General features: G+C 50.9%; 3 protein-coding genes and 3 non-coding genes across 8 annotated transcripts; 3 read left to right on the top strand and 3 right to left on the bottom strand.

The window, feature by feature from the left end:
- The first annotated feature begins 7,837 nt into the window (after window positions 1-7,837).
- Window positions 7,838-18,370, top strand: LOC136106862 (mitotic-spindle organizing protein 2A-like). 3 transcript variants are annotated; one of them, XM_065847532.2, is made up of 3 exons: window positions 7,838-8,004; window positions 8,287-8,432; window positions 18,149-18,370. In XM_065847532.2, exons 1-3 carry the CDS (start codon window positions 7,862-7,864, stop codon window positions 18,304-18,306), a joined length of 447 nt encoding a protein of 148 aa, XP_065703604.1. In that variant the 5' UTR covers window positions 7,838-7,861; the 3' UTR covers window positions 18,307-18,370. The 3 variants fall into 3 exon arrangements, with proteins under 3 accessions (XP_065703604.1, XP_071669791.1, XP_071669792.1); XM_071813690.1 differs by lacking the exon at window positions 18,149-18,370 and adding an exon at window positions 8,517-9,245 and having other exon boundaries at window positions 8,339-8,432; XM_071813691.1 differs by lacking the exon at window positions 18,149-18,370 and adding an exon at window positions 8,517-9,245.
- Window positions 18,371-25,084: 6,714 nt separating this feature from the next.
- On the top strand, window positions 25,085-25,156 carry TRNAM-CAU (transfer RNA methionine (anticodon CAU)). The gene has a single exon. It is a non-coding gene; the product is annotated as a tRNA-Met (tRNA).
- Window positions 25,157-25,348: 192 nt separating this feature from the next.
- TRNAI-AAU (transfer RNA isoleucine (anticodon AAU)) lies at window positions 25,349-25,422 on the bottom strand. Its single transcript has one exon. It is a non-coding gene; the product is annotated as a tRNA-Ile (tRNA).
- An 80-nt stretch (window positions 25,423-25,502) lies between these two features.
- On the bottom strand, window positions 25,503-25,574 carry TRNAM-CAU (transfer RNA methionine (anticodon CAU)). The gene has a single exon. It is a non-coding gene; the product is annotated as a tRNA-Met (tRNA).
- Window positions 25,575-28,669: 3,095 nt separating this feature from the next.
- Window positions 28,670-29,653, bottom strand: LOC136106851 (olfactory receptor 5P76-like). Its single transcript, XM_065847512.2, has one exon. It carries the CDS (start codon window positions 29,651-29,653, stop codon window positions 28,670-28,672), a length of 984 nt encoding a protein of 327 aa, XP_065703584.2.
- A 7,381-nt stretch (window positions 29,654-37,034) lies between these two features.
- Window positions 37,035-37,916, top strand: LOC136106850 (olfactory receptor 10A7-like). The gene has a single exon (XM_065847511.2). It carries the CDS (start codon window positions 37,035-37,037, stop codon window positions 37,914-37,916), a length of 882 nt encoding a protein of 293 aa, XP_065703583.2.
- Window positions 37,917-53,184: the final 15,268 nt, after the last annotated feature.

Here is a 53,184-nt window from a genome sequence, read left to right as displayed (position 1 = left end):
ACCAGAGCCTGCGGAAAGAGCTGGAGATGCGGAAATCTGCAGAGATGATCTTGAGATGCCCTTGCTGCATTTAAAACGTTTCAAGGGCCCTCGGCAGCCCTGCCGTGCCCTGACCGCTGCAGCACAGAGCTCGTCCCAGGGGATGCTCTGCCCTTCCGTGGCTGCGGCTGGAAAAGCAGAGGCTTCTGGGCTCTGCACAGCTGGGAAGCGAAGGCGCCGGGAGCCTCCCCACGCTGGGCTTTTTGTTGAGGAAGTGGCAGCAGCAGCCTGCCCGGCACCGGTGCTGGCCGTGCTGGTGAGCTCACAGCCCTGCGGTGACGTCCTGCCTGAGCAGGAGGGGTGTGGGACCCCTGGGCATTGCACCAGCTCCCCAGGAGCAGTCCCGGACCAGCAGGGCTGCTCTGGAGCCGGGCTTTGTGTCTGAGTGCTTCAGCTAAGCAGCTCTTGGTCCTCCCTGTGGCAATTACATCCCTCCTCAGCCCTCTCTTCTCCAGGCTAAAGTCCCAACTCCTCAAGCATCTCCTTGTACCACATATTCTCCAGCTCTGACCATCCTAGTGACCCTCTGCAGGACTCTGTATTTGGGGGCCAAAACTGGACACCATATCCAGATACAGCCTCACCAATGCCAAATAGAGGGAAATAACCACTTCCTTTGACCTGCTGGCTACACTCATACGATAACTTGTGTTAGCAGGGACCTCAGGAGGTGTCCAGTCCGCCTTCCTGCTCCGAGCAGCGTTAGCATTGAGCAGAGCCAAGAATGGGCTTGTTTTGGAGAGAAGCAGAACTGCCCTAAGCCCAGCTAGTTATGTTTCCCCTCTTCATAGCGTTACCAGGAGGGACAGGACACTAGGGCTGAAGCGGGCTACAAATTCACTGCAACTGGAGGGCAATGCCTCCAGCTCCAGGTGCCGGAGATCCAACAAGGGAGATGGAGGAGCTGGGTGCAGGACGCAGAGCCGAAGCAAAGAGCCAGGCCCCCGCTTGACATCGGGTCTGGGGATGGACGTGATCCCAAGTGGGGCAGATCCGAGCAGGTCCTGCCGAGGTCTCATTTTGAGATTCCCATGGGAAGCGTATGGCTCTGGTCTGGCTGGTGCTCTGCGTCCTCTTTGTGATGGGAGCTGAGCAGGAGCTCCCCAGAAGATCTGGATTTAATCCCTCTCGCAGGGGTATTTCAGTACTACCTTTGTCTCGAGACTGACGTGAGTGTCGTTGGGCAAGAAGGGGGCGGGGGGGCAGCCACGTGTCAGGGCTGGAGGGGCGACAGGGGATCCCCATTCATGAGGATGCTAATCCACGGGACGGACAAGGGCCTGAGCAACCTGATGTGGCTTTGAGGTTGGGAGCACAAAGGTTGACCAGAGACCTTTGTAGCAATTCCCAATCCCCTTGTCCCGGCAATCCCATGTCCTCCCAGCTGCCTCTGTTCTCTGTCCCTCCTCCTCGCAAGTGAAACAGCTCTGTCATTCATCGCCTGATCTCTGGTCCCTTGCTAAGCCCTCCACAATCGCCAAGCTGTTTTCACATGCTGCAGCCCCCGATAATGAAGGAAGTAAGTTTGTTTGGTAATTGGATTAGCGCTGCTGGGAACTGTTCTTGCATGGTCAGAGCGGAGCTGGCGCAGCCCCCGCCTGGTTGTGGGCCAGCCTGGGGCTGCATCTGCTCCTGAACAGAACCACAGAACCACAGGATGTCAGGGGTCGGAAGGGACCTGGAAAGCTCATCCAGTGCAATCCCCCCGTGGAGCAGGAACACCCAGCTGAGGTTCCACAGGAAGGTGTCCAGGCGGGTTTGAATGTCTGCACAGAAGGAGACTCCACAACCTCCCTGGGCAGCCTGGGCCAGGCTCTGACACCCTCACCCCCAACAAGTTTCTTCTCCTCTTTCAGTGGAACCTCCTGTGTTCCAGTTTGCACCCATTGCCCCTTGTCCTGTCACTGGTTGTCACCCAGAAGAGCCTGGCTCCATCCTCCTGACACTGCCCCTTTCCATATTGATCCCCATGAATGAGTCCCCCCTCAGTCTCCTCTTCTCCAGCTCCAGAGCCCCAGCTCCCTCAGCCTTTCCTCACACGGGAGATGCTCCACTCCCTCCAGCATCTTGGTGGCTGCGCTGGACTCTCTCCAGCAGTTCCCTGTCCTTCTGGAACTGAGGGGCCACAACTGGACACAATATTCCAGGTGTGGTCTCCCCAGGGCAGAGCAGAGGGGCAGGAGAACCTCTCTGACCTACTGACCACCCCCTTCTAACTCACCCCAGGTACCATTGGCCTTCCTGGCCACAAGGGCCCAGTGCTGGCTCATGCTCACCCTGCTGTCCCCAGGACCCCCAGGTCCCTTTCCCCTATTTTACATATTTATAAACATAAACTGACCAACAGTCCTAGTCCTGCAGGAGAAAGACAGGAAAAGCTGATTCAGGGCAGAATTGCGCTTGCCCTCCTTGGAACTGGGGTGTGTTTGCTGAAACTCTGCCACAGTCCCCGATTTCTCTCTCCTGCTGGACATGCAGCACCTGGGGCAGCATCAAACCCAACGTCAGCGTTGTCACGTACCCCAGCACAAGACATCAGGGCTCCTGAATGCCTCAGAGGCTGGAGAGCATCCCCAGTCCCTGGTCCTTGCAGTAAAACCCTCAGATATGTGCAGGGTGCGGTCCCCTCCTGCCCCTCTGGCCTGGAGAAGTTCCCTTAATCCCAAGCCTAGTGATTAGTTTAAAACCCCAGCCGTAACAGTGATGCCCAAGTTGCCTGAATATCCCTGAACACACAGTGCCTTGTGTTCTGTCTCCAACCGCAGCAATCCGCAGAAGGATCAAATAACCCAGCAGCTCAGCTGCCAAAGTTTATAGCAAAGGAGAGAAATTCGTTCGCGATCCCTGCAGGCGACCAGCCGGACGTGCAGCGCGGCACACAGCGCGCACACGCATGTGGCACACACATGGCCCCGCTCAGTGCCTCCTTGCAAATCTTCTCGTAAAGACCAACGTATTTGACTCAAGGGCCAAGTTTCAGCTCCTGACTCGGAGACCACCCTTGCTCAGGCCCTTGGGCGCGCTTCCCCAGCATCTCCAACTCGTTTTCTGTTTGAAAACTGTCCCGTGCTTGGATGGATCCACCCCATTTTCAGTCTACACTTGTGAGCAGTTCTCTCCTTCTCCTTGGGCGATGTTGGAGGTGCAGTGTGCCCAGGCAGATCTTCCGGCCGAGATCTTCCCAGCGCCTTGCTGGTGATGTGGCCGCGTCCCTCAAAACGCGCCCCAGGTGTGGTGACCCCGCAGTCCCAGCCCTGCACTGCTTGCTGTCAATGTTCGTGGGGCCATCAAGGCTGGGGTGGAGGAGCAGAGCTGAAGCAGCTCTTTGCTTTCAGTATAACCCATCATTTACTTGATTAGCTGGTCCCTTTGCTGTATCCAGACACGGGATTTCCAGCACTGGAAACTGGTTTGCATGGGGTGGCAATTGAACTCCTTCCTTAAATCTAACCAGCCTAAATGCGCTGCGTCACCTTGTCTAAGTTAATCATCAAAGAAAAGTCATTACGTTACACTGAGACAATATATCTGTGATAAATTCTGTTTCCATTTGCCGTCCTCTGTGGAATCTGGACACGTTTTACTCCCTCTTTTCCCTTTTGTGGATGTGGGAGGCACGTTTGCTGTATTTACTTGCTCTTTGAGCCATGTCCAGGTTATCCTAAATCTGGTCATTCCTTCACGGTGAGGTGACCTTGCTCCTTTCCTCCCCGATCCCTCACAGCACCTCCTGGTCGTCCCTCATCTCATGCATTCAAAGTGTGTCCTGCTCTGTGGTCCTGCCTCAGGCGCTCTCTGTCCTTCACATCACACGCAGCCTGATGACCTGCACAGCTATAAGTCTTTCTCTTAATTTCCAGGATGGACATACGCATGCTGGATTTTTCTCCATTAAAGGGCAAGTCCTGATCTGTGCCTGGATGGGACCGATGGGTTGTGCACGTGTGTCCTGTCCCGCTGTTCCTGTCCGGGGTGGCCTTGCATGTATGGTGCAGGGTGATTTACAGCTCATATGCGGCATTACAGCCTCTCCGCGCATGCACAGCGTGTCCTGATTTACTGCACGCACTAAGGGTTACCTCTCTGCGAATTCACAGCACGTCTGGTTTCAGTGCCTGCGCTCAGCACGCTCTCTCTGACCGGGCACAGCGTGGCCTGATTTACGGGGAAGGCCCTTGCATCTCTTTGGCTCTGTGTAGATCACCTTGAGTCACTGCTCACACACGCCACTGCCCCTCTCCAAGGGGAACAGGCTGCCTGATTTGCCCCTTTTGCACATGGATTTACTGCGTGTGCCACGAGTGGGCGCTCCATGGGGTGTAGCATGGCTTCTGTGTACTCATGACATCCTGATTTAGAATCATTTAGGGTTGGAAGAGGCCCTCAAGATCATCGAGTCCCACTGTAAAATTTATTGCATGTGCATTAGCTGCTTTCCCACGCGTGCGCCCGGTGGCTCCGGGGCAGGCACATCACAGCGGTGCCTTCTGACGGGGGCAAGGCACGAGCATCGTGTCCTGGCCTCTGAGCAACCCCGGCTCCAGCTGGTGACTTGTGGTAAAGACTGTGGGCTCTGTGCTGCACCTAATTCCCTTTTCCTTCTGCATACGCAGAGTGTCCAAGCCTCCCCTGTCCCCACCTCTCTTGTAACTGTGTCTTACAAGGGCTGAGGAGCAGCCTGGCACCACCGTCCCATGCTGCCCTGGTATCACCATCCCAGGTTCTCCTGGCACCACCATCCCAGGCTCTCCTGGCATCACCATCCTATGCTGCCCTGGCACCACCATCCTATGCTGCCCTGGCACCACCATCCCAGGCTCTCCTGGCACCACCATCCCAGGCTCTCCTGGCACCACCATCCCAGACTCTCCTGGCACCACCATCCCATGCTGCCCTGGCACCACCATCCCAGGCTCTCCTGGCTCCACCATCCCAGGCTGTCCTGGCACCACCCTCACAGGTTCTCCTGGCACCACCATCCCAGGCTCTCTTGGCTCACGTCCTGCTCTGGAAACTGGGCTTGATGACGAGGTGTTAAAGTCCTGCCAGAGGTACTGGAGGTGTCTGCAGTGGCAGCAAGAGCCAGCGTCCTGCTGGGTGACATCTAGGTCAGAGTCCCAGGTGCTCCCCAGACTGCATCTCCAGGAACTGAGGTCTTCTTGGGGGGGGTTATGGAATCCCAGTGACTTTCTCTACTGACCTGGTGTCTTGGGAAAGCGAAAGGGGAAAGCAGGGATATTGGAGATCCCAGAAACGCCTCAGAAAGCTGAAGAGACGATGCAGTCCAGGGGGGAGTGTTGGCACTTGAAGAAGTTGCAGAATGTGCCCATCTAGGCCTGCACAGAGGTGAGGAAGGTGTGAACCACGGTGAGGGGGCCTGTCCCCTGTCCCGGGGAGTCCTCCATCCCTGTGTGTGACACTGGTGACCAGAGCACACAGGGAGAGCTGCCAGCTGGAGCTGGCTGGGGCGGGGAAGGAGGAGGTGCAAGCTGAGCTTGTTTCAGCGAATGCAGTTCCCGGTTTTCTTCTTTTCCAGAGAGGGGCTGAGCTAAAAAACCATCTTGCTGAGCTCCCAGAAGCCATGGGCGGTGGGAAGCGGGACCAGGAAGGGCAGGAGAGAGCATCGCCCACACGGTGAGGGCTCGTTCCCTTGTGTTTGAGTTTCAGCCAGCCCCAAATGAAGCAGCACATCATATACCAGAGCAGGCAGGAGAGCTCGCACAGGGTGCTGCTGAGTCTCCGCCGCGCCGCAGAGCCCACCCTGCCCTGCTGAGCCGAGGGTGCCTCCGAAAGCCCATCGTCCAGAGTGACCCCAGGCTTTGTGGCTCCAGCCCCGCAGACAGCGCAGTAATTCGCGCCGGCAGCAGCCGCTCCCGCCATCGGCACCGCGATAATTGTCCCTGCTCAGGGCCATCAGCAGCGAGATCCTTATTTTCTCATCGTACATCTCATTTCCACCTGGCGGCTGCAGTAAGTGTCTGTCAGTCAGCGAGGCCGAACGCCCAGCAGGACACACGGTCAGGCCGCCCTGTGGCGGGTGACAGCTCTGACAGGCTCGCAGGTCGCTCGGAGTGTGGGGTGGGAGCATCCCTCTCCCGTGGCTGGATGCAGGGACAAGATGGGGTCTGTCGTGGCGGCCCCAGGAGGGTGGGCACCCCTGCACCCCCAGCTCTGCTCTCCGTTCCGCCGGTGACTGGTCTGACCGTGGTCTCTGCGGGAGAGCGGGGACAGGCGATCCCTCCCTGATGGCGGAGTCGCTGCTCATTTCCATTTAGATAGAGGAATTTCAATCTTGGCTTGATGTCTCCTCGTCGCAGTGCAACTCGGGACCCAAATTTCCAATTTCTTCCCCGCACAACGCCAGATGCTCTCTGCTGGATTGGGAGCTGAAGCGCATTAGCGACGATGCAGCCTGGCAGAGGCGGGTGGTCGGGGCGTGAGCACGGATGGTGGTCTGTGTGCGTTTCCATGGGGCAGCTGGCGCGTATGGCTCCTCTACACCCAAATTTGCTGCACTGGCTGCAGCCCAAAGCGCTCCCACCACCTCTCATCAGTCCCCTTCCCTACCCCTGTCCAGGGACAGGACATTAAAACCAGAGCTGGCCCTCACAATATAGGATGCGAATCGCTTGGGGGAAGAGGGTGGTCAGACAAGGAAAAGTCACCCAGATGACCACAGCAATGAGGACAACCAGCTATTTCTGTCTTCCAGTGGGAAAAATGCAAGAAAAAACCCAGCAAGGGGGCAGGGTGTCCTTGTTTGCTGCCTATATGAAGCATGTGTGCACCTGCCCAGGGACCCGTGGATACAGGGAAGCTCGTGATCCTCAGTGTGGTCTCCTCCACTTAGCGTACCTGTTCCTGTAAAAATAAAGAAACACCGTCATTTCGCTCGGCCAAAAATATGACAGCTCCTGGAAAAGCAGCTGGAGAGGGTTGGTGGGGGGAGCTACAACCTCGCGGATGATGCCCTCCAGTGTGGAGGCCCGGGGCAGGCGTTCACCAGTGACCAAGAAAGGCTGGAGAAAGGAGCTTGGTTTAACAACACCGAGAGGTAAGGGCGGCTTGAGAGCCGAGGGCGTGTCCCTTGAAGCCACGAAGATGCTGGAGGGAGTGGAGCATCTCCCGTGTGAGGAAAGGCTGAGGGAGCTGGGGCTCTGGAGCGGGAGAAGAGGAGACTGAGGGGGGACTCATTCCTGGGGATCAATATGGAAAGGGGCAGTGTCAGGAGGATGGAGCCAGGCTCTTCTGGGTGACAACCAGTGACAGGACAAGGGGCAATGGGTGCAAACTGGAACTCAGGAGGTTCCACTTGAATTTGAGAAGAAACTTGTTGGGGGTGAGGGTGTCAGAGCCTGGCCCAGGCTGCCCAGGGAGGTTGTGGAGTCTCCTTCTGTGCAGACATTCAAACCCGCCTGGACACCTTCCTGTGGAACCTCAGCTGGGTGTTCCTGCTCCATGGGGGGATTGCACTGGATGAGCTTTCCAGGGCCCTTCCAACCCCTGACATCCTGGGATTCTGTGGGTCTGTGTCCCGGAGCAGAAGGTCTGTAAGCTCAGAGGAGGCACAAGCAGGTCAAGATGGGTTTGAAAGGCAACCTGGAGAAGACTCCCAGAACCCCGAGTGCTGCCCCATGGCCGGGGCAGCAGAGGAGCCCCCGGGGGCGGGTGGAAGGTCCCGAGGGCCGCCCCGAGCACCCCGAACACGGCGGGGCAGCCTCGGCCGGAGCGCGGCTGCCCCCTGCCGGCCTGGGCGGAGGAGCCGGGACCGGGGGGAGGGCTCTGGGGCGGGCGGGGCCGTGACGGGCCGGGCGGGGCCGCCATGTCGGAGGCGGCAGCGGCGGGAATGGCGGCGGCCATGGCGGAGTCGCGGCTGCGGCGGAAGCAGCTGCTGAGCGCGGAGGAGGCGGAGCTGTTCGAGCTGGCGCAGGCGGCGGGCAGCGGGCTGGACCCGGAGGTGTTCCGGTGAGCGGGACCCGCGCTGCCCTCGGCCCCGCTGCCCGCGGTGCGGCCGCTGACCCCATCCCCGTCCCCGTCCCCATCCCCGTCCCCGTCCCCATCCCCGTCCCCATCCCCGTCCCCGTCCCCGTCCCCATCCCCGTCCCCGTCCCCGTCCCCATCCCCGTCCCCGTCCCCATCCCCGTCCCCGTCCCCATCCCCGTCCCCGTCCCCGTCCCCGTCCCCATCCCCGTCCCCGTCCCCATCCCCGTCCCCGTCCTCATCCCCGTCCCCATCCCCGTCCCGCAGGGTGCTGCTGGACCTGCTGCGCATGAATGTGGCGCCGCTCGCCGTCTTCCAGGTGCTCAAGTCCATGTGTGCCGGGCAGCGGCTGCCGCCGGGACCCGAGGGCGGACCCGCCGCCGCGCCCGCCGCGCTCCCCGCCGACACCCGAGGTAAGGGGCGGGCGGGGGCCCGGCGGCACCGCGCCCTGAGCCCCGTGTCTCCCCGCGCCCTGAGCCCCGTGTCTCCCCGCGCAGGGCTCCCCGAGGACGGCCCCGCTCCGCTCCCCTCCGCCCTGCGTCCGCCGCGGTTCGGGGCCCGCCCGCCGCTCCCCCGGGCCCGTCCCGCGGCCGCGCCGCCGTCCCGCGGAGCCCCCGGTCGCCCCGCCGCGGGGAAGGGGCCGAGAGGCGGCCCGGCCGGTGCCCGGGGGGCCCGCTCGGTGTGAGGAGGGGGAGCCCCGGCCCCCCCGGACCGCTGCGCCTCCTGCCCGCGCCCTTTTTGCTTAATTTCCCGTTTTTCGGCGGAGCGGGCTGTTCTGGGGGAGGTTGTTGCTGTCACTTCTGGGTTTTGTAGCCTCCTGGCTCTGCCTTCTAAGGCTAACCAAATACCCCCCACCTTACCACATAATATCGGACAATGCCACTTCACTTATATCTAACTCAAAAAAAAGGGAGAGTTTCCTGCACATTGGGAATCCCTAAAAAGCGAGGGGAGCTGGGATGCTCCCTCTGCTCCATCCTCAGCTCCCCGGGTGGTTTCTGCTGCTTTCCGTGCCCGGGCAGATGTTATTGAGGTGGGAACACGAAATGGGATGTTCTGTGGGATTCTTGGCTAAAATAGCGGCTGCTTTTGTATGTAACTGCCCTTCGTTATTGCTCTAACCTCGGTGGACAGTAGCAAATATAGCCCTGAAGCTGTGCCACATAGATATTATTCTACTCTTTTTTCCAAACCATTTCTAATAAAACTTTTCCTTACTCTCTGAAGTCAGTTTTGGCTGGGAGCTCGCTGCCTCTGCGGATTGCTTCCGAAAGGTTTAAAAAGAGGTAATGAAAAGAAGTCCGCTCTCGCTGAGCTTGAATTGGCTGTGAAAAGGCTCAGAAATGTGACAGAAAGGGCACTGGCCAAAACAGCGAGGTTTCGTGATCATTGTGGTTGCCAAGACAAAACCGCCCACCTAGAAATGGCCGGGGCCGAGTCAAACGGTGTTGTCGTGTCCCTGTTTCAGGATGAAAACTCTTGTAGCCGATGGGTCTCTGTTGACCCACGATGAATTCTGGGGCAAAGCTTGGAAAGTAAGTGACTGTACTGGGAACACAGAGACTAGGGCGGGGGAAGAAGGCTTTGTCGTCGTGGACGAGCAGAGCAGGGTGTGGGGAGAATGGGGTTTCTGTGTGGTGATAACATCCTGCGCTCGGTCTGGTCGCTGCTGGGGCTGCCGTGTGGTACGGGGCGTTCGTTCTCACGGCCGCGCTGGTGAGCCCTGCGGAAAGCAAAGACAAAAGGCGAGATTCCTTTGACCAACTAAAACCAGTTGGGTTTAGGGTAAGGGCGATTTATGCCACAATCTGAGGCACTGGTACAGTAGCCGAACCTGCTCCTTCTGGTGTGGGTTTGCATGGTACATGGGTGAGAATCAATCGCCTCATCGAGCAGCCGAGACGGACTCTGAGCAAGTTTACCAGAGCACAAATGGGAGCAGAGTGTGCGGACGAGTCTCCAGGACTCCGTGGCTTCCCCGTGAGCAGGTTCCCCTTTCTCAAGAGATGCTCTCAATCCAGAATTTCGTGTGGAGAAGTTGGTTGCAGTGAAGAGAACGGCCTCGTTTGTGGTTGAGGAGTCACTCTAAGGGTGCACAGGGCAAAAGGAGACACCCGGCTGACTGCTTGTTCCTGAGCCAGATGAGAGAAGTACAAGCACTCGGGTATTTTAAGTGAGAAGTAGCCTGCTATTCAGGTCCTGAATTTCAAAAGAGCAGAGATTTTGAAAAAAAAGATGCTGTTAAATTTTACTCTCTCTTCTTCTCCTCTGTTGGTGCTTCACGTGTGATGGGCCATGTAAACTATGAAGGAACTTTGGTAAGATTTTGTTCCTGTCTGTCTGTTAATCTGGAGTAACGTATGTTCTCTTGTATGTTCTTTTTCTGGTACTTCGTGTAAAAATGAGGGTTTATTTTCTTTTCTGCAGCACTGGGCCACTGTCACGGGCTAGTTTTGGCTGGGAGTGGACCAGCTCAGCTTTGAAACAGATGGCAACTTGTTTATTAATCAGTATTGAAATTCTCAAGAGGAAAAGCCAGAAATCACATAACCATTGCCTCCTACCAGCTTGAGGAGCTGCGAGCGCCTTTGAGAGACCATGAGTTTCCAGGAGCTTCTTATCTTGGGAGCTTTGTTTGGTCATTCCTGCCTCAACTGAGGATGCTCGTCCTGCGTCTTTAGCATCTCCTGGTCCAAGGTGATGCCCGAGTCAGGCTGCAGTGCGAGTGTTTCCAGCCAGACTTTCCTCTCGAGTTTCCCTTTAAAGTTGATGTGTTGGTGTCGTTGTGTGCGGTGGGACGAGCCCTCGGAACCGAGGGTGAAGTTCAGACAAAGATGGTGCTGACTCCATGCTGCTCGTGGTGGACGCTCACAAAATGAGTCTGGCATTCGGCGTCCCGGTTGCTGCTTTATTTCACAAGGCTGAAATATGTCTTCGGAGCTGGTTGATGCTCTGACGTCACCAGATCATTTGCAGCTTATGGAGATGGGTGATCGGACCCACCAAGCCACAGTTTCACTGCAGACGTGTGGTAAAACATCGAACGCTGAACCTGGATTTGCCTTCTGTGTAGGCAGGTGCTCAGGAATGGTGGTAAAGGGGCACTTTGGCTCCTCTCTCTCGTCACGCTTGGTCCTGACCAAATTCTGCTGGGCAGCACCGGCACACCTTGCCGGAAGGCTGGGTCTTCCCAGCTGTGTGGTGGGCGGGTGGGTTGGTTGGTTGGTTGGTTGTTTTCTGGAAGCTCGTGCTATATTGGAGCCATATTGCACTTTGAATGAAAACTTCTCTTTTCAGTTTCTGTCAGCCCAGGTGACTTCACTGTCACTCAGCACGCACTGACATTAGGCAGCAGCCGATTCCTTTGTGAATAAAATCACCACTGAAAAACTACCCCTCTCAGAAAATTCATTGGGCAGAACTTAAGCTCAGTCCTGCGTCCTCCTTTCTGTGAGTATGCTGAGTACCGGTAAGAGCTCATTGACATCAAGAGGAGGACACGCTTTGTCCAGCTCTCCTTGTGAGAACACATTTCTGCAGCCTCTGGGAGGGAAGGCAGATGTCTGTGCTTGCTGGGGTTTAGGCAAAGGTGGGGTCTGTGTTAGCTAAGTGCCCGGCCTGACCTAAGCTGGACATCAGGTGCAAGTGAACGAGCTTCTGCAGCTTTAATTGCAGCTTTGTGCAGATTTTGGCGGTTGGATGCCTGGTTTGGAGTGCTGTGCAGGCACTTGGAGCGTCCAAGGAGGGTGCGTAGAACTGCTGGTTGAAGGTCACGCGAGCAAACAGGTTCCATAGAGAACTCTGAATTCAGGCAAATTGGTGATGATCTAAAGCAGAACTGGGCCATCAGTGCCAGCCTTGTCTGTGTTTTACTGGTGCTCTTTGGGATTATCTCAAGACAGGAGCTTATTTTACTGTAGCCCTTGGAGGAAAGCGTGTCACCGAAATATTAAAACCAGCGTATCTTCAGCAGAGTAATTTTCTCTCCTTAAACTGTGGAAACAACCAGCAAGCTCAAACTGAGGAGGGGGAGGAATCGCTCCTCGTTCACTGAGTTTTCTCGTTCTGGGCACAGTCCAAGCCCACTGTTGGGGAGCTGGGTAAGTGGGGGTGCCTGGGCTGGAGCTGTTCTGCAGGGATGGGGCACCAAGGCTGTATCTGCTCTTGGCTCTGCCATCTCTTCTTGGAAGATGCTGCTTCTGTTGAAGAAGAGGATGGTGTGGCTTCCACGCAGGACCAGGCGTTTGGCGATGGGAGATGCCTCCTCTGCACAGCTGGGACTTGTATCTGCTGATAGAGCCGCAGCTCCCTGGGCTGATGCAAACATTGTCCTGTATAAGCTTGCCACGCTGCTTCGCACAGTGTCCTCCAGCTCTGTATCTGCTCCTTCTCCCGTGCCTCCTCCTTCCTCCGAAGACAGACCAGTGGCCGAAGTAATCCAGATCTTGCTAAAGATAAGCCAAGACTGCTCCGCTCAAGCTTTATCAGTGAGATGAGATGCCAGCTTAGGCTTCTCAGCCCATCATGGTGCAGGGAGGTTTTTTAAAGCGGATGAAAAAAGGGCATTTCCGAACAACACTTTTGGGGTGGGATGTGTCTCCCAGTACTTATTTCAGCTTTTTTACAGCTAAAGCGACAGGGGGTCTGAGGCGAATGACTTGGTTTGTGTGTTCCCGTTGAGTGTAGCCGTGGTGCTCTGCACGGAGCTGTGTTTGCTGGTAACTGGGTTCGTGATAGCTGGCTCAGAATTGGTGTTGGAGCATCCATCTGCCGTGTTCAGCTGGATACAGCATCGTGCAAGCTGTGTGTGAGATGGTTCCTCAGCAGCTGTTGATTTAGGACAGAAAGAGCTGATTTTAAAGAGAAAGGCTGTCCGGGCAGTTTCTTTCTGTGCATGCGAGAAGGAGGGGTGCACACCGCTTAGGACGGCGGTGTTGATTTTGTCCTAGGCTTAGGTATGTGCATAGTTCACCTTTGTGTAGTTAAATATGCTGGTTTTCTCCATGTTATTTCTGTGCTTTCTGTTCCCATCAGCCAACCCCCAAGCCCCCGGCGCTTTCCCGGCAGCTTTCTCCTCCCTGACACGCAGGTTTCCGTGCCCTGCTCTGTTCTTCTAGCCCGGTGAATGTTCTTTGATGTTTCTCTCCTCTTTGCGCCCCAGCTGGTTTTTCCACATTCCCAGCCCGTTGAGGTTCCATCCCAAAGCTTTGCCCAGCTCATTTTTTGCACTAAATGAGTGGTTCACATGAGCTTGCTTTTCAAACCCCTGTGTCTGTGGGGCCTCTCGCCTGCTCTGTGGGTTTTAAGGAGCCTTTGCAGCCGCCTGTTCTGCGTAGCAGGGTGGGGATGTTTCCCTACCCCGCCGAACTCGTGTTGCGCGTTGGAGCAGCGCTGAGCCCAGCGCCGCCGTGGGCTCCGTGCACGTTTCACACGCTGTGATTTTTGTTTTGCTTGTCTGCGTAGAAAAAATAAGCTTTTGAGAATCAAAAAGTAGTTTGCAACTACTTGTTTCCTGTGCAAGCACTGTGATACGATCAAGGTCTCCTCTAAGCGTCGCTGTTCAGTTATTTCCTAAATATCCCCCGTCTGCTCTGCAGCCTGTTGCAAACTTTGCTCTGTGCTCCTCTGGCCATCTTTCTGTTTTGTGGCCTTCCCTGTGCACCCTTTGTTCTCTGTTCCTGTTTCTTGCCCCTTCCCCGTGTCTGTTCTTGGCTGCGTTCGCTCTCGGCTCTGCTTCGTGTTCCTCTTCCGCTCACCCGCCCCTTACTCAGCCTCACGTTATCTCGGGGTTCATCTCGATGCGGGATTTGTGGTGCAGAATTGTGCATGAAGGAGATAAGGCAGCTGACAAGGATAATGTGATGTAGAGCTTGGAGGGAAACCCCCAAGAGATGCTAAGGATTTATCTTAAATGCATTCAATCTTTTATTTTTTTTATGTACACCATGCTGTGAATTTTGCTGTTGGTTATGCTGTCTCTTATGTGTTGATTGTAGATTAAATACATCCATGGGATCTTACTGGTGGCAGCGCGTTCTTAAATCGTGCGAGTGTACGTTGTACTCGGACACCTCATGGTCTGTGTGTCTGACCCGAAAAATGGATCTGTGGAGTGATTTCTAGGTGACTTACAGGACTTATCAAAGGGTTAACACAGTTTTCTTACTTATTTGCTTTACTTGTGCTCAGGTTTTTCAGTATCTCATCAATACCACTCCAATAAGTGGATTTGCTGAATTCGCTGAAGTGCATTACGTTGCCCTCCTGCAGCTCTCGCTCCTTGTAACTCTTTCTACCATAAGCAGTGCAGTTCAAGCCTTTTGAATTACAAACCTTTATTCTTGTTTTGTGACATGGGGCAAGAAGTTTTACATTCCGAGCATTCCTGATACGGAGTTGTTGCTTCCCCTGCCCCCAGTGCCAGAATGCACTTTTAAAGCAACTTCTCTGTATTTTAGACATTTCTTTAGCCCGTCAGCAACTGAATGGCTTCAGTTTATAAACCTTGTTCATTAGAGAGGTTCCAATGAGGTGTTTTGTGGGTTGCTGTCAGTTATTATACAGCCGGCTGGAACACTTCGCAGCGGTGCTGTGGGTGGTCCAGAGTCCCTTGGTTAAACATTCCAGCTCCTTTCCTTTCCAAGGAGGTTATAACAAATTTCGATACCCCCAGAAGCAGCAGGCAGACAGCTTTTATTCCTTTTTCCTTATCCCTTGTAAAGAGTCCAGGCTGGAGCGCTCAGAAGCTGACACGGACCTGTTCCCCAAAGAGTAGGTGGCTTCGCTGTTCCTATGAAAATATGTTTTGCTCTGGGTAATGAGTTTTGAAAACCAAAGTTGAGACATACTTGTCATTTTATTGCATTGTTACCTTTAGAACAGTGAAAAGGCTGTTTTGGATGCGGCGATGCAACCTGCACTACTGTATTTTGGGAAGGACCTTCTCCCATCCGAATAACTTCTTTTTAAAAGGGGGAAGAGTGCGTGATTTGGGAGGCAGGGCCTTTTTCCGTGCTCTCTGTGGTACGTGTGCTGTGTTTCTGCAGTGCTGGATTAGATTTCTTAAAGAGAAGCACGACTTAAAGAGTCGGATGGCGGGTTTGCTGTGTTATTTGCTGCATGGGGGACGTGCCAAGCCGAGTGCTGTGACCTTCCGTCCAGGAGCCTGGACCCCTCATGGAGCAACTTGGGGGTGTCTTCCCCCGATAACCGCTCTGCAGTCTGTGGCCCGGAGCTCCGGAGGCACTTGCCATGAAGTACTGGATAGTGCCAGTACAGTCCGCTTTCATTCTAGGCTGAATTGATCGCTTTAATAGTACTCTTATTTTCGCAGAGAGAAGAGCTTTAGGTTTCCACTTCTGCAAACAAGCTTGAGGTTGGGGTTTCCTTTCCCAAATCTGATGGGTCTCCATGTGCCTCCCGCTTGGTGGTGCTGAGGAGTCTCTCCTGTTCCCCTGTGCTCATGCTCTCCTCCAGGTGCCTGTGGCCTTGGCTTTGGCCAGAGATGATGAACGTGACCAGAGGTGACCGTGGCGGGCACTGCTCGTTTTAGATGGGGGCGGCGAACTCCTGCCGCCGCTTGTGTGCGTGTTCCCTCCTCCAGCTGTGTCTGGCTCTCCAGATAAACCTGGAGCTGCTTTTTTTGGAGTGGGAGGTGTTGGACCAGGCTCACTTGTGACTTATCTCTTGCATCCGTGGCTCTTTGAGCTGCAGTTGTTCTATGACAGTGAGACACATGTGAGATAAGGATGTCTTGTGTCACCAAGGGAAATATCAGTGGAATCCTTTTGTTGGTCTGTAGCACTTGAATTACAGAGAGATTGTGGTTGTTCAGCTTCTTTTGTGCTTTGAGTTAACTGAGCGTGTTATCGCTGACGGTGTTTTAGCTGGCAGGACGGTGTTTTAGCTGGCAGGACGCACAAACCGTGCCTGTCCTCGCGTTCCTCACGAACTGTTCCTGCCTGGCTCACCCATCTGGGTAGGTTGCTTCCAAAAATACAACTGTTTTTTGTGCTGTTAAAGTAACCGGTTTGCTTCACTATGATTTTGAGCATCTCCCGTGTGAGGAAAGGCTGAGGGAGCTGGGGCTCTGGAGCTGGAGAAGAGGAGACTGAGGGGGGACTCATTCCTGGGGATCAATATGGAAAGGGGCAGTGTCAGGAGGATGGAGCCAGGCTCTTCTGGGTGACAACCAGTGACAGGACAAGGGGCAATGGGTGCAAACTGGAACACAGGAGGTTCCACTGAAAGAGGAGAAGAAACTTGTTGGGGTGAGGGTGTCAGAGCCTGGCCCAGGCTGCCCAGGGAGGTTGTGGAGTCTCCTTCTGTGCAGACATTCAAACCCGCCTGGACACCTTCCTGTGGAACCTCAGCTGGGTGTTCCTGCTCCATGGGGGGATTGCACTGGATGAGCTTTCCAGGTCCCTTCCAACCCCTGGCATTCTGGGGTTCTGTGGGGTTCTAAGGGGATGGAGAGCGTGTGCTTTGAGCACAGCGTGTTTTCAGTGAAGTGATTCTTTCTCCCAGGTGGGAAGATGGAGGGTCTGACTCGCGGTAGCACTGACGCAGCCGCTGTTTTGTGTGTGTTGGTGGGTAGAGCCGTACACAGGTTGAGGACCTGCAGACAGCGTCAGAAAGGGGAAGCTGTTCACCTGTAGAGATGTCCTGGATTGCTAAAAGCATCGTGGTGAACTATAATGCCTTTTTTTCCGCATTTTTTCTCTCAAATACTATGAGATCGTGTATTGCGATTGTGCAGTTTGTTTGTTCTCACGGGCAATACCTGCATTAAAGAAACTGCTTGAAGTGCTTGAGCTGCAGAGGAAGGCTGTGAGGCTGGTTGGCTGGCTTGGGCTGATTGCTGCTGATCACTGCCATGGTTTACAATAATAGAGTTTTTTAAGAGCACCCGACTTGGCTGGAATAAGTGAACATACTTCTTTTGCCACCCTGGTCTGTCAAATTTCACAGATACAAAGGGGCCACATGTTCTTTGTTTGGAGGTTCTCGGGTTGTCATTCTGGTGTTGCAAAGTGTTAACTTGTGGTATTGACGCGAGTCCTGTTCCCAGGCAGCTGCTCCAAGGAGACGGGAGGGTTTGGTGAGTGAAACAGAGGTATCTGCAGCACAAACCCTGCACGGCGATGGTTTCCAGACCGTGCCCGTGCAGACTCCAGCATGTGGAGCGGCTCTTGGTGCTCTGGGAGTCGCTCTGATAACAAGTACTGAAATGTCACTCTTCATTTTACTTGCATGCGTGTAACTACAGCTCACCGTATTCCCACGTTTTATTTCCTTCTTCCTGCTATTAATTATTCATGGTGCTTCTTGGAGCTCGCCGTCTGTAGTAAAAGCTGTGACCCCTTTTCCTCGCGTTTCTTGTATTGCTGCCTTTCCTAAGGCGAGTCCTCCTCACCCGCAGCGGTTCTGTCCCGTGTCGCGTCCCTCGCTCCTCCCGGCTCTCATCTCGCTCTGTGGGTCCCGCTGGGCAGCCCGTGTGCCCCGTCATCCCCCCGCTTCTGCCTTTCTGCCCATGGCTTCCCTCCGCTGTCGCGTTGCATTTTACACGTGCTCCGTTGTGCCTACAGAAGGATGGCTCTTCTCAGTGAGTAGTCCCTGTGCGGGAGTCTGAGGCCCCTGGGAACACCAGAAAATGGTAGAAATTCAACCACATTCATCAAGACACAGACGTGACACAAAGAGAAGGGTTTCTGATCTGACAGTGCGACTGCAGATGGGTGGGCACCGGCACATCGGTCCACTTATCCCAGCCTTGAGGTGTTCGGTGCTCTCCATGTTCTTCTGGCAGTGCCGTTGGCAGCGCTGGTGCTCCTGTGCCGAATGAAAGCAAAACTTCAAAGAACAAAGCAGCTGGTGACTCTGTAGATCGAACCAGATGAAACCTCGGAATGCCTCTGCTGCAACTGGCTTTGGTTTTGTGGCCCTGATGCCTGTTGAGCTGAATTCACAAATTCGCTTTCTGTGTTGGATGCTGGATACATCTGCGACACCTAATACCGTTTTGCCTTTTGCATGGCTCCTTAAGGAACGTTTGCACCTTAGCTGCTGTGTGGGTGGCGCGTAGGGTCGGCACGTGAGAATTAATGTATATGTTTGTTTGTTTTTCCAGGGAGGAATAAAACCAGTTCAGTGAGCGGGACGCAGGCCCTGGGCGAGCGGAGCGGCCGGGAGGGGTCTGCGCAGCGGGTGCCTCGGCAGCCCAGCGCCAGCCGGCTGCAGAAAGCAGGAGCTTCTGGAAAGGGCAGCGCAGCGGGCAGCAGCGCCTAAACCGGGCCTTGGAACCAACCCGCTGCGATGCTCGACAGTGTATATAAACCGTGCTTGTTAAAAATGCTTTTGTTGTGTGTGTTATCCTGACAAACGTGACTTGTGATACGTGAAACAGCTGTTTTTTCTGATTTCCAAACCTCCCTTTGGCATTGCAGATTGCTGGGGGTTACCTGGGTCAGAGGTGTGGAGCCTGGAAAAGCCTGGAATAGTGCTCAGGTTGCTCCAGAGAGGTCACGACTCGTCTTAGAAGCCAAGGCTTCCTGCTGCCTCCTTCCTTAATATCCATTTCGATGTTTTCACTGGAGTTGTTAGAGCAGAAAGTCTGACTGGCTGGGTGATGAGGTGAATAGTGCTGAGGTGGGTCATGTATTGGTATCACCGAGCCCTGCGGTGCTGTGGATTCCCCTAAAACCCGTCTGGTGGGGTATGTCCTTGTGCTTTAGCTGCTGGTTGCCCTGTTCCCTTCACGTGCTCACGTGGGCTTCAGCCCCTCAATTGGAAAAGCAGCTTCGTGTATCACGTAGCATAATTGCACAACATTTAGTCCTTCCAGTGATGCCAATGTGATTATTCATTTATAAACTGTTACAGAGCCCTTTGCTTAATGAGCCAGGTTAAATGAGGTTGAGCCAGATAAGGGAGAGAACAGCTTCATCACTTTGAGTAAGATACATGCAAGTAGCTAAACCGGGTAAGTGATTTGTTAGAGCTTGAGTGTTGCCGTTTGTCATTGCAGAGCGTACCCAGTGCCTTGGCAGCTCAGGAGCCGGTGCTGAAATCCATTTCCCTAATTAGGAGAAAGTGCCTCTGTTCTTTGTGGGTGATAGATAGTGTTTCCTAGGCCCAATGAGCTCCCATGAACCTGGTTCAACAGGTGCTAAAATCTCTTCCTGACCAAGAGGAAAAAATACTGGGGAGTACAGCTCTGCCGTAGGAAAGGCATCCAGGTGGGATCGCTTACAAGCCACTGCTGCTTTGCATTTGCAAGGTCTGGGTATCTCCTGCTCTGATCTTGTAAGAACGTGCACCCCAAAAAATCCCCAGAGCCCAAACTGTACCACACCAGCTGGGAAGCTGAAAGCTGAGTTTGCTGGTGAAAAAGAGCAGCTGAAGGGCTCTCTTAGAAGAATTATTCTTGGTGTTCTCTGTCCCTACAACAACGGTGAGCAGACTTGAGATGAAACTTGAACCTTCTCTGTGTGGTATATTGACCTTTCTTGAGAACAGAAGGACTGAAGCACCATGTGGGTTTTACCTGCAGGTGCTCTGCCTCCTCTCTTTAACCCGTTCCATATGTGCATTTCCTTTATTTATCCCTCTGCAGGCTGAGATACCGGCTGTGTTGTACCAGCCCGCCCGCCTCCGAGCCCCCACTGCATCCTGAGCTCTGCTGCCCGTTCCTCCCCCTGCTGTCCAGTCCTGGGCAGGCTCTCCTGCGCTCCTTTCCATACTACCGAGCTGAATTAAAGTGCTCAGCGTGTGGTTTTATATCCTGTCCCTTCAAAACATCTGCAGCAGGTGTGGCACCTCTGCAGCCTGAGTTGCTTTTGGAGCATCTTCACTCTGCTCTTTTGTCTGGCTGTTGTGACAACTGGCTTGGATGATGTGAGAAGAGTTGAGAGTAATTTTCCTTGAGTCAAGGAAGCCTTTCGGTGTGGTCTCCAGCAGTGACCCTGTGGCCACAGTGAGGAGAGAGGCCTGGTGGGTGGAAAATGGGCTGAGCGGCAGCTGGCTGGGCAGTGTAGCTAACAGAGAGAAGGCTGCAGAGAGGGGAACCTCACCTGGGTTCAGAGCAGCCCGGATCTCGGGTGCAGTGGTGGCACAGCACACCACGTGTTCTCCAGCAGGTGTTGGAGCAGAGGCTTCAATGCAGGCAGAGTTTTGGATGGTGGGTGAAGCCCAGCGAATCCCAGGCTGCTGGGGTCTCTCCCCAAGGCAGAGGTGTTCAGTCCTGCTGGAGCTGCGTTGTTGAAGACCTGTGTTAGCAAGCAGAGTAACAGGCAGAATGCAGGTGAAGCTGCATCAGAGAGTGTGAGAGACAGGATCTTCTCAGACCCCACACTTGGCGATCCCCAGACCTTGGCTGCAGTGGGACAACAGGCAGGGTCTGTAGATCATCGGTGGAGACTACCAAGAATCGTAGAAGTCCTGAGTTGGAAGGGACCCACCAGGATCATTGGAGTCCAAGTCTGGAAGGGACCCACCAGGATCATTGGAGTCCAACTCCTGTCCCTGCACAGGACACCCCACAGGTCACCCCGTGTGTCTGAGGACGTTGTCCAGTCTCTGCTTGAACACCGTCAGGTTGGGACCGTGACACCTCCCTGGGAGCCTGTTCAGTGTCCAGCACCTCTGGGTGAAGAACCTTTTCCTCATGTCCCACTGACCCTCCCTGGCACATCTTCTGCCGTTCCCTGGGCTCTGTCACTGTCACAGAGAAGAGCTCAGCCCTGCCCCTCCTGCTCCTGCTGCGGAACCTGCAGCCCCATGAGCTCTGCCCTCAGTCACCCCCAAGGAAGACAAGGGCTGGAAGCTGCTGACTTGTGGCAGCGAGAGGGAGCTCCTGCTGCCCCTGAAGACTTGCAGCAACAGAAGAGGTTCACTGTCCTCAAAGCTGAGGAGGAGGTAGGGTCCTTTCAAATGGACCGTCTGGGCTACCTGTTGCAAACTACAAGAGCAGCAGAAGCAGCAAGTGACTGCAGTGGGGTGACTCCATGTGGCAGGGTATGGCAGGACCTGTCCAGAGAAGTGTGCAGCCTGTTGGGGCCCGGAGCTGGGCTGTGGTGTAGGGACTGCCAAAGCTTGTCTGACCCTCTGACCGTCACCTGCTGTTCTTCATGTGGGCACCGATGATACTCCCAAGGGCAACCTGCAGAGCATCAAACGTGACTCCAAAGCTGGGGGGGAGATAGTCAGGGGTATGGAGGTGGAAGACAGGGCTGCCAAGCAAAGGGTCTGACATGATGCGAAGGAAAGGGAATGCGAAGTCAGCAAGATGGGTCTCAAGTGGGGTGACCTTCAGCACCTGCAGGCAAGCAAGGAGGTGCCTACAAGGCACCACTATGGACAAATTTCCCAAACTTGTCTGGGCAGTCACCGTGCTGGGCTGCCTCTCTGACATGCTGGTGTGCTGACGCACACAGCGCGGGGAGCAAGCAACTGGAGACCTGTGTGGTCTTGTTGGGGTTGTGGAGATGTGGTGGGATGGCACACAGGGTGGAGTGGTGCCATGGAGGGGCGTTTTGGGAAGGAGAGGGTGGGGTGACAGGGAGCTGGAGTTGTCCTTCATGTGAGGCAGCTCCGGGTACCTGGAGCTCTGCTGGGAGCGGTGAGGAGCTACCTGAGAGTGTATGGGTCGGGATTAAAGAGCTGACCAGTGGATGTCTGGTACGAGCCATCTGTCCTGGAAGAACAAATCAATGAGGCTGCCTACAGCCAGCTGGAAGAGACCTCATGTTCACAGACCCTGGTTGTCCTCATGGGGATGACCCTGGTATGTGCTGGTAGGACAACGCAAAAGGGAGGTTCCAGGAGAGCACTGATGACAACTCCCTGACCCAGGCAATAGGGGAGCCAACAGGAGAGGTGTTCTGCTGGACCTCAGACCCACCAACAAGGAGGAGCTTGTTAGGGATGTGGAGGTCAAAGGCAGCTGTGGCTGCAGTGACCATGGGAAGGTAGAGTTCAGGGTCGTGAGGAGAGGTAGCCAGGTGAAAATGAAGATAACAATGCTGGACTTCAGGAGGGTGGAGTTTGGCCTCTTTAGGGGTCTGCTTCAAACAGGCCCATGGGATGAGGCCTTGGAGGGAAGAGAGGGCCAAGGAAGGAGCCTGATATCCAAGGATCACCACCAAGCTCAGGAATGGTCTGTGCTGATGACCCTGAGCTGCATCCCATGTCTGAGCTCCTGCTTCATCCCTGACACCTCCCCATTACAGCCACATCCTCGTGTCTGACCCCAAGCCCAGGACTGATCCCCAGCTTCACATCTGACCCCCACCTCCGTCAAGCTGCATCCTGACCCCCAAGCTCGTGTCCATCCTGTCTCACAGCCCTGTCCTGGCTTCCTGCTGGAGCTGCAAGGGGTCCTGTGGGGTGGGAGTGAGGTGCAGCAGCTGGGCCACAGCACCGTGGGGCAGGGCAGACTCACCACAGCACCTCAGCTTCAGCGTCCTGGGGTACCGGGCAGTGTGGGGGCTGTGGGTCCCCGAGGCTGGTGCAAGGGACACTGCAGGATGTGGGGTGGGACAGGAGGTGGCATGGAGAGGAACAGGGAGGGCCAGGGTTGGTAGGGGCAGGGGCTGATCCTTCCTGCCCAGTTCCCTCCCAAAACTGCAGCAGTTGGAGTAAAAGGAGGGATCAGCCCCAGCTCTGCTGCAGGAAGAAGATGCACATTGGGGAAGGCACGCTTTTGGGGGTGCAAGGGGACCTGTTGGTGGGGCTCTGTGGGGTGGCTACACCCACCATGGGTGCAGCCTTTGGAGCTGGTGGTGCAGATGGGCTGCGGGATGACCCATCTCAGAATCCCAGAATGTCAGGGGTTGGAAGGGGCCTGGAAAGCTCATCCAGTGCAATCCCCCCATGGAGCGGGAACACCCAGCTGAGGTTCCACAGGAAGGTGTCCAGGCGGGTTTGAATGTCTGCACAGAAGGAGACTCCACAACAGAATCACAGAATCACATAATGGACTGGGTTGGAAGAGACCTCAGAGATCATCCAGTCCAACCCTTGGTCCAACTCCAGTCCATTTTCCAGATCACGGCACTAAGTGCCATGGCCAATCTCAGTTTACAAACCTCCAGGGCCGGTGAGTCCAGCACCTCCCTGGGCAGCCATTCCAATGCTGACCACTCTCTCTGCACAGAATTGCTTTCTCATCTCCAGCCTCAATTTCCCCTGGCAGAGTTGAAGCCCCTGCCCCCTTGTCCTATTGCTGACTGCCTGGGAGAAGAGCCCAATCCCCCCTGGCTAGAACTGCCCTTCAGGTCGTTCTAGAGAGTGCTGAGCTCAGCTCTAAGCCTCCTCTGCTCCAGACTGAACAAGCCCAGCTCCCTCAGCCTCTCCCCACAGGGCTTGTGTTCCAGTCCCTTCCCCAGTCTTGTTGCTCTTCTCTGGATCCGCTCCAGCACTTCCATCTCTTTCCTGACCTGAGGGGCCCAGAACTGAACACAATATTCCAGGTGTGGCCTCCCCAGTGCAGAGCACAGGGGAAGGATCACTTCTCAAATTTAAGTGGAACCTCCTGTGTTCCAGTTTGCACCCATTGCCCCTTGTCCTGTCACTGGTTGTCACCCAGAAGAGCCTGGCTCCATCCTCCTGACACTGCCCCTTTCCATATTGATCCCCAGGAATGAGTCCCCCCTCAGTCTCCTCTTCTCCAGCTCCAGAGCCCCAGCTCCCTCAGCCTTTCCTCACACAGGAGATGCTCCACTCCCTTCAGCATCTTGGTGGCTGCGCTGGACTCTCTCCAGCAGTTCCCTGTCCTTCTGGAACTGAGGGGCCACAACTGGACACAATATTCCAGGTGTGGTCTCCCCAGGGCAGAGCAGAGGGGCAGGAGAACCTCTCTGACCTACTGACCACCCCCTTCTAACCCACCCCAGGTACCATTGCCTTCCTGGCCACAAGGGCCCAGTGCTGGCTCATGGTCACCCTGCTGTCCCCAGGACCCCCAGGTCCCTTTCCCCTACACTGCTCTCTAATAGGTCATTCCCCAACTTACACTGGAACCTGGGGTTGTTCCTTCCCAGATTCAAGACTCTACACTTGCCCTTGTTCTATTTCGTTAAATTTTTCCCCACCCAGCTCTCCAGCCTGTCCAGCAGTGCCAGTGCTGCCCCTGGACAGGGTGTCCCTGGGCCAGGAGGTGGAACTGTCACTGGGCACATGGGACAGCTCTGCAGGTCACCCGTGGGGCCGAGGGGGGGGGAGACATCTGACGGGATGTGGGGGAAGAGCATTTTGGGATTGTACAGGACTTGTTATGGGATGTCCAGGGGAAGGAACCAAAGCTGGGGAAAAGGAGGGATCAAGGTAGTTTGGGGAGCCATGAATGTGGGAAAATAGAAGGAAAAGGGTATGAAAGGGGCTGCGTGTTACCTGTCTACCAAGCTGGGGTGTATGTGCCTCCTGGGGACAAATGCTCAGCGTTGCAGCTGAAGCTGGGGACAAAGCCTTGACCACATTAGGCTGCTGGGTTTGTCAACAGCTCACGGGAGATCCCCCGGGTGTCACTCAGAGGTGCTGGTACAGGCTGGTGGCCCGAAGAATTAGTAGGGGTGTCTGTAGCTGATGGCATACATTGGCTATAATGACGAACGTTTGTTATGGGCAAAATATTAAAAAAAGGGAGAGCGGGAGATAACGCGGGGTAAGGAAAACCTCCCCCCGGGGGCAGCTGGCGGGGGGCAGCACCCTCGGCCTCCCCGCCAGCGCAGCCAGCGGTGGCGGTGGTGTTGGTGATAACATAGTTTGTGTATTCTGCTTTGCGGCTCTATCAGGGTGCTTAATGAGACCCGCGTGTGGCAGGCTGATCGGTCACCGCCTTCCTGCGCAAGGCCATTTTCTGACGACTCCTCACTGTTCAAACGGGCACTATCAGCTGCAGCACGCGATGAGGTTTGTCCTCTCCAATGCGAACTGAAAACTGCGACAGGAGGGGTCGGGAAAGCCTGAGGAGGGACCGGGGGTAGCTGTCCCAGGGGACCCCCAGGGCACGGGTGGGGCGGCACCTCCCAGTCGCTATGTGCGGGCGCACGGGGCACTTCTCGCGGCGAGCAGAGTGGCGCAGCGGAAGCGTGCTGGGCCCATAACCCAGAGGTCGATGGATCGAAACCGTCCTCTGCTAAGTACGGTTTTTCCCTCTTGTTTTTTTCTTTTTCTTGTTTCCCGGGGATGCTTTATGCTTTCTGGGCCTGCCGCGTTGCGGGGCCTTGGTGGGAGCATTGCGGGTCCCTGTGCGATCGCCGCCCAGCGCTGGGCGGGATAAACAGGATAAACCGGAGTGAGTGAAAAAAAAAAAAGGTAAAGCAAAAGTCTATGGCCCGTACGGGGATCGAACCCGCGACCTTGGCGTTATTAGCACCACGCTCTAACCGACTGAGCTAACCGGCCGTGATACTGCGCGTTTTCCCGCGCCACTCCCGGCTCTGGGTCCGGCGCTGGGAAGAGCAATAAATAAATTAATTAGCAATTAGCAGAGGATGGTTTCGATCCATCGACCTCTGGGTTATGGGCCCAGCACGCTTCCGCTGCGCCACTCTGCTGTTGCCGTGGTAACCGCCGGGTGTACCCAGCCCCATCCAACCACCGGCCCGGCGGGTTCTCCGCAGGGGCTCTGGGGACGCTGCCATGGGGGGTCCCGCGGGGGCACTGGGGTTCCCCCACCCCAGCACCACGCACAGGGTGACGTTAACAGCCCTGCTGTCCCCCACACCCGGGTGACTGTGAACGAACACACTGCGATGTGTCCCACCTGCGAAAGAGCTTTGAGCTTCTCCCGGGGACTGGAGACAAATCCCCCCACTGAAAGCTGAGCAGAGAAAAAACCCATCTGGGGTCTTCTCCCCGCCTGGCAGGAGCTGCCATTCACCCGTCAGAATCCCAGAATCCCAGAATGTGAGGGGCTGGAAGGGACCTGGAAAGCTCATGCAGTGCAATCCCCCCATGGAGCAGGAACACCCAGCTGAGGTTCCACAGGAAGGGGTCCAGGCGGGTTTGAATGTCTGCACAGAAGGAGACTCCACAACCTCCCTGGGCAGCCTGGGCCAGGCTCTGACACCCTCACCCCCAACAAGTTTCTTCTCCTCTTTCAGTGGAACCTCCTGTGTTCCAGTTTGTACCCATTGCCCCTTGTCCTGTCACTGGTTGTCACCCAGAAGAGCCTGGCTCCATCCTCCTGACACTGCCCCTTTCCATATTGATCCCCAGGAATGAGTCCCCCCTCAGTCTCCTCTTCTCCAGCTCCAGAGCCCCAGCTCCCTCAGCCTTTCCTCACACGGGAGATGCTCCACTCCCTTCAGCATCTTGGTGGCTGCGCTGGACTCTCTCCAGCAGTTCCCTGTCCTTCTGGAGCTGAGGGGCCACAACTGGACACAAGATTCCAGGTGTGGTCTCCCCAGGGCAGAGCAGAGGGGCAGGAGAACCTCTCTGACCTACTGACCACCCCCTTCTAACCCACCCCAGGTCCCATTGGCCTTCCTGGCCACAAGGGCCCAGTGCTGGCTCATGGTCACCCTGCTGTCCCCAGGACCCCCAGGTCCCTTTCCACTACAACCTGCTCTGCGAGAGATTTCAGGAAAACACACAAGTATCCTGTGTGGAACACAAAAGAATGAATGTGGGTGTATTTTTGCACGAGTTTCTCACAACTTTGTGAGGCCGGTTTGCAAAACTGTTGGCAATTGGGAGATTTAAATATTTTTTTTTTTGAACAAAAAAAGAGCATAAAGCCCAGGAGCTGGACCTCTCAGCACATTGCACGCCCCATTAATCTCAGAATACATCACTGCGTTCACACCAGCTCCATGGAGCAAGACTCGGGTGTAAAAGGAGGAGTCCCGGTCAGCACTGCGATTTGGATCCTCATGTTGGAGGAGAAGCTGAAGCTTCCGCCCGTGTGCTCACCCATTAGAGCTTTTGGCCTCGTGGGTTTCTGGCAGTGCCGGCCTGTCTGCCTCCCTCTTCACTCCCACACCCACTTCCAGCCAGTGCAAGGAAGCGGGAGGACCTCCTGGGGGTTGGTGTTCTGCCTCATTGGTGGTACACAGATTTTTGTCCAAGCCCTTTCCTCCTCTTGTGTCCTGGAATGACAGCCCCCAAGAGTTACTGACCCTACCAAGATGTTCTTGCCTTGCAGGACACCTCTGCTTCAGGCATTTTGTTGGATTTTATTGACGGACTTAATCTAGTCAGGCCTGTCACAAGTGCTGTCCCATCCCCTGGTCCTGCCTGCTTAGGCCACCTGGATGTGTGGGACCTTCTGGGGCAGTGGGACAAGCAACCATCTCACAAATGCTTTGCCTTGGTGTCCCAAGAAGGTCAACCAGGCACCCAGCAAGGGCTTGATACAAGGACCAGCCAGGCCAGCTCAGGAACACTTGCTGCCTGTGTGGTGACATCCGGGCCATGCTCAGACCTCCCACATCTGCCCCACGGTGACTCCAGGAACCAGGCAGCTGCTGGAGGGGCACATCACACATAAGGGCAAAGTTTTTGACCATGAAGACAGTCAAACGGTGGAGCAGGTCATGCAGGGAAGTTGTGCAGCCTCTGTCCTTGGAAGTTTTCAAGAGCCAGCTGTGTGAAACTCGGAATAGAATCGTAGAATCATTTTGGTTGGAAGAGACCCTTAAGATCATCGAGTCCAACCATGACCTGACTCTGGCACTACTCCATGTCCCTGAGAGCCTTGTCTATATGTCTTTTAAACCCCTCCAGGGATGGTGATGTCACCACTGCCCTGGGCAGCCTGTTCCACAGCTTCACAAACCTTTCCATGAATAAATGTTTCCTAATATTCAATCTGAACCTTCCCTGGTGTAACTTGAGGCTCCTCTGAGTTGCTCACTCCTTAAATGCTGCTGATTTTATTGATTAGATTGTCATTGAATTTGATGGGCAGGTGAGTGCTCACCTATATATACATACCTACAGTTAGATGTCATAATCTTGAACTGAATCCCATACCCTCTGACGGCACCTTCCAACCCAAACTATTCTATAATTCTATGATAAGTCTGCATTGGTATAAAACACAACCCCTTTCAGTATGTTACCATCTTGACCCATGTTCCCTCTGACCAACCTTTCTTTATATTGTATATTGAACTGGGTCCTTCTAGAGCATGGTTTATATTCACTGAAACCACACATCCAAAGCAGATTAGACTAACCACATTCAAGAAAATGTTTCTCACTCTCTTCATTTGCAATCAAGGGAGTCCAGATAACTGTCTTGGATGTAGACACCTATGCTATAGATGTAAAAACTAAGAGTAATCCAGAGCATAACATTAATGAACAAATGGTCTATCTGCTATAAATTGAGTTTCAACTTATTCTGGACTGAATTTCAGCTGTAGTGAGGGCAAAGAAAGCAAGTAAGCAGCAAGAAGATACCACGTGCAATGGTGCATATACAGTGACATTTGCGGATTTATTTTGCTTACTTTATAGTGTTTACAGTTCATTAAATATTCATGTTCTTTGTCCACATCACCCCCGTAACCTACAGCAAGACTATTCACCTATTTTGTTTCTCTGCTTACTCATTTTTAAGATGTATAACTATATATTTCCAAGCTTTATCCAAATTAACTATATTCTCATGCCACATAATTGTATCTGGACCTGTCACTCATTAAGGATTATTACCCCCGTTTTTAACAGAGAGCAGCCCTCTGAAAGCCTTCAATTTACTTGTCTGTTTTTGCAGAGCTTCCTTTACTTCTCTGTTTCTCAGACTGTAGATGAGAGGATTAACCAAGGGAGTGAGAATGGTATAAAAAACAGACAAGACTTTGTTTGCAGATGTTTGGGTGTCTTGATGAGGAAGTACATAGACAGTTAATATTGACCAGTAAAAAAGAATCACCACAATAAGGTGTGAGGAGCAAGTGGAAAAGGCCTTTTTCCTTCCAGCAGCAGAAGGAATTCTCATGACTGTGGCAATGATGTAGAGATAGGATGAGAACGTCAGCAGAAACGGCGGCAGCGAGCACACAGCCGCCACGAGAGAAGTGACAAGTCCCGCCACACGGGCGTCACTGCAGGACAGCCTTATCATCGGGAACGAGTCGCAGAAAAAGTGTTCAATTTTGTTAGGCCCACAGAAATCTAAGCTTGAGATCAGGAATGTGAGTATAGAATTGGACAGAAAGCCGCTTATCCAGGAGGCGGCAGCCAGCTGGAGACAGAGCTTGTTGTCCATGCGGGACGCGTAGCGCAGGGGCTCGCACACCGCCAGGTACCTGTCGTAGGACATCGCTGACAGCAGGTAGCACTCCGCAGCTGCCAAGCAGCCAAAAAAATAGTATTGTGTAAAACACCCATTGACTGAAATGCTTCTGTCTCCACCCAGGTAGCTGAGCAGCATCCTTGGCAAGATATTTGAGCTGTAGCAGATTTCCAAGCAGGCCAGATTGCCCAGGAAGAAGTACATTGGTGTGTGAAGGTGCCGATTTGTCATCACCAGCACAATGATGAAGGTGTTTCCAGTTATGGTCACAGCATAGATTGACAGAAATATCAGGAAGAGAAGAGAATCCACTTCGGGGCCGTTCCCAAACCCCAGGAGGATGAACTCTGTAACAGCTGTTCTGTTTTCCCACTTTTGCTTTGTCATGACTTCTTTTCTAGTGATAAATCAGGCAATGTTAGCACCAATTTAACCTTGACAGTTAGGGCTCCACAGCGAAAGTTTCTTCACAAAACAGAGAAGCAAAGAGTAAAAAAAATCTTTGCATTATCAGACCTGTCACCTGATTTCTATAACGATTTCTCTCATACTAAGAGTCACGTTACTTATTGCTCCACATACTGAGAAGAGCACTTAAATCTGAAGCAAAGACCGTGTTTCTCCTCCGGCACAAAGGTACTTCCTAACTGGTTTCCACTCCATGCAAGCAAACTAAAAATCAACTTCTTTCATTAGATACCATCACAAGTAGTGCCAAATTCCTTTCTGTTGTGAAAAGAAAAGAGAAGAAAAAAAGAGAAGCATTTGGTCTAGTAGCACGGCCATATTCCCACTGCTAGTATACATATTATGCATATTATATATTCAGTATATATAGCTATGTAGCATGGTCTTTAATGCAGACATTTTTCTTATTTGAAGAAGGCTGAAAAAGACTCCAATTCCACTAGCGAAAAGAAGTATGAAGAACATCTATACCATCCTCGGTATGTGTTTGCCCTGCCAAAAAATCTCCAAACACACACAAAAGCACCTTCCAGTTTTCTCACCCTTAAGTCTTGTCAATAGGCAGAATAAAGGATTCCAGATTTAAGGAGTTTAATTCATCCTAAAACAGAGAGGATAAATTACCTTCTGAAAGAACGTATTTCTTGTCACTGAGAACTCAGAGAGTTCAGTTGCCAGACCCATAATCAGAAAATAGAGTTTACATAAATCCTATTGCTTGTCGTAGTGTTCTTTTTTATTTTCCTCTCATATACTGAATCACCTCATTCTCTAGATTTCCAAAACTCCGGAGATCTTCGCTGACCTTTTCTGGATTTATTTAGTACAGAAATACTAAAAAAGCCCCACCACTAAATGGCCCAAGCTAGACACAGCACTGTGGTTAAGGCTGTGCTGGCAAAAGAACCGAACAGAAAAGCTGCCTTTTGCTTCTTTATTTTTATCCAGATGTGCACAGGTTTGGGCGAGGTACTGGCAATGCGTTAATCGGGTGCATTTTTCAAGCCCGTACACCTGGCACATGGCCCTTCACCAACTGGGAGGGATGACGTTCGGCCCCGGGGTTCCCTAAACACACCCTCTATTACACATACAGCTTTGGGGTGGGTTTTGTACAGCCTATTGTCTTCCCAGATCTAGCGCTCCGATTTGGCAGCATCCATTTGAAACAACTTGATGGCACCCAACTTGGAACATCTGCATCCAAGGCACTCACCTCCAAGTCCTCTTGCAGTCTGCAGGGAGAGGTAAGCGCTTTGGACTGTAATCCATCCGATATGCTTTATATAACTACTTTGTATTAAATAATTTAAGGAAATTATCCATCTGTTTCCACTGACAATAGGAGGAGTTCAGGTGTCAGCGCAGGAGTCAGCATGAGCACTGCACCTCCTTTTTGATGCTGCTCACCGCATTTAGGCACTATAGGAGGTGACCAGGGACTACACTATTGAAGGCATACATTTCTTTCCACAGATCAGATTTTAAACTTTTCTTTAAGCTCTTACCCTTTCAACCCCCCATTTTTTAGCCAATTTCCCAACATCTGTCAACTGAAAATGTCAGGAGTGTGTCCTGTTTCTCTGTCAGTCAACTGTTTCTTACCTGAAGCCACAGGAACATTGAAATCCAATTAAAAAATCTTTCACTTCTCATGGTTTTGTACGCATCTTTATTTTCTTTAAAATCTTGACTTTCCCATAAAGAAAAAACAAAACAAAACAAAACAAAACAAATACCCCCAAAAACCAAATCCAAGATGACATAACAAATTAGAGCCCCTTGTTTGGAAATGATCCTCTCCCCCATATAATTCCTTCTTTTCTATTTTTTTAGCCAACTGAATATCCCAACTCTTCTTTCTCATTCTGTCAGGTAGATAGTGTTCTTCCCTTCAGCTCACTCCTTAAAAACCTTTTCAGAGCTGAGAATAGTAAAACACCCCAGGGGTTTATCAAGCAAACAAAAGCCTTGCAGAGGTTGTTGTCATCAGCCTCATGTGCACATAAATAACCATTCTTTTCCTGTATGCTCTAACTGAATTAGCATTTTCTTAGCCTACATTTTTATTACTTTTGGGCCTGGATGGAATTATATTGTTAGATAGGATGAAAAGTGAGGGAAACATTACTACGATGATCACCATTGTGATCAAGTCAGCACTGGGTTCTACGGGTGTGTTGGAGTCTAACACTGACTAGGGCCTGGATTTGACGCCAGGCTGCTGCTCCAGTGCCAGCCATGCTCTGGATGTTCTGTTTCCTGCAGGGTGAATGTTTTCCTCACTGTGGTACCACAGATACCACCGAGAGAGCTGGGGTGTTCAGCTGGAGAAGAGAAGCTCCAGGGAGACCTTAGTGCGGCCTTTCTGGACGTAAAAGGGGATGATAATGAAGATGGGGACAGACTTTTGAGCAGGGCTTGTTGTGGTAGCACAAGGGGTGATGGTTTTAAACTACGAGAGTGAAGATTCAAGCTAGACATATGGAAGAAACTTTTCACACTGAGGGTGGTGAGAGCCTGGCCCAGGTTGGCCTGAGAGGTGGTGGATGAACCATCCCTGGAGACATCCCAGGCCAGGCTGGACGGGGCTCTGAGCAACCTGAGCTGGTGAAGATGTCCCTGCTCATGGCAGGGGGCTTGGCCTAGGTGACCTCTGAAGGTCCTTCCAACCCAAACTGTTCTATGGTTCTAAATAAGTGAGATAATCATTCCAGGTCCTGGCTTTTAATCTCAGCTTCCTAGCTTGCATTTAAGAAGGCCTGTTAGACTGTGATTTGTTAGTCAATGTTTAGACTGTTTAGTCTCTAAGGCCAGACAGAAATAGCTCGAGGAATAATCTTTGCATCAGCTTGGTGAGCCTTAAAAAGAAAAAAAAAAAATATATGAACAAGGGAAAATTCAAAGACCACATGAAAAAAATGAAGTCCTGAAGCAGAAAGGGAAGTTGTGCTGTGCAAACACCACTAGGTGGCAGTGTAGTCAGAACAATCTGAAATATTAATTTCTGTCACAGTGACTTTGGGCTGCACAGGTACAGAGCTGGTCCTAGCTGAACTGCAGAGACTGAATCTCATCTGTTTTGATTGCTAACATGAGGTGGAATAAATCTGTTTCAGAAATACGAAATCTGCCTGTTGTCTTTCACATGAGATACCCTTAGTTTCCCACCAAGTAGCTGCTCTGTCATTTCCATGATAGAAATAAAATGCTTGTGTTTAACCAGACGATCTCAGCTACATCATTGAGTCAGTGTCAGTGCCACCTAGAGACTTCAGTTTGAAGGGCAAGAGACACCAGAAGACAAATCTCTGTTCTTAATGCCTTCATATGATTAATTCAGACACTATAAATTGGTACCTTGCCTCAGTTAGTTATTTACAAACTCCATCTGGAAAGCGAAGAGAGAATGGGCAAGATGAGTCTTCCAATACTAAAACTGTCACCTGAAGAGGGATGGAAACTCTCAGAAGTGTCTCTCTCCACTGAGAGAGCTGCACTGAGTATCTAGTTGATTCCAGATATCCAGATACCTAGTTAAAATAGTCAAATGTTCAACAGGGTAAATTTGGATTTGATGTCTCCAGCTTCTAAGGAGATTCCTGTCTTTATTTAAACCTGAGGATGATTACAGCACTTGATCAGTAAGTAAAATACTTGAGTTCTAGCTGCCACGTAACTCAAAGAGTCATTTTTCTCAGCTCCTGTACTACCCAATGATGCCCTATTCCCCATGCTATGCCATGGTCCATCATAGGCTCTCCTCCATCTGTCTTCATGAGTTCTGCCATGAGGTGGAAAGTAACACAAGGTTCATGAGTGCTGAGAGGGACTCATCCAGGGACTGTCCCTCTCTGCAGTGGTGGTGTGTGCACATTGCGTTCAATGTAAAATGCATTATCAGCTGCTGGGGGAAAAAAGGTTGGCCACCAGGAGGAGACTTTTCATATCTCATGTGAGTACCCATTTTTGGGTACATGGAAGGCTTGTATCTGGTGCTCTTGTGAAGAGAGAACAAAACGAAGAATTTATGAATTACAGTTCTTCAGAAGCATTTGTATCGTAACAGTATAACCTCAACACCAAATGACTTTTGGTTGTTGTTTTAACTAGGTGTTCCACCAGCATTTAGATCAAGGAGGATCTTGCCAATACAGATGGCATCTTCCTGAGGATTTATTAAAATTTCAATTTGCTTTTGGCCTGTAAGATTACTTGAAATACAAGGCAGGCAGCCACACTGAACATTAGCAGTAAGCAGGTCCCTGACACAGGTAATAAAAACGAATGCTCTTAGGCTGCACAGAAAAGGAATTTCGGAGAGATGTATAAGAGCTTCTCACTTTACCTGTTGGACACATTTGGAAATCTTGGCAAAGGTACACTCAGAGAAACACATAACTACAAAATGAGAATTCTGCTCACCCGAACCTGAAGGTTAAGACTCCATCTGGCCTAATTTGACACTCAATAAACTCAAGTTATCTTCGTTTCACATGGAGCTTTTTCTCTTCCATTAAATCCAAGCTATATTATGTGTATTGAAAATTGGGTTAGTTTACTTATGTGTCCAACATCATTTTAGGTTAATTTAGGTTTCTTTTCTTGCCTGCATTTTGCTCAAGAAGGATGCATGTCTATAGCAAGTATTGTGTCACATCTGCCACCAGTCTGCAGAAATCCCATACGGAATAAAATCTATGTTCAAGTAGTTGAATCCTGCACTCAGCCCCAGAATCAAACACCTAACATTGCAGTTTCTGCCTCGTAAGCCCTATACATGTGACTGTGATGTCTAAGCTCTCATTTATAGTCTGTGGAGATTTGGTCAATATGGCCTGGAGAGCTATTCAGCCAATCAATCTGCAGTGGGGTTCAGATGCCAAATAAAGGGGCTATATATACTACAGGCTACCACACACATCCACACACCATGGTGTAGGACATACTGGAGTGATAGTTGGAGTTCTGACACTTTGGGGCATCTGAAATAGTCCTAGATGCCTGTGCTTAGGCAGCTTAGTTAAGTTTCTTGCTCAGGAGACACCTGAATTGGAGACTTCTAAAATTAGATGCTTAAGTTGGACGTCAGTTACTCATGAGGACTCAGTTAATTATTCATAAAGTTGTTCAACATGGATAAAAAAATGTGTGTTCAGTGTTTGGGAAGTTAACAGTTATTCACACTGGGGAAGAAGAGTCCATTGACCCTCAGCAGGAACAACAAATAGGTGTTTTTTCCCCTTAAATTTAGGAAGGCAACATCAAGAGCAGCAGGTCAGTTGGAACAATGCATTGACGTGAGTGCGTCTGACATGACACTGGGTGCTCATGTTACGCACTGGCTTTTCTCACTCCTGGATCACCAGCGCTAGGTGCAGAAAACACAACCATTACTGAAAAAAACACACGCTGCATGTGAACAACTTCACTGTTGGAATAATTTCAGTTTGTTGTCAGACAAAAAAATTGAAGACCTAATTACAGGAATAAAATGTGACCCTTTAACTTTTTGGAATTCTTGCTCCTTTTCATCCTTTGCCACGTGTTTGACACTGAAGCCAGTTGGCAAAAGCACTCAGGATATCTGGGCTCTAGCAGAGACCATGCTGAGCTGTCTTTCCAGCAGAGACTGAGAAGAAAGCACTTTGGATTTTGGTATCTGCCAGGACACCCACGCTAATAGTAAGTCTGTCTGAACCATTGACTTGGCTACTCTGTTCTTCACCCCAAGGTACTATTCCCTCATATAATCCTCACAACATACTTATTTCCATGTTTCTCTTCTTCTTTCTGGAGATTTGCTCCAATTCCTCCTGTGAGGAATGAGTTGTCCTCACCATCTGCTTCAGATCAGAAACCCAGCTGTGGAAAGCAGGGGTTGTGGTTTGGCCCCGCAGAGGTTGTTCTCTGAAATGCGTGTTCTCTGCATGTTCTCTGCATGTCCTGATGCCGTACACGAGCGTCTGCATCAAAGGCAGGTTGTGAAGACGCTATTGAAGTGGGTTGTGATAGAGTCCCCTCTTATATGGTATAACAGATAACCCGCTCACAGGATGTTCATTAGGCATTTAGATGCCTTTGCAAAATGGAATATAATGGGAAAGAATATGTGCGTAGGATGGAGAAAGCAAAATTTATTAGTAAATTTAAGTGCAGTATTAATATATTATAAACTTTAATCAATAATGTTATCGGGAAGGTTCTACCCAATTGATATATTATTTAAAACTTCCATTACTAGAACTATCAAAGGAGATGTTGTGTTCATTCTCAAGAGCATATAATGAGTCACAAGGGACTTCTGAGATTGTCTTGTCTCCAGTATGCACGGAGATTTATTAAAAAGAAAGCAAACACTTGGGAAGGTCAAGCTCTCAGTTTTCGTATAAAGATGATGAAAGAGAAGACAGTCTGCAGAACCCATGTCGCATCCCACCGTGTGATGTGGGCAGGTGTCTGAGAGACCTCAGTCTGCAACTTAGCTACCATGGAGGTAAGCCTGGCAGAAGAGTGTGCAGACTGGGGAAGAAAGCGAATGCAGAACTGATGAGTAGATTAATTTCTGACTTTCTGTGGTTTTCTATCAGTGGAAATAATTGCCCACGTGCTGAACTGTAAGGCTGATCAGTTACTGGCATTATTTTGTTACGCCAGTCACAGCTTTATCCAAACGTCCTAATGTTTTATAAGAGATGAGACACTGAACAAACTGAGCAAACTGCAAAGACAGTCCTCCCTGTGACTTGACTAAAATTTCCGTACCTTGTAAATCAACTGGATCACCCGAGATGCAGAATATAAGAAAACTTGTGTGGCGATTTTCTGGTTGCACAAACTGATCTGATGCGACCACAAGCTAATACCATAGTTAGGTGTAGGCAGTTTTGAACTCCGTTCTCCATGATGATGTAGCTGGGTGATCTGCAAAGGAGCATAAGTATATAAATGTATATCCAGAGCACAAAAAATAAGAATTAGGGTATGACTCTACAAGCAAGGGAAATGAGACTGAACATGGAGCCAAAAAATAGCATGTAATAATCTATACATCCTAGAAAAGAAAACTGTCCTGATCCTGAGGCATACCAAAAGTGACTGAAATTGAGGGAAGACAAATTGTTTTTTCGCAGAAAATATTGCTGAGTTGTTTTAAGAATTGGAATTTTAAATAAATTACCAGGACATACAGATCAAACCCAAGGATTAATTTGAATAGTGTACCTTTACAGCCATGCATGGAGAACAGTTTTTTAATTTTTATATTACATTTTAATATTTGCTTTCCCCAAGATTCAGCATGGTGGCAGCTGCAGAAAAGCAAAACCAAACCTGCAACACAGAATTCATCCTCCTGGGATTTGGCGATTCACCTGATCTGCAGGTTCCTCTTTTCCTGCTCTTCCTGGTGATCTACGTGGTGACAATGATGGGCAACATTCTCATCCTCACGTTGGTGGTGGCTGATCAGCGTCTTCACAGCCCAATGTACTTATTCCTCAGTAACCTGTCCTGCTTGGAGATGTGCAGCAGCTCCACCATCCTGCCCAAGCTGCTGGCCAGCTTCCTGACAGGCGACAGGACCACTTCCTACAGCAGCTGCCTCACACAGTTCTTCGTATTTACTTTTCTAGTTGGGGTAGAGTGTTACCTCCTGGCCGTGATGTCTTACGATCAATATTTGGCGGTATGCAAACCTTTACATTATGTCACACTGATGAACCCCAAACTTTGCATAGCGCTGGCTGCAGGCTCCTGGGTAAGTGGTTTTGTAATCAGCTTTGTTATCACACCCTTGATGTCGCACATGCTGTTCTGTGACCACCGAGAGATTGACCATTTCTTCTGTGATTTTGCCCCTGTGACAAAATGCTCCTGCAGCGACACATTCCTGATAGAAGCTGTAACATCTCTGATGTCTGCTCTGTGTACTATGCTACCTTTTCTTTTCACTGTAGCATCCTATATTTTAATCATCATCACAGTCTTGAGAATTGTTTCAGCTGTGGGGAGGCAAAAGACATTTTCCACATGCTCCACACACCTCACTGTGGTTGCTATTTTCTATTCAGTTCTCACCCTTGTCTATATACTACCAAAAACTTACAACCTTGCAGCTTTTAACAAGTTTTTCTCTGTCTTCTACACTGTGGTGACACCCATGGTGTGGTGCTGGTTCTGATACATTAAGGGATCCTGCAGGCATCTCGTAGGGTTTGTGTCATGTCTCTCAAGCCTCTACTGAAGTTACTGATGCTCCAGGTCACCCTAAATGGCACAAGATGGGTACCTGAATCACTACTTGAATATTGTTATAAATAAAGCACCTGTTTTCTTTTATAGTGTCTGGAGAGGCATTTCTGATGAATTTATCTTCTCCCCTGTATCACAATGATATGGGTCAAAGCAGAAATTGTATGCTTGAATCACACCAGCACAGGGTTCATTTGGGCTGGTTTTAGCCAGCTGAAATTTAACACTAGAACTGATAAACTTTAAACAGTGGCTATGTAGACATTTACATCTAAGTTAGCTACTTTTGGGTCTTTCAATATCCAACAGTCAGAAAAAAGTGCTATTAGGGTGAACTTAGATGATCAAATCATGTCCTTTTTTAGGAGGAGGTGACACTTATTGTAGGTTGTCATCACTGTAGTGACTTTATCTAGTCCAGCAAAATCGGGGTTGAGGGCCAGATACAGACATTTATGCCATAGCCCTACTGAATTAAATCAACTTTTCTGAATTAGTAAACTAGACTTCCCCTTTCATCTTCTTGGTAAGCAACAGTCCTGTCTCAAGAAAGACTGATCCCATTGTAACTTTCAGGCAGCTTAAAAGAGTGGACAAGCAACTGCGGATAGAGTCATAGGTACAGAAATATCTCAAAGCCCTGATTTTCAAATTCATTTTAAGCCTATCTCTGGAATTGAGTGTAATGAATACTCCAGAGTAGTTTCCTATTTTGTTGTTGCTGCTCATTGGCTTCAGAGATACACTACACTGCAGTTTCTATTAAATACTAAAGTTTTTGGTACATATACAGGATACACTTTGCCAACGTTCTTTACAACTCCCTCTGGAATAGAGAAGCCATGTCCTTACTGCAACCCAAGGTTGAAATAATCCCAATGTCTTGTACTGTCTATTAGCTTTTTTAAAGATATTGACTGTGATACAGTGTTTTCCAAGTTTGCATGTTGGTTCCCATAGTTTTCTGAAACACAGGTCACTGTTGGATCTTCTTTATTTATTTAGATGGCTTTGCTTTCAAGCGTGTCTGAACCCCTCAGCACAAAGCCAACCTGCCTTAACAATTGAGAGCTGCCTTCAGGCCTGAGACATTTAAAGGTTCTTTAATAATTAATATGTCTCTGTAATTTCCACTTAACATTGAGAGTTCCTCTTAGTTTGCATGTTTTGTGCTAGGACAGTGAGGTAGGAAAGGGGCGTTCTACACGCAGGAAGACACTGCATGTGAATTCTGCCCAGATACCCTGTAAATTTACTTGTATTATGCTTGTGGGCTGCAAACGAAATTTCTTGCCTGTGCAAGTTGGTGCAGACAGCGCTTTATCCATGTTGCAAGGTGGATGTTGGAATTCAGAACCTGATGTCACCTGCAGCAGCAGTTTCTGTATGCAGAACCTGTTAGTCTGAATTTTGCAGTTTGCTGAAATATCTGAGCCGAGGTCTTGGTCCATCACTATGGCAGTTGCACATCCCCTCATGAAATCTGGAGCTTTCAATGGGGCAGCTGATGTCTCTTTAGCACCATTAGTGCCCCAGTGTGGCTGTCCTATGTGCACACCTAGGTTGGTGTCAAAGTGTTGACAGTCACATCCAACCGCCCCAGGGCATGGATACTCCTCACATTCACCTCCCCGGGGCAGGAGAGGTGGGACCCTTGCTCAATAGACATGATCCTCAGCAAAGGAGGTGCCCAGAGAAGCTGAGAAGCTTCTGGACCATGCTCATAATGACCGCAGCCATATCCAACCACTCTATAAAACGGGGCCTCCGCTGAAGACTCCCTTTGAATGATCTGTGAATGGAGCCCTCTCCTTGGATTGGGATGGCATCTAAGGAGACTTCCTGGGACTGAGTGCCCTCACGGCCTCTTTGGTGAGTGGTTTTCCTTCTGGATATATTATTGAGTGAGCCCTTTCCCACCCTGGGCAAGCAACAATTTCCTTCTGGACACCCTTGAGTGAAAGAGACCTCTTGTTCTGGTTTTTCTGAGTGAATGCGTGCTGTGTATCTTCATTACTCTTGTCTGGTCGTGCAATAATACTGTTCTCAACTGGTATCCGAATCTGTGTTCTGTTATCGGAGTGCTAAATAATTTGGATAAACCCAGTTTTGAGGTGGTTTCTTTGCTAAACATACAGTTCTGGTTAGAATAAAGTCTGTTTGGAGTCTAAATTGACTTTTGGGGTGCCTTAGTGACAATCACATGTCAGCTGCTCCTGCTATGGTCAAACCCAGCAAGTGTGCAGGGATCTTCAGGGTTCTTGTTACTCACAGAAGATCAAGGGGAAAGTTGATCTCACGTTTCAGGCATAGAAGCCTCTGCAGCCTGATCTGAAGAAGAACCTTATACAAAGGTCTGCAAAGAGCTTGGGTGGAAGAGCACAGCTAACTGAGGCATTCTACAGTGGAGAAATGCCTAGAGATGAAGATGGTCGATAGACAGACATTGTCACTTCTTGGGTGTGATTCAACTCATCCTTAAATAGGTACCTGAAATGAGCTTCTCTAGCAGCATCCTCATTGTAATTTCTTTCACATACCACAACATATGCTGCATGTTGCCATAGAGTCCCATTCCTTCTGCTTCTCTCTCCCTTCACACATATGTGTTTTGGGTGTTATTATAGATGCCACAGGATTACTGTTTTTCTAATGAAGCTTCAACCAGAAAGGGTATGATTTGGGACTTGGACAGGAGAGAACCTAAATGTCCTATAAACATGACATACTTCTTCCTCTCTTTCCTGAAAAAACTTTCCCCTGACAACAGAGATAATACAAGGGAGCGAATCAAGGTACAAATAGGCAGAAAAATCAGAGATTTTTTTAATCAAGTCTTGACAACCAAGTCTTGATAACCAGGATATCGGATGGAGACCAGTTTGTCCTGTTTCCCCAAAGAGTCTGGTCCTAAGGGAACTGCAAAGAGCACACGAGTCAGATGGTTCAGGACAAGTGTCTTATCTGCTAGGCCTTACATGTTTGCTAACAAGGCAGATGCACAGTTCCTGGGACACGCTGGTTGTCAGGAAGCCAAGGGAGCGGTGTTCCCAGAGAACATTCAGGTATCAGATGCCTGCCATTTTCTGGTGGATTATGGATGGATGAATCCCTGCAGATGACCAACGCCCTCTTTCATAGATTGCCAGCATAATATTGCAGGTTTTGCGCTAATTATATTTCATGAAGTCTGGATTTATTTATTTTTGTGCCAGTGTCTGTCTACTTTTTCAACAATAATGATGCGTTGCTCTTTATGAAGAATTAATCTAATAAGAATAGATGTAACCCAAGAATAGATGCATGGCCTGGCATTTGGCACAGACCCATGAACACCAGAGATTCCAAACTGGACTGAGACATCTCCTCTGAACCATCTTCACATTCTGAGTTACCTTAAGACATCTTGAGCATCTGCAAAAGATGAGCTAATAATTTAGTCGAACTTGAAATGCTCCATCCACCTTTTTGTTTATGCATTTTTTTTAAATAGACCAAATTTCACTTGGTTCTATGTCAGTGCATCCCTAAGGTTTGTGAAACTAGGCCCAAAGATGCCATGGACAGACATTTCTCACTACTTTTAGACAGTGACAGAGGAACCGTAGTTTTTAAGCACCCACATAATGAATATATTTCCATTTTAGTGTTAAAACAACTCTTGTCAGTAGAGAGGAACTCATACCTTGATCTCAGGCTTGTAAAACCTTTAAAACAACCCTCTGACAGGATCGTTTCCACTGAACATCCCACTGGGGACACCTGGAGGACAGTGATGGCCGTTCAGTGAGGGGCAATGGGAGGGCTGTATGAGTATCGCAGAGGTTGGAGGGGGCAGTATTTCTGGGTATCGTGCCAGGTTTTGGGATGGGGAGGAGGGGCACCCACTGAAGAGAGCTGTGGGGCAGGGCTGGGACAACTGGTATGTGCAAGGTGTCGCCACCAGAGAGAAGGTGTTCTTCACGGCTGAAGAGCACCCATTCCATCCTGGAAAGCCAGGGGAATGATCTGCAGAGTTCAGGGAAGTTCAGGGGTTTCAGGGACAGCTGTGAGGCACCACTGAAACAGTGGGGTCTGGTGGGGTGGGGATCTGATCTGGGGCAGGAGGGATTCTGTTTGGAGAAGCTGGGTACCACTTCTATGTGGCTGGACTGCCGGGGTCCTGCGGGCTTGGCCGGGGGGGTATTGGGCACAGCGAGGAGGTGAGGCCTGAAAAGGTGCTGCTGCGGACCGGCACCTGAGCCCTTTCTTTGACAGGACACGTGGAAGGGGCTGTTTGGTGAAAGCACTAATTCCATCCTTTATTTTCCTGTAACTGTGCTCTGAGTTTCTGCTTCAATCAGCCCCCCAGGAGACCGCTTAGATCTCCTGCAGAAGCTCCATCTCTCACAGCCTCAGCAGGCCCCATTAAAACTCCAGGAAACTTTACTCCTGTGACCGCCTTTCACACAGAGTAATTTTTACTCAAGGGCTTGACAGGCGAGAAAACCTTAACAAGCTTTTTCTTGCTGCTAATTGTCTGTACAATCATCAGGTGGTTAATAGGAAAAATAGTCTTTGAGAAAGAGTTTTGTTAGACTTTGAGTTTTTAATGAGCAGAAGATGCAGCAGGGGATTTCTTTCTTATTCAAGCCTGATGATGTTGAATGCATGTACTGCAAATGAAGTTAATAAACACGATTTTCCAATAGAGGCTGATGCTGTCAAAGAAAACCGAACAATGTTATCATCATGGTCAAGCATCTTGTGGACTGTGTGTCTTTGGCTGTTTCTCTTGGGACTCATGAAGGGGGAAGCCATCTGTGATAAAACTGGCCTTCTCACCATCTTCAGAAACAACACTGTATTGTGAACCCAGTGACAGCTCCAGATCCCTCTGGCGCTGTTCTTGTAAAATTGCCTGTATACTCAGGATGAAAAATACATTGATGTATCAAAACTCAAGACATACACACCATTATTAAAAAAACCCAATATTTTATAACATTTTGAGGATGGCTTTTCAAACTCTTTCACTTGACTATAAGATATTTCAACTCGACCAACCTTGGCCGCATTGCTAGAGACAGGCAGATGATCAGAAGACACGCAAACCAATATGTAGAGGTGAGCCAGAAGATGAGAGAAGATCAAAGGTAGAGATAAGTGATGGTACTTGTCCAAGAATGAACAGACAAATACTAGGTAGGACACATATCAAAGTGATGGAAAAAATACTTGATAAGTAGACAGGTAGTCAAAGCAGCGTTTGTAGAAATGAAGAAAAAGGCAGAAGAAAATTTAGTAGCTATTGAACTAGCCAAAGTATTAAGAATACATGTCAGTGTCATGCACAGATGGACTTTTTTCTTTCAACAAATGAAAAATATAAATCTAGAACAATGGGGAATATGTGCCAGATTTCAGTCAATTTTAGAAAAAACATTTTGGACAACTAAATCAATGGACTCAAATTCAGGAAAAATGTTGATGTTTACCAGGCTTGTTTATCTGTAATTTGCAAACAACTTCTCCTTTAGAAAAAGGTCAATATCTATTTTTTAAAATAGAATCATAGAATCATTCCAGTTGGAAGAGACCCTCAGGATCATCGAGTCCAACTGTAACCCACTCTGGCAATAACCCATGTCCCTGGGAACCTTGTCTAAATGCCTTTTAAACCCTTACAGGGATGGTGACTCCAGCACTGCCCTGGGCAGCCTGTTCCAATGCCCCACAGCCCTTTCCATGAAGAAATTGTTCCCCACATCCAACCTCAACCTCCCCTGGTGCAACTTGAGGCCGTTTCCTCTGCTCCTGGCGCTTGTTCCTGGGGAGCAGAGCCCGACCCCCCCAGCTCCAAGCTCCTTTCAGGCAGTTCAGAGATCAGAAGGTCTCCCCTCAGCTCCTGTTCTCCAGCTGAACCCCCCAGGTCCCTCAGCCGCTCCCATCACTCTTGTGCTCCAGCCGCTCACCAGCTTCATCACCTCCTCTGCACTCTCTCCAGTCCTTCTTATGATGAGTGGCTCAAAACTGAACGCAGTAGTCAAGATGGGGCCTCAGCAGTGCTGAGTACAGTGGCACAATCACGTCTCTAGTCCTGCTGGCCACATTATTCCTGATAAAAGCCAGGATACTTAAATTTAAGACAATAGGTGTATACGAACAAGCTAAACCATTTTGCTTCAGGATGAGTGACAAGAAGTAACCACAGCAGCATGGCTGGGAGGCAGTGGGGAGCAGGACTTTCCTGGCCGCCCCGTTATGCTCCAGGCTCTGCTCTCTATCCATAGCAGCCAAGTCATCTTCCAGCTCAGCTGCTGTGCGAGCTGCTGCACGGGGCTGTGCGTGGTCCAGGGCAGCTCGTCACCCATTTCCAGTGTGTCCTGGACAAGGCCCAGCACAGCTGGGGTGAGGAACACAATGAGAGGGGGAAGAGAAGGGGTCTCAGCGGGGCTGGGCAGGAGGGGTGCGAGCAGGAGGGTAGAAGAGGGGCCGAGGAGCTGGGCGCAGCGCACCCATCCCCAGTGGTGAGAGCACTGTAGCTAAAAAAGACAGGAGGGTCACCACAGGTATGAACATAGCAACAGTTTGTTTTCCAGGAGGCTGGTGTGGCTTAAGACAGTTGGTCCTGCACTCCACAGGGCAAAACAGGACTGAAACGCAGCAATGCACAGGGTGTTTCATCGCCTTTGATCCAAAGACTTCAATTGCTCAGCAACCGTGACTGTTTAAGAGCCTAAGCTCTTTTATGCACTTAAGCACGGATCTAGGATCAGTCGTCGAGCTACTTCACAGACAGCTGGTTCTATTTTTTTTTCTTCAAGGCTTCCACCTTGTTCAATTAGGCACTTAATCAGAAAGAATTGCTGTCAGGAGAGAGTGAGAAAGGGCAGGATTGCGAATGCTGTGGGACTGAGAGGGCTGGAGAGCCGATCACAGCCCAGTCTTGCTGGGGGAGTGACAGGCGGTCAGTGCAGGGCAGGCAGCCTGGGCGGGAGGTTTAATGGTGGCCTCACGGCCAGTCGGTCGCTGGCTGACGTTCCGCAGCAGAGCAGAGGATCAGGGTGTGCGGGAGGGTTTGCTGAGCTGGGGAAAAGCCGGGGGCACGGAGAGAGCTGCCAGGAGCGGACCAGCATCCCAGAGTGGCTGAGGAAGCTTGGGAGGTGGCAGGGGTGAGGGCAGAGGATTTAAAGGCAGTGTAATTGCTGCTAGCACTGTGGAAAGCACTTGTTGTTATTGACCCTTAAATTATGTTAGCAAAGACAGTTCACAGTCCTAGTTTCAGAGCAGCTGTGGTGGGAGTTCAATCACAGTCCTTACAAACCCAGGACAGATGCAAGGAGAAGCTACCAACATTTCATGACAAATATATGGGTCAGAAACGCAGTTCAGAGCACAGCAGTGACAGCCCTTTGTTGCAGACAGTTCTCACTTTTGGGGAGGAAGATGTTGTGCAGGCCCTGCCTGATTAAATGCATCGTGGGCACATTGCAGCTCTCCTGCTGTGTTGTGCTGACAGCAAAGCTGACCTCTGTGTTTTCAGGGATTGGGAAGGAGTTGGAGTCGTCTAGCAGGACCCCAAAAATCACCTCAAGTGACAGGATTTCCCTGCCGGTTCCTCATCTGGAGCTTGCAGGAATGTGCATTGGGCAGCACCGTCAGCTGTTGGCAACGAGACTGAGGCAAAAACTTCCCGGCGTCTTTCACCAATAATACCAAAAATCGGCAAAAAGACCTTTAACAATGTTTTGAAAGTGTTGAAAAGCAGCACTTTTATTACATTGTGCTGGACGCTTGGAGGATTGCTCCTCTAATCGAGCGTGTGCGTGATTTGCACTTCTTGGTATTTATTACATACACTTACTGCATAATCATTTCTTTCTACCACTTAGTTAGTGCTTTAAACATAAATTATTTCCATAACCTCGCCCTTTGCCGGCAGATCATCTTTGGTATTCCAGAGTCTTCATTGGGGTCCCCGGTGTCCCCGCAGCTGGTGCCACCCCAGTGTCGGTTCTGGCCCTGATTCCTTGAACAAGCACATTGTCACTTGGTGCTGCGGCTCAGCAGGAGTCACGCCGCTCTTCCTTCATTTAGTGGAACATTCCGCTCGCCCGGCTTGCGAGCCAAGGCCATCCTGCTTTGCCTCATGTCCAACCTCTATAGAGCTGTTGTTTCTCTGCCAGATTGCTGTTACATTAGGGCTAGTCTTGCTATGTTATGCCTAGGGGTTTCTAAAAGATTTTTGTTCTTCTTATCACCAACACCTGGAAACAGCAGGTGTTTCTCTCCATGTCCAAGTACAAGCTGCTGCAAAGGGTGTTGAGGAGGCTGGAGCCTCGGCTTTTCAGCTCCTCCTCGCTGTGCTACCGGAACCACAGGATGTCCCCCACCAGCTGCTCCCTTGTGCCCATGCCCCGTAGCTGCACACGCAGCAGGAGTTGCTGCCCAGCAGATCTCTGCGGCGTCCGGCTCCAAGCAGAAGGTGTGCGTGGGGGGAGGCTGCAGGGGCACGAGCAGTTGGTAGCGGACACTGTCGTCCCGGGCACGCCAGCCTTCATAGACACAGCCCAGCCCAGTGGCTGGCAGCAGCTGCAGGTTGAAGTTCTTCCTGAAAAGTCTTCGGCAGGCACTAAGGAGCCTGTCTACCAGGTCCTCCACCAACCTGCACTTGTCAGCCACGTACGGCACTGGCTACCAGATTTGATTGGCCACAGATCCGCCCAGATCCCTTGTGTCACGCGAGTCGTCATCACCACCGTTATCTTGTTCCCCCTCATCTTGATACCCAGGCTGCCCAGCTGGCAGCTGCGTTCTGGCTTGTGGCTCCTTTTTCTGGTCCTCCAGCAGAGCAATAGGAGCAGAGGCCCAGAAGTACCACTGCTGGGAGGCAGCGAGGAGCAGGACTTTCCTGGCAGCCACATTCCGCTCCGGGGTCTGCTCTCTATCCATACCAGCCGAGTTGTCTTCCAGCTCAGCTGCCATGCTGCATCACAGCTGGCCAGTGAGCCAACGAGGGAAGGCACCTTGCTGGACCTGTTGTTTGGGAACGGAGAAGGACTTGCGGGTGATGTGATGGTCGCAGGCCATCGTGGGCATAGCGATTGTGAAATGACAGAATTTTCAGTTCTCAGATGATGCAGGCACATGGTTAGTAGAACTGCTACCTTGGGCAGTATTGGAGGGCAGACCTGGCCCTGTTACTGTCCTGGTTGACAGAGGCCCTTGGGAGGTGCTCCTGAGGGGCACAGGAAGCCAGTGAGGCTGGACATTCTTCAAGAAGTAAATCTTCCAGGTACAGGGGCAGGACATCCCCACGTGCTGAAAGACAAACCTGTGGGGAAGAAATCTGGCCTGGGTGAATAGAGGGTTTTTTCTGCTATGCAGGAAAAAATAGAGAGTTTATGACCTTTGGAAGAAGCGGCAGGTAACTCAGGACTACAAAGATGTTGTGAGGTTATCCAGGGAGAAAAGAGTGTCAAAGGCTGAGGAAAAGACCGGGGTACTTAATGCCTCTCTTGTCTCAGTCTTAAAGAGTAAGACCAAATGTTTTCAGGGTACACAGTCCACTGAGCTGGAAGACAGAGCCTGGGAGCAAAATGAAGACCCCATAACGCAAGGGGAAGTGGTTAGTGACCTGCTACACCGCTGAAACACACACACGTCTCTGAGGATGGACGGGATCCACCCAAGGGTTCTGAGGAAGCTGGTGGAGCTGCTCACCAAGCCACTCTCCATCATTTATCAGCAATTCTGGTTAACTGGGGAGCTCCTGGTTGACTGGAAGTTGGGAAGTGTGATGCACATGTACAGGCAGGGCCGGAAGGAGGATCTGGCGAGCTACAGGCCTGTTAGTCTGGCTTGGTACAGGGGAATGTTATGGAGCGGATCATCCCGAGTGCCATCACGTGGCATATACAGGGCAGCCGGATGATCGAGTCCAGTCAGCTTGGGTTTATGAAAGGCAGGTGCTGCTTGACCAGCCTGATCTCCTATGACAAGATGACCCACTCAGTGGATGAGGGAAAGGCTGGGGATGTTGTGTACCTAGGTTTCAATAAAGCCTTTGACAGTGTTGGCTGGGTAAAAACCCTTCTGGAAGGCCAGGCCCAAAGAGTTGTGGTGAACAGAGCCCAACCCAGTTGTTGGTCGGTCACGAGCGGTGTCCCCAGGGCTCGGTATTGGGGCCAGTTCTGCTTAATCTCTTTATCAACGGATGAAGGAATCGAGTGCACCCTCAGTGAGTCTGCAGATGACACCAAGTTGAGTGCTGATGTGCTGGAGGGTTGGAAGGCCACACAGAGGGATCTCCCTGGCTGGATCGATGGGCTGAGGCCAAGTGTCTGAGGTTCAACCAGGGCAAGTGTCAACTCCTGCACTTGGGTCACAACAACCCCGTGAACGCTGCAGGCTGGGGAAGAGCGGCTGGAAAAGGACCTGGGGGTGTTGGTGACAGCGGCTGAACATGAGCCAGCCTGTGCCCAGGAGGCCACCAGCATCCCGGCTGGCAGGAACACTGGTGCAGCCAGCAGGACCAGGGTGCCCCGGACCGGGCACTGGTGAGTCGCGGGTTCTGTTGTGACGCGATCGGCCGCACATCTGCTCTGACCCCCGTGTCACCAGAGTCGCCACTGTCGCTCTCTGCACCCCGTTCCACCTCGTCTCCGGTGCCCGGGGCTGCAGACCCCGGGAACCCGCGCGCCCGCGGTGGCAGATCTTGCGAGACAGCGCGCCCTGTGAGCCGAGCCGGTGGGGTGGGCGGGGGTGAGGGCATTGCCAGGAGCAACCGCGGGAGATTTAAACGGGCCCTTGGGAGCGCAAGCGGTTCCGGCGCTGGCGGGGGGTGGGAGGGGTGGGGTGGGGTGGAGTGGAGTGGAGTGGAGTGGAGTGGAGTGGAGTGGAGTGGAGTGGAGGGAGGGATGCAGGGATGCATGGATGGATGCAGGGATGCATGGATGGATGCAGGGATGCATGGATGCATGGATGCTGCTGCAGACATGCTGCAGGCAGTTGGTTGCAGGCAGGGATGGTGCGGGCAGGGATACTGCAGGCAGTTGGTGCAGGCGGGGATGCTGCAGACACTTGGTGCAGACACTTGTTGCAGGCAGGGATGGTGCTGGCAGTTGATTGCAGGCAGGGTGTGGCAGGTGGATCAGAGGCCCACAGCCCAAAGATGTGTTCCAGGTCTCTATTATAATGGTGGGCGTTGGCCTCTGTGGTCAAAACAGTGCTCCTGCAGGGAAAACCCCTGAGATGTGTCATGCTTCCACCCAGATAGAACAGATGAGGAAGGAGACTAAAGACTGTTCTCCTGAAGAAAAGGCAAGTGCCTGCATAAGGTGTGCACAGGTTGATGACCTGGCACCTCAGGTGGCTGAATTGCAAGAGACACCTAAAAGGCTGTGCAGTGTTAGAGAAGCTGAGATGGAGAAAGAGAGGTGGCTTCAGAACCATGCTCCTATAGTGGACACCACTGAGAATGAGGCACCTTGGATCCTGGTGACCTGCAAAAGCAGGCTGAACCCTCCAGAATCGCAACTGAGAACAGATATGAAGCTTTAGCAGCTATAGACACTCAAGAGCAAGGTCTGCAAGGAGAAACTGCACCATCAGCACACAGTGGATACTGCAAAAAGAAATGTAGGGTGCTGGTAGTGGGTGACTCGCTGTTAGAGGGCGCTAAAGGGAGTAATGGTAATTCTGCTGCCTTCTGGGAGCAAAGATCCGAGATGCAGCAGGGAGACTGCCACAGCTTCTCAAGAGCACAGACTTCTATCCACTGCTGCTCTTCCATGTGGACATGAATGACACTGCAATCAGGATTTATATTAGGTACCTTGATGATTAAATTTGATGCAGAAGTTTATAGTCCACACAAAGATTAATGTCTCTGTCTCAGGGAGTGCTGCCTAACTTTCAGGAGTACAGTTGCTCACGTTTGCTGGTGGTGGTGGCTGGTATCCCAATGGGTGCTTGTGCTGACACTGCGTAGTTCTCAGCCTGAGCCTCCTCTTTGTCCCGTGTGGTGTTCCTGCATGCCTCAGACACAATACTGCTTTCTTCTGGGTGTTACTTTTCCATTCAAAGGGCCTGGAATAAAACGAACGATGGAATGCACCTTTTCAGAGTGATGATTTTGTACATACTGTGATGCTGAGGGTATGTGTTTTGTTCCCAAGGTTCAAAGCGAGGGCTGAGTGCAGGTGTTAGAAAACAAAGGAGGGATTAAATACTTCTGGAAGACTATTTTGGTGAAAGGAGACAAACTGTGCCTTCACCCAGAGTCCAAGCCTATTATATAGATCCTTTTTATAGACAGCAGCTCTGGAAGGTGATTACTCCACCTTTGGACACGGACATGTTTGGGTACGCACACCACTGGCTGGGCCCTCCTAACTGAGCAGGAGGCGGTAAGCAGCTGGACCAGACACGAGATACTGGTGGACATGGGGGACACCAAAAGCTCTGTGAGGGGTGGCTGGGGCTAACAGGTGGTCAAGGAGCAGTGATGTGAGAAATAATCGAACTTCACAGATCAAAAAAAAAAAAAAAGAAGTTTGGGGACGTTTGAGGGCATGGAGTAGGATAACACTACATAGGCAACCACACCAAGGGATAACATGTAGGTCTGAGGCAACGTGCCTAGCAGTCATAGCGAGAAATACCAACTTTGTGTATAGGTGTAGCAAAATTGGGACAATGAGGGAAAAGTTCATAGGGGAAAGTGGTGTTTCTTTTGGGCAGAGACAGGGGCAGAGAAAGAGAGGGGCAGCCGGATGGAGCATGACTAACAAACAGGAGAGGTTGGGGACAGAAAGGGGCAAGTCAGGTGCAATAAAGCTTCTGGTCACTTTGAGGGTGCCGGAGCACTGGAAGAGTCTGGCCAAAGAGGTTGTGGAGTCTCCTTCTTTGGAGACATTCAAACCTGCCTGGACACGATACTGTGTGATCTGCTCTGGTGACCCTGCATTAGCAGTGGGGTTGGACCAGATGGTCTCTAGAGGTCCGTTCCAACCCCAGCCATCCTGTGATTCTGATCTGGATGTCAGCCTGTTTTTCCCTAGTAATGAGTACTAGGATGAGAGGAAATGGCCTCAGGTTACACCACGGGATGTTTAGATAGGCTATTAGGAAAAATTGCCAACCAGTCAAGGGAGGGGATTGTCCTGATCTGCTCTGTGCTGGGGCAGCCTCACCTGGAGCATACACTGTGTGCAGGGCTGGGATCTCTCTCTGAGATCAGCTTTAGGATCAGGTGTGGCTTGCTGGGACTGGCTGCTCAGTTGTGGACAGGGTTCATGAGGAATTACATTGAATATATTTTATTTCTATTTTATATATATATATTTACTAGTAGTTTATCAGTATTTTGTTTATTAAACTGTGTTTATCTCAACCCAAGTTTCTCCCGCCCCTTTTGATTCTCTCCCCTGTTGGGGGGGCTGAAGGAAGGGCTGAGTGAGCGGCTATCGTGGTTGCATTGCCAGCTTGGGGTAAACCACAACAGAAGCAGAAACAAATGGATTCCTGTGTGTTTCTTGAACATCAGGTGGAGGACACACTCCTGTATGGGAGCTTAGGTGCTATTTTGGAGAGCCCCCAGTAGAGAAGTAACTGAAACAAAACTTGCTGGTTGCAAATACATTTGTGGCCTCTGGCTCTTCTTGCGACGTTCCTGTGTTGGTTCACACAATGCCTAGAGATGCCTTTTCTTAGGCAGCCGAGTCACATTTGTGCTCTAACTGCGAGTATTGTTTTAAATGTCTCACTGTCAGATGCCTAATGCTATTGCATGGATCTGAGTTGTCACTCTGGAAAGGATGAAATCTTTCTAAAATCTCTGGAATGCAAGTCCACGGGCAACTGGGTGAAGGTGTCACCTCCAGAAATCACACCTGTACCCAGGAGTTTGCCCTCCGTTCTCTGCATCCAGGCCATTATGCAGACAGGTCAGAGTACCCCTTTGTTCTATCCTCCATAATCCAAAAGGCTGACAAAGCAGGTCTGATGTCCAAGAATGTTGTGTGTTTTTCATCTAAGTCTACAAAGGAGTCCAGGAAGGCTGGTGTCTCTTCAAGACGGTAATCTTAGAGGTGCAGGAGCAGGTTGTCCGTGTGTGGTGGAAGGCGAACCGGTGCGGAAGAAGGCTGGCTTGGCTGAACAGAGAGCTGCGGCTAGAACTTAAGAATAAAAAGCGGATTTATAACTTCAGGAAGGAGGGGCAGGCTACTCAAGAGGAATACAAGAATTCTGCGAGGTTATGCAGGGAGAAAATTAGAAGGGCCAAAGCCCAGCTAGAGCTGGGCCTGGCTACCGCTGTAAAAGGCAACGAGAAATGTTTCTACAAATATATCAGCAACAAAAGGAGTGCTAAGGAGAATCTCCATCCCCTGATGGATACAGAAGGAAACACTGAGGTACTAAATGCCTTTTTCGCCTCAGTCTTTAATAGTCAGAACAGTTGTGCTCCAGGTACCCAGCCCCCTGAGCCAGTAGACAGGGATGGGGAGGGGAATGAAAACCCAATAATCCAAGGGGAAATGGTTAGCGTCCTGCTACACTACTTGGACACCCACAAGTTTATGGGGCCAGATGAGATGCACCCAAGGGTGCTGAGGGAGTGTCACGGGGGAATGATTTTAGGGTTCTGCTCGCTGCAGAACAATGTCTAGATTTCTTAGAGAGAAGAGCGACTTAAAAGAGTTCAGTGGCAGCTTCACTGCATGGGGGAAACACACCAAGCCGAATGCTGATGAGCTTCTCTCCAGGTGCCTGTACCTGTTCACAAAGCAAACTGTCAGGCGTCTTCCCTCCTGATTTGCTCCAGGGGCTGTGTCTTGAGGCTCCGGAGACGAACTCTCAGGTGAGGCCGTATCCACCACAGTGCAAACCGTCAGGATTCCTCTTTCCCTGATAACCCTTTGCTCCAGGGTCTGTATTTTAGAACTCCAGTGGCAAACGTTTAGGTGAGGCCTTATGATCATATGCAGAGCGAACTTTCAGGAGACAAGATTCTCCTAAAATAAAAAAATTAACGGAGTAGAATAGCAAAAAGGCTGGGTCAAGCTGGTACCTGCACAGAGGTCCGCCCGAGCATAGAAAACTAAAAATTTTTATATCTTCGCAGACCATTCACACCAAGATCCAGTCCAATAGCAAAATTTCACCACCAGGTCCTTTGTTCCCTATTGGACCCTTTTTCCCTGTCTCCACGT

The sequence above is a fragment of the Patagioenas fasciata genome, chromosome 12 (genome assembly GCF_037038585.1).
Source record: "Patagioenas fasciata isolate bPatFas1 chromosome 12, bPatFas1.hap1, whole genome shotgun sequence".
In the NCBI taxonomy this organism is placed as follows: Eukaryota; Metazoa; Chordata; class Aves; order Columbiformes; family Columbidae; genus Patagioenas; species Patagioenas fasciata.
Note: the sequence above shows the minus strand (reverse complement) of the source record. Positions and strands in the feature narration are given on the sequence as shown.

What these genes read in the sequence shown, in the direction of transcription:
- LOC136106850 (XM_065847511.2), top strand. Translation starts at nt 37,035, where the DNA reads ATGGTGGCAGCTGCAGAAAAGCAAAACCAAACCTGCAACACAGAATTC.
- LOC136106851 (XM_065847512.2), bottom strand. Translation starts at nt 29,653, where the DNA reads ATGACAAAGCAAAAGTGGGAAAACAGAACAGCTGTTACAGAGTTCATC.
- LOC136106862 (XM_071813690.1), top strand. Translation starts at nt 7,862, where the DNA reads ATGTCGGAGGCGGCAGCGGCGGGAATGGCGGCGGCCATGGCGGAGTCG. An exon ending in CTGGACCCGGAGGTGTTCCG is followed by an intron (nt 8,005 to 8,338) that starts GTGAGCGGGACC and finishes GCCGTCTTCCAG; the next exon opens with GTGCTCAAGTCCATGTGTGC. An exon ending in GCTCCCCGCCGACACCCGAG is followed by an intron (nt 8,433 to 8,516) that starts GTAAGGGGCGGG and finishes CTCCCCGCGCAG; the next exon opens with GGCTCCCCGAGGACGGCCCC.